General features: G+C 36.1%; 1 protein-coding gene, 1 non-coding gene and 1 pseudogene across 2 annotated transcripts; all 3 read left to right on the top strand.

The window, feature by feature from the left end:
- Positions 1–6,593: 6,593 nt before the first annotated feature.
- On the top strand, positions 6,594–10,506 carry LOC122073186 (leucine-rich repeat receptor-like tyrosine-protein kinase PXC3). Its single transcript, XM_042637723.1, has 2 exons — positions 6,594–9,451; positions 9,624–10,506. Exons 1-2 carry the CDS (start codon positions 7,108–7,110, stop codon positions 9,947–9,949), a joined length of 2,670 nt encoding a protein of 889 aa, XP_042493657.1. The 5' UTR covers positions 6,594–7,107; the 3' UTR covers positions 9,950–10,506.
- Positions 10,507–12,104: 1,598 nt separating this feature from the next.
- Positions 12,105–28,596, top strand: LOC122073710 (annotated as a pseudogene).
- A 16,630-nt stretch (positions 28,597–45,226) lies between these two features.
- LOC122075042 lies at positions 45,227–45,333 on the top strand. The gene has a single exon (XR_006139177.1). It is a non-coding gene; the product is annotated as a small nucleolar RNA R71 (small nucleolar RNA).
- Positions 45,334–65,164: the final 19,831 nt, after the last annotated feature.

The raw sequence follows: 65,164 nt of genomic DNA, 5'->3' as shown, positions 1-65,164 counted from the left end.
TTTTTTTTTTTTTTTTTTGTTCAATCTTGTCATTATGGAAAATGTTATCCAAGCAGTGAACTGTAAAGATACATGGTTGGCATTGGTTACCCACCCATCTCTCAAGTCTTCTTGTGTCGGAAATAGAACCTTTTATGTATATTTTTCCACATTCAATGGTGATACTACTAGTAAGACCATTGATGTTACTATTGATCCCACTCTTTGGTGGGAGTGACCTAGATTTGCAGAAGTTCACATAATCATAAAGCTCGTCAACTTTCAATGCGACAGTAAGAAGCATTTTGCATTAGGGTTAGTAGCTACTCCCTAGTTTTATCCCAATGGATGCTTTCAGCAAAACTTGATCAAATAGGGTTTAGTTGGTCCCACATAGGCATACTACTAATTAATTCTATTGTCCCTGCAATGTGAGGATGACTAAGAACACCTGACCTAGGGTGTCATTCAGTTGGTTCGGTTTGGTTTGGTTTGGTTCAATTTTGATCGGATTAAATCAGTTCAATCCAATAAAATAAAGTTGGTTTCTATTTGGTCTGGTTCATATTTTTGTCTTTTTTCTTCATTGGGTTATTATCAGTTCCATTTTGGTTTCACTTTTTCATATAAAGATTTAGGGGGAGGATAAGCGCACCACCCATGTGCGGCAACACCAATGGGGCAAGGGACAAGACATCATACAGGAGGGGCAGAGAATCATTTCAGAGAAGGGAAGAGAGAGATGGGCAAAACAGAAGCTAGCTTGCAGTACATTGATGGTATGCCTATCATTTTCTCATATATTTATAAAAATATCGAAAACTGATTTCTGATTTTTATTGGGATCGGTTTTCCAATTTCTACCGTTTTTTGAAAAATCAAGCTGAAGCCAAACCAATAAGCATTTGGTTCAATTCAGGATTATCATTCGCTTTAATCTGTCTGATCGGTTTGGGCTGAAATTTAACTCCCCTAATTGGACTTTTTTTTTTTTTTAATAAACCCCTAATTCAACATGTCAATCATGGTAAAGTAGTAGTGTGGTATCATTAATGCTACTAATTATAATTAATAATGGCATGACTTCTTTTCATTAAGGATGTGAGTTGAAAGAAAGAACTAGCTATGATGTGATCTAATAGTAAAAGTTATATTTTCAATCTAGGATTTAGGGGTTAGGGTTTCATTTCTCATTGAATACTTCTTGCCACATAATTTACACTAAAAGAAGCCAAGGGATCTATGATGCTGTCTATGTTCATTATCCACCAAGTTCATGCAAAGAAGTAAGACTTTTCAAAAGGGGTTATGATGTGAATATTGTGTGGTGGTTAGCCTTTTGCCTTCCAACATTTGTGTCCCACTTGTCTACTAAATACCCTAACCCTCCCTATTTCTATGGGTCATTTGTTGGATTTTTTCTACCCAAAATTAGAAAACAAAAACTTTGTGTTTGCTTAACTGAGTATCACTAACCTGCTTCTTATTTTCAACCACAATGGGTCTGTAAGTACATTTGCAGGAACAACCGCTCTCCAGCTGATTCTCTGGTCTTCTATCTATTTCTATTACAACAAAACATTAACAAATATGAAGAAAATAAATATAGATTTAAACAAGATACAAAAATTTAATAAAATTCACAAACTGATATGATGTGCTATATTTTCAGATAAAGAATAAAGTAATTCATTATATTGGAAAAAGATTACAATGGGATCTCTCAAGAATATTGAACTCGTGACAAGGACACTCATCCAAAAACCTTAAAAATGAAAAACCCTAAATCTCACAATGCTTGCTCAACAAGGCGATAGTATATATATATATATATATATATATATTCCTCCAAATCGAGCCAATCCATTAGGTTACAACCGGCGGGTCGTACCCCTCTATTACCATCACAGGCCTTAAAAAAAATTCCGTTTGTTTCGCCACCAAAATATGTTGGCATAGATCAATCTTCGAAACGGGTTAAGAATGAGAGACAAACATAATAGTTTCATATAGGATATATGTTACAATCTCATATTAGTTTATGGAGGCTGATCCCACATCGGTTTCCTATGGAAATTGATGTGGGTTGATATGGTCTTGGGTTCCCTCACCGGGTAAGTTGGTTTATGGGGTTAATTTCTTTCAAGACCGTCCTTAGAAAGAGCTACCTGATCCAAAGTGAGCCGTTACAATATATTGGCCATAATTCACTCTGTGTAACTCTTATGTGTTCTTCACGATCTAATGAATATTCTCTTTTAAAATTTTTCAAAATATTTGTCAATATTTTTTTACTGTTCTGTTTAAATTTTGAACCATTTTAAATATTATGTACTATAGAAATTTTTTGCCATTCATGTTTTGACTAACTATGATCTAGATCAATCCAGGTCAATTCTGATCCAATCCGTATCTCAACTCTGGGTTTTTAAAACTTGGTTTGGTTCGAGAAACCTATGTAAAAATAAATTTATACCTCGAAGACATGGGGATTAAAAAACCTAGAAAAACAGACTAATATGAGTTAATTTCTTGATTTCCAAAAGATACTTGTTAGAACCTATATAATAATTGTAAAACAGAGATTGATTTTACAAATTGAGGAAGCTACTGTTGGGCATTGGTTAACTCATTTGATTTGTCTTCTTTTATTTGGAAAATTATCTGAGGTTCGAAGGTGTTTGGGGGTTGGGGAAGGACTTTAGGTCCATCATTAAAGAGTCACAAAAGCGTGTAATGAATGCAGACCACTAACCCACATCAATGGACCATGAACCATTCAAATGATGAATCAACCCTTTATGTTGGGTGGAGGCCTGCTGCCACCTTTTAAGACCAAATATTGAATGCAAAGGTAAATATTAATGAAATGATCTACTAATGAACCGATCGAATGATTGAACCAGAATGTTTCTTCTAATAAACCGGTCTAATGATTGGACAAGAATTTTTCTTCCAATAATCCGGCAAAAATATTGTATTACCAGATGATGGAACAAGGGAGACCAATAATGCATTCGGTTAGCACGATTTTGTTTCCGGTTCAACTATAAGGTTGACAAATTCCAGTACTGATATCAGATGCATTTACTGGTTGATGTACAACCTAAATTAATCAAAACCCTAAACCCTAAATCCTAAATTAACGAAATAACCAGACCAATAATCTTGGTTCAATTGGTCTGGTTCAATGAATTTGTTTTGGATTGATAATTAGTATCTAAAGTTTGGGTTGGTGGGCTGGGTGGCATTCATCACTGGTACCCACCCACAAACCCTAAAAAAGTAAACCTTGAATCTATTACCTTCATTTGCTTCAACTGTGATGGGCCAAGGCACTTGAATGATATATTTAGTGCTGTCCCAATGAAGAGGAGAAGGAACAGGTTATATTCTTAAAAATGAAAAGGAAAAGTGTGCCAGAGAACAAATGTTCCTTTGTTTATTATATGGTTTTAGCCTTTTAGCTTTTATGATTATTATATCTAATAAAGGAATATGATCCCTTTCTCTCCATTCGAGAGATTGTCTTTTAGATGCCCTTGTTGCCAATTGGACATTATATAACACAACAATGTCCTTTTGATTACCCAAAAGAATAGTATAATTTGGATGCTTATATGGGCTGATCAGGTAGGTTTTAATGTATCGAATGGACAGCACAAAATATCAACTGGCCTTGAATTCCCCACCCCACTTGGAGCTTAGATAAATTCATCATCAAGCGGTGGACACTGAAAGACCTGTTGAGCATTATTTTAATCGATAGATAGAGAGGGAAAGTAGATAACAACCAAGGGGCTCGAACTCCTTGTGAATATAGGCTTTTTATGTACCATAATTCATCAACTAATCTAGGCAATTGTTGTTATAAAGTGTAAATAGTGTTTTTTTTTTTTTAATGGGTATTTAGGCCGAATTAGTCCCATACTGACCCAACAATCGCATGGACCAGGTCATACTAGGGTTGAATGAAAAATCATTCAATTTTTACCAAAAGTAATGAAGAGCATTAAGCACCGTTGTGTGAGTGGCCCCAAAGAGGTTAAAGGAGTCAAACCCAAAACCATTAGTTTCCAGAGGTGAAGGTTCCTTGCCAACTCCACCACCCTCTCGGGACAACCTTCTTGTTTATGAAGGAACTAGTTTTCCTTACGCCATGTTAATAGAAGAATTCTTTCATCAATGGTCATTGATGTTTTTGAATCAGGGATTTAAATCACAATATTAATAATAGTATCATCTCGATATGTATCATTCCAATACTGAGGGTCTCAACTGATAGGTTTGTTTTGGTTTGATTTGTTATCGATTTGATATTGGATTTGATTACCATGTAAATATATACATAATTAGGGGAAAACAATTTTTTAAATTGATTTCTAGGGTAATGTTGGTTTGGTTTTGGTTCAATTTGATTTCAGTGTGATCTAATTTGGGTTCAATTTCACAGTATCCCAACCCTTTGGTTCAGGTGGATTCAGATTGGTTCGATCTATTTCACCAGTTTGGATAAAATCGATCCATATTGGCTAGGGTTTGATGCCCCTAGCAATACAGATCTTGTATCTAGTTTGATAGGTCCATTTTGGCCTCAAATTTAGATAAAAAGTTGATTTTCGAATCACTCTACTCCTATATCAAAGCTTAGATTCATGTCGGTATCACTGTCAGCAAATGTTTTAAACGCGTTTCTATTTTTTATTGTTTAAAACACGTTTTACCGTATGCTTCTCAAAGATACGGGAAAAAATAACAAACTTCAAGCATTTCCGTTCTAAACACGTTTAAAACACATTCTAATTTTTATGGCGTTTTTTAAGACTTGGTTTTCGAACATAATGTCTACTTAATTGACCATATATCTCTCTTTCGAACTCCGATTGACTTGATTCTTTCACCAACTTGAAGCTAACGCAATATACTATATTTTTCATGATATTACCTTCATCAAATACAATTCACGGACCTCGAGTTATAAATTGACTTATTTGCTAAAAAATATTTCTAAAGTGATGACTCCTAACTCTAATTAAACATATATTACTTCGAGAGTGTGTTGACTATGTTGACAATAATGAACAATACAATAACCTAGTCACATTACTCAATAAGACTTTGGGCATGTGCGATGTATGAATTTAGAATTGGTGTTGGATGGTATTCAATGATTTGTCTTAAAACTTATAATGAGATATGTAATGTATAGACATTAATGTTAGATATTTTAGTTATTTTGAACACTAAATGTAGATATTCATATAATAATTCCTTAATTTCTATGAGTATACTATTTTTTTTTTGTCCCGTTTGTTTGAAATCTACACGTTTAAAATCTGTACTGTTCATTTTTCAATTTTTACTATTCACTATTTTTTTGACCGTTTATTTGATCGTATCATTAAAAAAAATTATGTTTAAAATCCATACCGTCCGTTTCTTTTTTTTATAATTCTCATTTTTGCTAACCATAGTCGGTATTGATTTCCAGTGATAAACAAGTCAACCGTACACTAATATGATATCAATATTTAATACCATGACATAAATGAGTGTCATTGTAAAAGACATTTCGGACATTCAATATATTGAAAGAGAGGAATGATGATCTTGTGGGTGAAAGATAAATTTGACCAACAAAGAATAATGTCTAGAAAAGAATCCTAGGTTTTCCTAGGTTTTATAGGACAAGCTTTATCACGTGATTATGGAATCATGATGGGATACTTCAGGCTACTTCGTAATACCATATTCCCTTCAGTCTGATTCTCATTTTTAGATTCTATGGTATTTCAGTAAAATTCTATAAAAAAATGCTTAAAACCTGAACAATTAATAATCGTATAGTCCAGTACAAGATAGTGGCCCAACGTTCACCCAATAAGGGATTGACTGATAATTTATCGTTTATAGTTTGATTATAATTCTGTTTATAACTCAATTAGTCAGTTAATCCATTTAAATCTCTTTTATAACCTGAATAGCCAATTACTTTGAGTTTGATTATGGAGTAAAAATCTATAAAGCTAATAGAAATCTGTCTATTCCCTACCCTACGAGGCTTGAATGCTTGATTACCTAAATGAGTGATGATGAGGGACCTTAATTGGTGGAAACTGATTAAGCCCAACCGATTGACACCGGTAATCATTATTGGAAATGAGTATATGTTGATTGTTGATGTTCATTTTTTGTCATTTTTTCTTTTCTTAAATTAGTAAAGTAGAAGAAAATAAATGAAACTTATTTGTTGTTGGAAGATCTACATTCTTGAATCAACCACTCTTATAAATCACATATCTACGTAAATATTTTCTTCTTTTTGTCTGATTCCAGTTGTTTTTTTTTTTAATTCAATTTTTATAAAATTTCGAATCAGAATCCAATGTCCAATTCAAAGTTCAACCTTTTTTCTACTCATTTTAGATGTTTTTTGATGCTTTTAACCGACAGACTGACCTATGCAGCTGCAGCTCTGCAAGATTCATTAAATCATAACTGTTCCTTTCCCGTGAGCAGATTTTCAATTCAATTTCACCAATTTTCTCTCTCACCCTCGTTTATAACGCAGTTAAAAAGAGAATTTTGATTGAAAAAGACATCTGGTCCGTGAAATGGGTACCAGAAACTGTACTACTCTTTTCTCTTTCACTGTTCTTCTCTTTCATCTTCATAAAAGTTTTGTTATGCAATCATGGATGCTCCGTGAAGCAGGGGGAGCTTTCATGAATGCCCATGTTTTTCCTAGTGGGGTTCTTTTGTTAGCTTTTGTTTGTTTTGCTTTGAGCTTCTTGACCTTCAAACAATGAGAGAACGACATTCCGCATTTGATGCTGTCTTGTCATTTGGGGTCCTTCAGTTATTACTGTTCGTTTCACTGAGAAGGAGAGAGGTAGACAAGCTCTGAGAAATTTTAAATGGGTTTTTTTACAGATGTGTGGATGTCAAAGGAAGATGATGAGTTTGGCGTTTTAGGTTTAAGAACGAATGTAGCATTCTGGGTAGTTTTTGCTTCAAGTTTTGGTTCTGCAGGAAAGTTTAGATTCATGGGTTCTTATCAAAATCTCTGTTTCTTTGATTGAAAACCTCTGGTTCTCTGCAACATTCAAAGTCTCCTCTTCCCCTAAAATGGGTTTTCTCTACTGGGTTTCTCTTTCTCTGGTTGGCTTTTTGTACAGAACCCACCTGGTTATTGCTCTACACGATGATCGATCGATAATGTTGGCTCTTAAGAAGGAGCTTGAAGTGCCTGGATGGGGTGCCAATGATTCTGATTACTGTTCTTGGACGGGCGTAAAGTGCAGCTCCAACCTATCTATGATGGTAGAAAAGCTTGACCTATCTCACCATGACCTCCAAGGTAATGTAACCTTAGCCTCTCGGCTCAAAGCCTTACAATGGCTCGACCTTTCTTTCAATAACTTTCATGGGTCTATTCCTTCAGCTTTTGGGAATCTATCAGAGCTATGGTTTCTTGATTTATCTTGGAATAAGTTTGAGAGCTCCATTCCCCCAGAGTTGGGTAATATTACAAGCCTTAGATCATTAAACCTCTCTTATAACTCGCTTACTGGAAGAATTCCTGATGAACTTCAAGGTCTAGAAAGTATAGAGAATCTTCAAATTTCTGGGAATAGATTGAATGGGTCTATTCCAGATTGGGTGGGGAATTTATCCAATCTGAGATTCTTCACTGCCTATGAGAATGAATTAAGTGGCAAAATTCCTGAAAATTTAGGCTCTGCTTCTGACCTTCAGCTGTTGAATCTTCACTCCAACCAGCTTGAAGGAAATATCCCAAAGAACATTTTTGAGGCTGGGAAGCTGCAGATTTTGGTCCTTACCATGAACAAGTTGACCGGGAATCTTCCTGAATCGATCGGAAACTGCAAAGGCCTTTTGAGTATCCGGATTGGAAACAACATGCTTATCGGAAGCATTCCTAAATCCATTGGCAATATCAGTAGCCTTGCATACTTTGAAGCAGATTACAACAATCTCTCTGGAGAGATTGTGGTAGAGTTGTCTCAATGTACTAACCTCACCCTTCTGAATTTAGCATTTAATGGGTTTACAGGAACAATTCCTCCAGAGCTTGGAAAGCTTATTTACTTGCAGGAATTAATTGTTTCTGGTAATAGTCTCTTTGGAGAAATTCCAAGGTCCATTATTTGGTGCAGGAACCTTAACAAGCTCGATCTAAGTAACAACAGATTCAATGGCACCATACCAGAAGACCTCTGCAATGCACCTAGATTGCAATTCCTGCTTCTGAGCCAGAACTCAATAAGAGGTGAGATACCTCATGAGATTGGCAATTGTGCAAAACTGCTTGAGTTGGAATTGGGCAGTAACTATCTGACCGGCACTATCCCTCCTGAGATCGGGCGGATCAAGAATTTGCAGATAGCGCTCAATCTGAGCTTCAATCATCTTCATGGACCACTACCCTCTGAACTAGGGAAACTCGACAAGCTGGTTTCGTTAGATGTCTCTAACAATCAACTTTCCGGGATTATCCCATCTGCACTCAGAGGCATGATGAGCTTGATAGAGGTAAATTTCTCCAATAATATGTTCAGTGGTCAAGTACCCATCTTTGGTCCATTCCAGAAGAGTGCCAAATCAAGCTTTACAGGTAATAAAGGACTCTGTGGAGAGCCACTGAATTCTTACTGTGGAAGTTCTTTTGGTTCTGACCATGGGGGTTACCATCACAAGGTTTCATACAGGATCATATTGGCTGTTATTGGTTCTGGTTTGGCAGTTTTCATATCGGTAACAGTTGTCGTTCTTCTGTTTGTTATGAGGGAGAAGCAAGAAAAAGCATCCATGGATGCAGGCATTATTGAAGATGGAGCTGCTAATCCACCAGTTATAATAGCAGGAAACATCTTTGTTGAGAATCTTAGACAAGCAATAGATTTTGATGCTGCTGTGAAAGCAACATTAAAGGAGTCCAATAAGCTCAGCACTGGGACATTCAGCACGGTTTACAAGGCAGTAATGCCTTCTGGTATGATTCTATCAGTGAAGAGACTGAAATCCATGGATAGAACAGTAATTCATCACCAGAGCAAGATGATTAGAGAACTCGAAAGGCTGGGGAAACTCTACCATGATAATTTGATGAGGCCCCTAGGATTTGTAATCTATGAAGATCTTGTTCTTTTGCTGCATGATTATTTGCCCAATGGAACATTGGCTCAGCTTCTTCATGACTCAACCAAGAAGACTGAATATGTACCTGATTGGCCTACAAGGCTCTCCATTGCTATCGGAGTAGCAGAAGGGTTAGATTTCCTTCATCATGTAGCTATTATCCATCTTGATATCTCTTCAGGTAACATAGTTTTAGATGCCAATTCAAAGCCTTTGGTTGGGGAGATTGAGATATCAAAACTCCTGGATCCATCAAGGGGCACCGCAAGTATCAGTGCAGTGGCCGGTTCATTTGGTTACATCCCCCCAGGTACCCAAACAATGCAATACTTTTACAATTCCATCATTTTTGTATTTTATGCTGTACTTATTGCACAATTCCAACCATATCTGATTTATCATTCTGGACTAGTGTTGTATACTTCCTACTTATATTTAACTCACCTCTCTTCATTCTGTGTACTTTTTCCCCCCTTATTCAGAATATGCATATACAATGCAAGTTACAGCACCAGGAAATGTTTATAGCTATGGCGTTGTGCTACTTGAGATTCTTACAACCCGATTTCCGGTTGATGAGGCCTTTGGTGAAGGGATCGATCTGGTGAAATGGGTTCATGGAGCTCCTGCAAGAGGAGAGACCCCGGAGCAGATACTTGATGCAAGGCTGAGCACAGTTTCCTTTGCATGGAGGAGAGAGATGCTTGCAGTTCTGAAGGTTGCCTTGCTCTGCACTGACAGCACACCAGCTAAACGGCCCAAAATGAAGAAGGTGGTGGAGATGCTGCAAGAAATACACCAAAGCTGATGGTGTTTATTTTTTATTTTTAAGCTCTCCAGCTTTTTGATTCAATTGTTTCAAGACTCATAATTGTGATGTCTGGAGATGGAGCTTCAGTTATGTCAATCAATTCACCAGGTTAGATGTCATCATCCATAACAAGAAGAGGATATGGAGGTGGAGAAAGGGGATTTTTTCATGGAGAATCAGTCTTTCAGATAATCCACCTACTTGTACTAAATCAAAGGGGTCCTTGTGAGATGCCATTTGCAATCTTATCAAATTGGAAACAGAATTTGGTGGTCAATTCATGTCAGGGAGTCCCCAAATGAGAAAGGATTGCCCTTAGTTTCTGTGAATACTATTAGAACTATAATTTTGTCATTGAAGTTGTGGTTTCTAGACATGTGTTTTGGCAGAAATCCAACTCAGCAATCAGTTGTTCTCTCTTTGTTGATGTTGTCATGGGTTATCAAGACTTTCAACTGAACCAAACAGAGGAACTCTTCAATGTATCTTGTAAGTTCTGGTTGAACTTTGCTTCCATAATTACTATATGGTGTGTGAACTAAGAGTTGCAGTTATGTGCTGGTTTTTGTTTCCTTAGTTGGGGGCAGGGTACCCTGATATTTAGTTAATAGAACTAAAAGGATTACAATCTAAATAGGGGTATGTAAAAGCTTTCCTTGAGAAAAGTTTAGATTCAGCTTCTTAAATGATAGGAGATTTGTTTGATAAAAATATTGCACTGAAAGTTAGCCATTGAACCTAATAACTTGTTAGATTTGGGGATGTCAAAGCTGGATTATATTTTCTTCCATCAAAACATAATCTTTTGCGTCGAAAGGGATCAATGATTTTGATAAGCATTCTAAACAGGACCATACTCTCTTTCTAGGTCTGCATTCTCAAAACCTAATTTCCTTTATCTAGTTTCATGGAGAATAGAACATGCTTAAGCCACCATGGTGAGAAAATTTAAAACATGCGAGCATACAGTCACCACTGTTTGGTATGCATTCTTCGAATTGATTTATGAAACCTGATTCTTCTCTATATTTTCGCTTTAGATTGCATACCAAAACCAGAATCTATTCCGACGATGCATTCCAAGGGAAGCCTAGTGTATTTTGTATAGAAGCAGAAAGATACCAAGAAAAAAAAAGAAGAAAAAAAAAAGAAATCATAATTTCCATCAGCTTATCATTGTTCCTCCTTGCAAAGTGACACTCCTGTAATGCCATGTTCCATATAAATAATGGCTGTGTGAATATTTATTTGAAGATATGGACTGATATTGTAAACCATGATCATAATAACATCATCATGGGCATGTATGATATGAACTAACTAGACCTAAATGGGCGGAGATAAAGCCCAAAAGGGCAAGCTCCGGGGCATAAAATCCAACCCAAATAGGCTGAGACGAAGCCCAAAATGGAAAATTCCATGGTATAGAATCCAACCTAAATGGGAGCTAAAGCCCAAAAAAGGGGAAGGGATCCGGTTTTGCCTTTTGTTGGGTCTACAATTAAAGTAAGAGGCATTGGTCTACGGCAATTCCGATACGCGTCAGTTTGAATCGGGAAGTATCGGCCGATTATTCCTCACCATTGCATCACCCTTTGAATTGATGGAAGAAATTAATGAAAAAAATTGAAGGGGTAGCTGGTTCTCCCTCTCTGACTTTTGACTTCTCTCTCCCTCTCTTCCTCCCCTGCTCCAACTCTCCCACCCCTTCCTTTTAATAAGTCTCCGATGAGCCAAGTCGTAAGCTCGTGCCGCCTCTTCGACGTGCTGAGCCAGTGTCGACGATGCCCAATGCAGTCACATATCTCAAGTCTCAACCCGCAACCAACCACGACATCTTTCTCATCCCCTTTGTATCTCAGATTTGGATCCACTCCAACTATTTTCCCTCCAACCTCTTTTTAACTTTTCACATGCACGCAACCCAACACCTTGGGGCTTTTGCCAGATCAGATCCGACTGTTTCCTTCAAGAACAGGTGGACTGTCCTTGTCATCGTCAATGATCGGAAAACCAAATGCTTCCGAAGCTTCAAACAGTTCTAGCTTAATAAACAACAAAAATGCTTCTTGGTAGGTTTTGTTGCTCATCATCCATGATCTCTCTTCGTTGTTGTTTCTAAACGAAAGTGACAGAGATAAAATAGAAAGCGATGGAGGAAATGGCGAAGGCAAATCCTCTCACTCTCTTTGGCTCTCCCCAATCCGTTCTCTCCTTCTCCCCTGCCCCGTAGTATTGTTGGGGTTTTATGCAAAAGGGGGAAGTAATAATCCCACATCGGATGTGAATAGCAAGATGTAAAGAGGCATAAGTATTTGGACACCCTCTCCTTAACGACTAACTTTTAATGATGAGTTCTACCCAAGTCCTAACAAAAAAAGTCTTGTGTGGTATAAAAAAAAAATGTTGAAACATGGTTTTCAACATTAGAGTTTTCACAAGGCTGGCTCCTTGAAACTCTGAAGTGGTGAAGAATCCGGGAAGAACTCTTGCTTGAATTATGCTTTCCCTCAACAATGTTGATCACAGGTCTCTCTCATCTTTGTCTCGGTGAAATCAGATTGAGAAATCCTTTCCGTGAAAAAAAAAAATACTGTTCGATTCCCTCTCTCTCCCTCATCCCTGTCTAAGTGAAACCGTTTTCGGAACACATTTACAAAACACCATTTTTTAGGAATAAAAACAATTTTTAAACATAAAAACTTGATAGAAATTTCAAATTTTGATACAAAACATTGTTTTTGAAACGAAAACATTACCAATTGCAGCTTAACCGTGTTTTGATTCGTCTCTCTATATTTTTTGTGCAAGCACAATGCAAGGGAGCCTTACTAGGTCACACTACTGGTGAATTCAATGACAATTCAGCTTCTCTACCGAGCTAGACTTGTTTAATCTTACTAGCATGCTTGTATATGTTGTTTTTCTTCTTGTTCTCTAATCGCCCTTGCACTTAGGTGGCGGTTTGAGTTTACTTACCTTCCTTAGGAACCGTATTAATTAGGATCAAAAGCATGTGGATAAAGGCCACTTATTTGGTTTAGTAAGGGCCCGTTTGGTATCGTTTCTGTTTCAGAAACGCTGTTTTTTGTCAAAAACGAAAATTTCAGTTTCTGTGTCAAAACGCAGTTTTTAAACGAAAAAATGGTGTTTCAAAATTTCAGATTTTTATCAAGAAATTTTTTTTTTTTGTAAAATGGAACAAAACTGGGAAGACTTGGAGTTCCGTCCAATCTCGTTTTTTCAGTTTTTTCTTTTCAGTTTTTGTTCTAAAAAAACAGAAATGGACCATAACGGAGCCTTACTCTTATTTTCCATTCTCTGCGTTTTATCAGTCTCTCTGTTCTTCCTTTTCACCACAGCCCATCAACAATACTCTGCTCCCCCTTCACCTCTCTCGTTTCCTCTCACAAAATCGCCGAATATAGCAACCAATCCATCAGAGTCTACGTTGCATATCTCCCCAGATCACCCAATTACGGGTTGTTAGAAAAATAAAGGACCTTGAAAGGTGGTCCAGACTCGGCAGCGATGTCGACGATGAACTACGCTCTGAGCTTTCTTCGAAAGGGAAGCTCGAATTCCCTCTATATCCGGAGAACCCATTGATCAAGAAGTACAGTGCTGAGTACTGAATCTTGGGTGATCTGATGACTACCGAGGAATTGAGAGGAGGGTCTTTTGCGAGTAGGGTTTTTGATGTTGAGGAAGATGATACTATTTTTGTGTCGTTATTTGCGACCCTTAGAAATGCAATTGGGTATAGCGAAGGGGGTTCAGGAAGAAAATTGGGAATGAGGATTATGAGAGGCAGAAGCAGGTGGTGGACTTGATTGATGGTACTGACGCTTGGAAACGAACTGGTGGCAGGGATCACATAGTTGTGTTGACGGGGTATGTCTTAATCTTTTCTATTCTGGTTTTTAATAAATTTATCCCTTTTAATGATTACAAATGGTTGACGTGGTCGTTGTGTTCTGGATGTTATAATCTCTTTCTATGTTAGTTATGACTGACAGTTATCAGTTTGTTTTGGAGATTGCTTTGTATGGTGGATTTCGTTTATTTTATTTTGTTTCCTGTTTTTGAAAGCTTTGTTGGTGAAGAAACTCTCTTCAGGCCACTGGAGCCATTCCATGGTTCCTCAGATGTTAATTTTCCTGACTTTGTGTTTCTTTTAACTTGCTTTGTATCACTGAAGCCTGGTTTATATGATGTGAGTTCAGGGGTTATATCTGGGTTTTATGTTTCTGAATGATTTGTTGATGAAAGAAAGTGTTAATTTAACCTTCAGAAAATGGCACTTACATGTAAACTGTAAGTCAGCCATAACAAATGTGCAAGGATGATTGCTTATGGTGACTGTTGTAAAACTCAGGTCATGAAAACTTATGTGTTTGTCTCTGCCAATTACGCTTGAGAAAAAGGGGAAGCAAGAAAAGAAAACGGAAAAAAACATATTCTTTTGCGCGATACAACTCTCAGTTACACTTACATAACTAATCTTATTCAAGTTCGAAGTAAATGTATGTATTTGCTTTAATTGCATTGATTTCTTCAATTTGAAGGCACAAGATTCTGTCTTTGGGAACTCTTTTTTTTTTCCTTTCTCACTTAAGGGGTGCTCCTTTCTTTCTTTGAACCTTGATTTCAAGTACTATTTCAGTGAAGAAGATGGCCTTTAAACATTGGCCCTCAACCTCTTGACCTGATCAATACCTTTGCCAGTACTGCCTGTGGCAATTGCCTGGGAACTTTGGTACCCAAAAGTAGCAGTGAGCACAACCAGTGATTGCCAAGGTGGCTATGTTCTTGGCCATTGTTTAGGTCTATAATAACTAATTGTTTGTTTAATTATATTTAGGTCTCCTTTCACCCACGGTGAGGAGTGAACCTCTTAATACATGGGATCTGATTTTTCGATTTGACTGAGAGAGGGTATTTTGGACCTTCATAAAAAGGGGGCGGGAGCTAATGACGACATTCACTATTCCAAGAGTCCATTCACAACGTCAAATCACCTTAGATGAAGAGATTTTCTCTTCACCCCCGGGTGGCGGAATACTTTCACGTTATATTAATAGATATATAAGAGAAGCATATAGAAATAGCTTGTCTATTATTTGATTTTCTTTTCCTATAATATTTTTCTTCTTTTCTTCACATTTTTTACTTCCTATTTTATCCACTTGAAAGAGACTTGTTAATTCTTTTTCTCTTTATTTTTTTTCATTGTCTCTCCATCCTTCATTAGGAATTTTTCTTTTATTTGAATATTTAGAGTTTTTGGAGTACTTCCTCTGCCTCCCACCCTACCTAGCAGGAGTTGAATCAGACAAGTCTGTACAGAAGGTTTATGTTTAGTTATAAATGGACCGTTGATCGATTGCTTTGCTTAACTCAATGCTTTCAAGTGCGTATCTATGAACAGAAGGTCGAATCTTGAGCTAATATGATGGGCTTCTAGAAGTCTAAGGTTACTAGGTTCAGAAATTTAATGAAACCAGAATCGAATTGACAGGTTTAGAACCAGATTATAGGAAAATTGTAACAACATAAGATCAGAGGATCTGATTTAGTTGACACTCAGGTCAAGCATTCTGTCTAGGTAGGAGAGTATAATATTAAAATTTAGGCTCAACCCAATTGGACAGATTTTTGAAATCTGAAGATTCATACTTGAAGGAGTGCCAAATCTGAGACTCGATACGGTATTTCAGAGAAGTATCAGAACAGCATTGAATAAATAACCGAACTCAGTTCCGCAGTAGAACAGAAGCCTGAAATCGGATCTGAAGCTGAGTTTTCTGAGTCCATTCTTTCCATAGGACTCCAAGAAAATAGTATCAAAATCAAAATTTGAAAACTGTAGACACTTTAAGAACAGAAACTGATGGCTATGTATGGAACCAGATTTGAAATCCAGTGGCTGAAAGTTGAGTTTCAATGAAATCCTTGTAGGAGTAGAAATTCAAGAAACTAGGAGAAAGATTGAACTTTAATGCTAAAAACAGATCCAGAATTTTAGAAGAATGATAAACAGAAACACAGCAACTCAGCTCAGTCCAAAAATAACAGTTTTAAGCCAATAAAGAAGTTGCGCAGGAATAGAAAGTATGGAACTGACCTGGGTTTCAATTGATTGATAAAGGAGAAAAGAATAGAAGTAAAAAGATATGACATGTGCTTCAGGAATCCCACCTGAATCACTAACTTGGCATCCCGGCAAGGGCTTCACTGCATCTCACAGCAAATAGGTGTTTTGAATCTTACTGAATGAAAGTGCTGGAAGCCAATTCCATTCATCAAATTTGTGTCCAAGTCATAGCCCTTACATATGTTTAAATAGAAAACTCAAATTAGTTGGAACATCCCCTAGAAAATAAAAATATTATCACAAAAAAGGTCAGTAGAAACAAATCCAAACATAATATGACAGAGAAAAATGAATGAGATGTTATGAACTCTAAGAAAGAAAATTCTTACCTTGGGGACCTATTTGAGCAATGGCACCGAAGAACTTGTTGTGAAGCTCATTATTCCAAAGCACTTGTGGCTTCTTTTGTGTTACATTATCCTCTTTATTTCCCCCTTTGTTTTGATCCTTCTTTGTGGAAGATTTTTTCATTGATTCTTTTCGCCAATTACTTTCATTGACGGTGGAAGCGCACTCAGTATCTTCCTTTGATAACTTTTCAGGTGTCAGTAATTCTGAATCACTCCCTATTTGCTCAGCTATTCTTTCATTGCGTTTCTTCAGGTATAGATACTGCCAAAGGTTTCTGAGATCACTTGCAGTTAAAGGTTTTGTAAGATAAAATGCAGCACCACGCTCCAAACATCTTGAGATAACTTCCTTGTTATCATTGGCAGACATAACTGAATTAAAAAGTCAGATCTTAGCTCTTTAAAAAAAAAAAAAATAGTAGTAATAAATAAATATAAATTAAATGAATAAAAAAAAAAAAAAAAAAAGGCCAATCAAGAAAACTGATCATGGTAATGGTGCTATTTCTTGAATCATTGGTAATGGTTTTTCGACCTTTCTCTGGATGGACCCCTGGCATCCCTTGGGCATCCTCCTCTCCTTGATCAACCCTAGGAGCATTTACTCATCCGGTTTGAGCGAATTTGCCTTTGTTGCCTCTATCATCTCAAACGGTGAATGGTCCCCCCTCCTCCCCCTGCTAATCTCTGGTTTGCCTCCCCCCCCCCCTCCTGGTCATCGTGGAAGGGAGGATAAGATCTCTTGGCTTCCCTCCCCCACGGGTTTGTTTAGCTCTACCTCTGCTTGGGATTTCATTCGTTCAAAAGGCTCCCTTGTCCTTTGCCACAATATTATATTATATAGTTCAATGGCCACATCCCTTGCCATAACTGCATGGCGGGAAGTGGGGTATCTCCAACTACCTCCCTACACATTCCTTCCTCATTTACCGGTATATTCTGGTCCCCTTCTCTTGCTGTCTTTGCTGGAATGGTATTGAAGATGTCGAACATCATTTTTTCTCCTATCCCTTCTCCATCTGGAAGAGGGTCCTTAGTAGCTGTTGGCCGTCTCGAAGAAGAATTCTCTCGTTAAGCAGAGAATGAATCTGAGTGACATTTGCTTGATCCTCCATTTGTGACAGGGAGGCTCATCTTCTTTGCTACTGGATTTCCAACTCATTCTTTCAAAAAGATTGGAATGCTATGTGCTTTGATGTTAGCTCCAAACTTGGTTCTCTCCACCACCGCATTGTTCGCGACACCCCAACGAACAACCTCAGTATTGTGTCCTGGGGTCTCCCCCTCTATTATTTCCCCCCTAATATAATCCCCTCTTTTGTTGGGCTTGTCCCTTCTGCTTGTTAGTGATTTTCCCCTTAGAGATGGGCTTGTCCCTTTGGGCTGTTTTTCTTCCCCCCCAATCCCCTTTTTTTTCCCCTTCTATATTCTTCGGTAATGAATTTATTTGTTCATCCACCAAAAAAAAAAACTGACTTTGCTAAAATGGAAAATAATCGAAGTTGAAAATGACATTAAAGGAAAAAAAACTTACTGACTACAGGAATCTTAAATTCAACCTCAACACGCTCAAGGAGAGCAATTCCATCCATCTCAGGCATGTGAAGATCTGTTAGAATGATGCCAAATTCTCCTCGTCTTTCTGAAAGAAGGGCCAAAGCTTCGGATGCACAATTAACTGCGACAACTGTAAATGGAAACACAGTGTGAAATCTTAAAGAAGGGAGTTCACGGGGAAGAAAATAGCCATTAAAATTTTCATCTACCTGTTTTATTAGGTATTATATATATTTAATGGGTAATCAAAACTCTATGTTAATTAAAAAAAGAAAAAAAAAGAAGAAAAAACACTATACAAGCCAAAGTAGGCCTTTATCTTGAAGACAGGCAATAAAGGAACATTAAGGTTTAACCTTAAGTCAAGATTCCAGTGACCAATGAGATTGTTAAAAGCAGAGAAAGGAACCACCCTACTAAGATTTGAAACTACATCTACTTCTGAAGAGATCTGGCTCCAAGTCTTGTTAAAGGATCGAGTTTGGTTCTTGAACCTTCAACGACAGAAAAAGCATTGATTGAAGAAGAGGGGGAGGAGGAGGTATTTATGTCTTTCAAAATAAGATAGATAAAAGCATAGAACGCTACTTTGATGACCTTCCACTATTACCTCCCACAATGAAATAGAAAGAGATATGTTAAATGAATCTAGTATTATGTGTAAAACCATATAACCCTCCAAAAAAATTTTCAGTAAAAAAAGCATGAAAACTTCATGGAATACCTTTATATTCAAATTCTCGTAGCATTGCTTCAACAATCTTAAGGTATGCCGCATCATCATCCACAACCAAAACACTGATACTAGCCCTAATAGATTTACGGCTACTTGGTTGGGTTGTCAGAGCGCTTTGATCATCCATGTTTGTTCTTAGAGAGCCACAATACTTGAATGGATATTAGGGGAGAGATAGGAAGAAGAAATCACAACACACAAATGACACAAATTTGAGAGAGCGAGAGAGAGAGAGAGAGAGGGGAGGAAAGAGTGTGGCTTTTGTAATGAGCGCACACGGTTATTGTTTCCTGTGCGCACATGGTTTTTGTTGCCCATGCACACATGGTTTTTGTTTTCCTGTTTTACAATTTAATGTCTTCTATTTTTGGGATTTTTTTTCAAATTTTAAGAAGATTCTAGAAAACACAAAATATTGAAAACTTGTGTTGAGGCATACATAGGACCTTGAAGTTTAGGATGTTAAAAGTGGTATCTTTCTTAGCTGTTAAGGATTGATTTTGGCTTCTTATGGAAATAGAAGAGCATATCTCAATAACGATAGGACATAACTGGTTTCGTACATGCATAAGGGACATCCGTGGTATTCCTATTAATGGAAAAATTGGCAATTCTAATTTTTAGAAGGTTGTAATATATTTTATTCCCTTAAAAATATATTTCCTTAATTGTTCATGTTCTTGGGAAGTGATTAGCTCCTTGGCACAATTACTCAACTTGAATCCAACCATCCATTTGATTGTTAACTATGTAATTAAACTAAGGGAGAGGGTTCCTTGAAAGGCATCGTGGCCCTTGAACCAACGCGGGGGTCAATGGGAGCACTGCACATGTAAGCATCAAATGGGCTGGATTTTTGCTTTTCATGTGGGGCGAGGCGGTCATTTTGCGCCATTTTGTTTGGGTGTATGAGCCATGCTTCCTTTTAGGCTTCTTTTCCCTTAAACTAATTGTATATTGTTTATTATGATTAAACGGTACTTATTTCATTTATGGTAGCCTGTTTGAGGTAATTTCTCTCACTAACCTAGTTTATTTGCAAATGGTCTAAACCATATATCTTCCAGTCAGTGGTGTTTGAATTAAGTTCAAGTACTTTAAGAGACGAAAGCTCTCTTTGGCATCATTTATGTTTCATTTATGACATATTTAAGAAAAATCATTAATGAAAACCATTTTCGACAAAAAAAAATTTTCATTTTTGGTAACTGCAGACATAAAAGAGTATAGATGATAAATATGTTTGGGTATGCCTCTGCACATTTGAAGAAATGGACCCAAACCAATAACTAATTGAATTATTAGTTATGATCTCATTCATTGAGTCCTACCAAATTTACCAACTTTTCTGAATCAGGATAAACCCGAGGATAGCTTCAAGTTCTCTTCTTTCCCCATATTCTCGTGAAACAATGCCAGTGAAATCGCTGAAACTTGAGAGACAGAGAGACTCTCTCTCCTAAGATCAGTGCTTCAACTCCCTAGAACACTTGGATGCACCTTGTTTGATACTGAGATGGGTTCCGAAGCAATCTTCGCACTCCCCTTACACCTGCAACTATCTCTCTAGGAACAAAGTAGTCCTTTTGACATTGTTCTACATAAGTTTTGTGGAGATTTTGAAGTTCTTCCCCCCCCCCCCTCTCATTTCTGAACCCTATTATGGTCTAGTCAGAGTCACTTCTGTTTTTTTGCATTGATCTCTTTGTCCGTAGTTGTTGGATGTAACTGGCTGTTTTTGAACTCTGAAATTTGTTCTTAGTTAAAAATTTCATTCTTCTATTCATCCTCTCGTACTTTCTTTCTTTGAGTAAACAATTCTTTTTTCAATTACTGGTTGTTTCCTGCATCTCCTTGGGAACAAAAGTTGAAACTTATTGATTATGGATCTTTGCTATAGCTGACAAAGTCTATATGCTTCTTTCTTTTTCCAGTTATGTGGAAAGAGTGGTGCCAAATAACTTAGGGTAGTCCATCTAAAATTCTGTGCTTTTTCTAAGTTTGAAACCCATGTTTTTTAAGTTGTGGAGACGAGGCTTTCAGATCCATTGTCAACATGCTTGTTCTTTAAGCTACTTTCATGGGATCCTATGGGCAATGAAAATGAATGGTTGAATGACTAGGTATCTTTAGGCTTAAAACTTATTTCTGGGGGTGTCAATTCCAGGGTCAACTTTAGTAACCTGACCGAGCCCGACCTATTATAGACCAGCTGGGACCGGATTAATAAATGTGTCAGCCTTGAGCCTGGCTCATATATAATCAGTTGTTCCCGGTGCAGACACCTAGCCCCTCGGGTGCCCAACCGGACCGACTGAATATACACCCGACTTGAACCGACTCCTTTAAGACCGATCTAGCCCGACCCCCTTTAATTCTTATTGGAATTTCCATTTTTCCCACACTATCCATAAACTAAAGACTAAAGTGGTAAAATGTCAAAAGACCCAAAAACCTAGCCCTAACCCTAACACTCTTCCTCTTCGTTTTGTTTCCCACTATGCTGCACGGCTGCTCCTCCACTTGGTCTCATCCCGCCCTCCATTGTTGTGCTGTGTGGCTGCTCTCATCCTCATAACAAGTTGAATCTCTCTCTCTCTCTCTCTCTCTCTCTCTCTTCAAAACAAACATTCAAGTCACCATTGCCATTTTTCTTTATTTGCTCCAGGGAGGGTGATGATCTCACACATCACATCTTGCGCTTCTAGTGGAACTCCCCTTAGAAACAGAGCTTTGTGTGGTATTTAAGGAGTCAATCCTCGGATTGCTTTGTATTTGATAAACAATTGAATCCTCTGAGCTTTGTTGAGTGATTTCATGGAGCTTTAGGTACTCTAGCTCGCCGACCAAGTTATAGGTATATTATTTGATTTTTTTTCTTAACTAATGTTTCTAACCGATTTTAAATCTCCCTTTCTGCAAACCTGTACATTTGATTTCCCAAGCACCATACTTCTTTAGTATCATTCTTACAGTATGCCATAATTTCTTCTTCTTCTTCCTTCTTCTTTTTTTTTTTTTTTTTTTTTTTTTTAGTTCTTCTTATTGAGTTATAGTGGTTACTTTGATCTTCTAAGCTTTTGGTGCTCTTATTGTGTTACAATTGTTTCAGCTGAAGCTATAACTGGAAGGCTAAGGTCCTAAGTGTAATGCCTCAGCCCAATATTGTTCTCTTTGGCCCATGAGCCTCAAGGCTTAAAACACATTGTGCCATGTTAAGGAGGCTAGAGGTTATCAACTAGCCCAACAACCTCCCCCTTGGTGATGTGGAACTAAAGTTTTGCACACCCTCGCTGATCTCTGAAACCCCTTGGTACTTATCATATTTTTGGTGGGGACACCTCACCAATCTCCTAGGCGGGTCCGGTACACTTGTCGTATTCTTGGGTGTTACACTTAAGAAGTCCATGCTTGGATCATTATATTGCGACTTTCGGGCCATGAACATTTTTGGGATTGTGGGATTAATAGTTGCAATTTATTGTTAGCCGTGTGTTACAACCCACACTTACTGGCTTTATAGAGGGAACTTTTGATTGATTACTTTTGACATATCTTTGCAGTCACTTCTAGGTGATCTTTCTAAGAAAATAGGGTCGCCCGTGAAGATTGGCAAGTTTTTTAGAATTGAAGTTGGAGAAGGAATTCACAGGTAGATTTTATTCTATCACCCCTTCTGAAATGCTTTAATATTTTAATGAGCTCTGAAGTTTGTGATCCGCAGTCATGGTTTTAAGTATCGGTGCGTATCGTGCCGTATTGGCTGATACGTATCCGTATCGGTAGGCATCGACACGATACATACCGATATGTATCATGAAAATTTTAAAATCCTTATGTATCGATACGTATCCTACGATACACGCCGATACGCATCGATACACCACCGATACAGTACCGATACGCACCGATACGTACCGATACTCTATGAAAAATTCAAAATTGAAGTGAAATGTACGTTTCGGTATGTATCGGTACGTATCGGTGCGTATCGGTATGTATCGATCGATACACACCGATTCGTACTGATACGGTCATAAAATGGCCAAAATGGGTAATTTTTTAGAAAAACATAATTTTTTGAGGTGTTTTTGTTCCAAAGTTGCTGCCAACCATTTTTCTCTCTAACTAAAGTGGAAATCAAGGTTGGGAACAAGGATTTTACATTTATGGGACAATTACAAACCTTGGATTCTTAGTGCGATACTCTCAATTTACTGTTTATGCATAATACATGTTATATATAACTTTTTTTTAACTATTTTTTTATGCAAATGTGTATAAAAAAGTGTTTCCTATCCATTTATGTGCGTATCTTTAGCGTATCTTAGCGTATCTCTGATACGATACGATACCCTCCGGTACGTATCTTAATTTTGGCCGACCGATACGACGACTGATACCGATACTTTAATCCTTGTCCACAGTCATAAATTTAAAGCTTATGATCCTCTTTGCACCACTGGATGTGTTAGGAAGATCACCATACCACATTTTTTTTACTAACTGCTCCTTTGCTCCTTTATCTGATTGTTCTTAGTTTATGTAGAATTGGTTATTTATTCTTCGCTTTATCTGGATGTGCTTAATTTTCATTTGTTGACTTCTAAAGCAATGTGTGTATATATGATATCTCATTCTCATTTCAGACTCAAATTCCAATGAACTTGAACTTTATTTTGATGAAGATTTTTCTTGTTTATTATTTGTAGCCTATTGTTAGTTTATTTAGTTAAATTGAAAATTGCCAAATCAAGGACTCTCAGAAGTTCAGGTTCTTCTCAAGTGTCAATAAGGAACCAAAGAAGGGTTCCAATTATAGTTGTCACGGTGCCAAGGCAAACCAAGGCGGTGGAGGATTGTCTAAGCGCTTAGGCGAGATGGCGCCCGCCTTAAGGCGAACAAGTGTTATTTTTTATTTTTCCTATTTTCTAACATTATTTAGTAAGTTATATATACCTTGTATCATAAAAAATCAAGATTAAACCACATCAAGTCATTAAAAATCAACATTTAGCCACATCAAATCATAAAAAATTAACATTAAGTCATATTAAGTTATAAAAAATCAACATTTAGAGAAATGCTCTTATTCTATAATAAGTTTGACTGGTCAAATGATTTTATTTTTACATGAGACTTTTTGTATTAGTTATAATATAAAACCAGCTTTCTAACAAGTCTAAGATTACTTAAATCTGAGTTGCAATGACAAAGTAATGCTTCAATCAAACTTATTTTTAAGTGCGCGAATACTGTTAAAATCGCCTGAATGAAAATAATTTTATGAATATCAAAACAAAATATTTTTTTACCGGACTTTTGGTTTTTAGCAATGTTTTAACATGATAGAATTTATAAACTTTTTATAATTGATAAAAACCCTAGTATTTAAAAGTTGAAAATCGTCCCTATTACCAAAATCCAGTTTTTGTTCTTAGACTGGGGGGTTGACTTTTTATCCTTTTGGAATTTGATTTTTAAACTATTTTTATTGGATTCAAATAGGGGGTATTTGCTTATTTATGAATAATATCTTAAGTAAATGAAATAACATTTACTTGAATGATATTTGGCATAATAAGTGCCGAAACACAAGGCAACATGCAGTGCAACAAGGCGGCTGTCGCCTAGGCCCCAGGCAAACCGCCTGGACGCCTAGGCGACGCCTTGACAACTATGGTTCCAATCCATCTAATTCTAGAACTGCATTTGAACATGATACTGTACCGGCTGTGTCATATGTCACAGTTAATACTTTAGCAAGAACGAGGGAAACATTTGTAGTTTGAAAAGAGTTTTTTATCCATAAAGAAAAAAATTCTGATGGGTGTAAGAGGGAAAACTGTAAGGATTGTGGGAATATATATCTAGTTGATGTAGATATCAACCGCACTGGCAGTTTGAGAAAATATCTTAAGAATTGCCCCAAACGTAAAAATAAAAATGTTTCCTAAATGTTATTGGGTGGAGGTGATGAGAATCAGACACTTAAAGGAAGAAGATTGATGTAGATGTAGTAGGAGATATGATTACCACACTTGTTGTCAGGTGGGAATCGCTTTTGTTATTCGTTGAATATGATGAGTTTAGGGCTTTGATTACTTATCTTAACCCACTATTCAACCCTATTAGTAGGAATACCCAATTGGTTGACATGCTGAAGTGGTACACAAGGGAAAGTAAGAGGATTAAGGATTTTTTGAGTTCCTTCAAGGGTTGAGTGTCCTTGACCATTGATTTGTGGATTTCCATCACTAATGATTCTTATATTTCTCACTTATTATTGCATTGACATAGAATGGATATTGCATAAGGAATTAGTGAAATTTTGCATCATGCCCCACCACATGTAGGAGCTAATATATGTTAAATTGTTTAAAAGATTTTATTGGATTGGGGCATTGAGAAGAAATTATTCTCTATTACTCTAGATAATGCTGGAGTAAAACCTTTCTTTTATTGGCATTTGAAGAATATTTTGATATTCTAAAAAAAAAAAAGGAAAAAAAAAGAAAAATTTTGGTATTGAAGAAGGAGTTGATGTGTTGGCGAATTTTTTCCATAACAAATGTTGTGCTCATTTATTAAACCTAATTGTACAAGATGGTTTAAAATGCATTGATGAATGTGTACATTTGGTTCGATCTACTGTAGCATATGTGAAGGCATCCCAAGCAAGGAAAGTAAAATTTCTAGAATGTTCCAAGCATATGGGTATACCATGTAAGAAAGGGTTGTATAAAGATGTCACCGTGAGGTTGTACTCGATTTATCATATGCTTGATTTTGCCATCACCTATCAGAGTGCATTTCAGCCACTTAGGTTGGTGGATAAAAACTATAAAGTGTGTCCAAACAGTGAGGAATGGACAAAGGTTGAGAAATTATGCAAAATTTTGAATCATTTTAATGACATCATAGAGTTGTTATCTAGGTCTAAGTATCCAACAATAAATTTGTATTTTCATAATGTATGGAAGATACATTTGTCTTTGTTAGATGTGATAAATCATGGAAGTGGCCATATGAAGGAGATGGCAGAAGAGATGAAAAAGAAGTTTGATAAGTATTGTGACTCATATAGTGTTATTTTAGCTATTGTGGTTGTGTTTGACCCTCATTACAAGTTAAGCTTCATTGGGTATTGTTAGATCAAACACCAAGAAACACGAATAAAGAGAGACAATAGATCCGTACGACACAGAGATTTAACGAGGTTCACACACCAGGGTGGTGTGCTACGTTCTCGGACGAAGAAGAAGATGATTCACTATGCAGAAAAAAGATTACACCCTAGCAGCGACGAGGAAGAAGTCGCCTTGAAACCCTAGCTTCGTGAAAACCCTAGAATACAATGACTCTCAACAAGCAACAGTACATTATATATATATACTCCAAATAGCGGTTCGACCCATCGGGTCGCGGTCGATCCGGTCGAACCATACCGCGGGGGCGTAGCCCCCGCACCCCCATACGAGATCAGTGATGGGCTCCGCCCAAGCCCTCTGCTTCCATCACAGATCTCAGAAAATTTCCCATTCGGGTCGCCACCAAAATATGTCGGATCGGGTCAATCTTCATAACGGGTCAAGAATTCGAGACAAACTTAACAGGTATGCTTTTGATAAGTTATATAGTTTTGACCCCACAACAAAGAACAAATTGAACATTATACAAACAAGCTTAGACGACTCTTTGGCAAGTATTGAAGCATGGAAGTGACTGAAAAAGAGAGGGGATTACACTCGCATGCTATCAAGACCAATACAATTGAAGATGTTTCAAATTGGGAGGTATAAATTATTTGTCTTTGTTTTTACTTTTTATCATAAATTTAATTCAATATATTGCATTCTTCATATTGGTTCTTACGTTCTATAGGATCTATCGATGTATAAAGTTTCAATAATAATACATTAGTGGATAAGTTTGAATTGGACATATCTGGGAGTAACTGATAGTCTGATACAAGATCCATCGAAGTAGTATGATGTGTTGGCCTTCTAGAATCACAAGGAGCAAACTATCACGATTTCTCTTGGATGGCACGGGATATGTTGGCTATTCCGGTATCAACCGTTGCTTTTGAATCCGCTTTTAATGCTGGAGTTATAGCCATTGACAAATATAGATGTAAACTACTACCTACAAATGTTGAAGCATTGATTTGCCTCTGAGATTGGATGGTCGGAGTAGATTTTAGAGTTAGTTTCTAAAAATTTATATGTACATTATTTATTTGTTAAACAAATATTAATTTATCGACCTTTTTTTTTTTTGGTCATACTCTTATTATCTTACATATACTCTTGTTTATTTTGTATATCTTTAAAGCTGAACCGATTGATGATTCCAAAGATTTGGCTAATGCTTTGAAAGGTTTTTTGTCTATGAATGAGGGTGTTGTCATTGATGATGCTCCACTACCTACACAAGGATCTTCTATTGCTTCTATTGCAGCTACAACTAATGTTTAGTCTGTTAGGTATACTTCTATAGGTATTGCCATTCTTCTTGTTAGATTATAATATGTTGGCTCTCTTTTATCTTGGCATTTACTGATTTCTTTCTGCTTGTACAATTTTGGCCATTCATTCAGTTTACTTCCCTGTGAATGTTGATCTCAAACCCTCTTGATGAGGGAGGAATCAGCCTGCTCGTTATGATTCTTTTGCTTCTTCATGGAACAAGTATTTTTATTTTCATTGAAAAAAAAAAAAAAGAGGAAGAAAAGAAACAGGTATTTTATTATCTCAGAAATTATCAAATGCACTACCAATGACATATTAGTGCTGTTTAAGGGTTAAACGACGTATGAACTAGCTATTCAACTTTAGTTAGATGATTTGTTACCTTAGGTTCATGAAATCAGGGGAAATATGGCTCAAAGCAGAGATAGATTTTTTCTGTTTTATATCTACAGTGAATTGTGAAGGTGGAGCTTTATTAAATCTTTTCATCGCTACACATGATGATCAATTCATTTTCATGTACTACCAGCCTATGTACTGTCCTCCTAATCATCATCTCCAAATAACTTCATGGTTCCTGTGGTATTGGTTGGTTGACCAGTGAAATGATTGAAACAAGGTTTGCTTAAGTGATATTGCTTTTTAAAAATTTTTAACTTGCTTTCAAGAAACATGTGATAGAAAATTTTGTCCCACATCATGTGGGTAAAAATCCAGACCTACCTATCTTCAGGGTTCTTAGGCTCTTTAGTCATTCTCAGAAATTTGATTTGAGGTTTCATGGAGTTTATTGAAGGCTTGAAGTCACTTGTGATATAATATATGACAGAGAAATCAGTTTACCATATACTATTTGGTAGAGAAACCTCACCCCATAAGCACTCAACAATTTCATCAGAATCAGGAATGTTACTACTAATGTGTGCTTTTATATATATATATATATATATAATTGAAATAAGGAGTATAACATTGTACATTTGTACTCATCTTTTAATTTTTATAGTATTGGTGGAACCGATGTTGAAGCACTCTAGTGGTGGACAGTTATGAAAAGAAATCAGGGGGAAGAGAAATTGAGAACAAGATGTGGATGAATAGCTCGAGGAGTTGGATGAAATCTGATTGAACAGAATTTTGCATGATGGAACAGAATTTTGTAATATTTAAATGTTTCTAAATATTTTTTTGTCTATGTTTCTAAATATTTAATCAAGGAATGATCTGAAGTAGATCTGAATCCATGGTGTAAGGTCATCATCCTATTGATAAATCTGTGTATTATGACAAAGATAGTGATTCACCTCAATTTTAGAGGTGGAGAATGGAGATATTATGTAGATATCCACTTCAACTTTGAGATTCTAAAACCTAATTTCCGGTTGTCCAGAAGATGATTTTAGAATCCTAATTTTCCTGATAGAATTAGAGCAAAACTGAGTAATCTCTTCTATCAAATTTGAAGGCCCTGAGAGAAGTCTCTTAAACTAAAAAGATGGAATTAGAATTTCAATCAAGACGGTTAGATGGTTAATTTATTCCCAAATGAATAGCTTAACAAAGGTTAATTGTAGTTTTATTCAATAAAGGTTATTTGTAGTTGATGTAGAAATGATATACTTTATGGATATCATTTTAATTGTATCCCATTTTTGCCTATTTAAGAGACCTATTTTAAAGAGGATTTATTTAGAGTCCGGTTTTAAAACCTGTTTAAAGTTAAATAGGTCTGTAACCTAGTCAAGTTCCGATTATTATAATCAGAGACTGATCGATTGAATGAAAATCGTATCATGCTCGCCCAAGTTAAGCTCAATTAGTTAAACAGACAGTCATGGTGCAACCCTTGAAATTGGTCAAGTCCGATTAGACAGAATTTGCAGAGTATTCGTTCTTTTCTCTATCATGAACCATGATCAGATAATTGAGGTCGAAGCCTCGAGAATTCCAGCTACTGAGAATTTTTATTGTTAATTTACATTGAAATTTTTATTTTTGTTTCTGTAACCAGTTTAGCTAAATCAGGTGTCCTTGCTAATAATCTTTGTGAGAACAAAATCTGTAGTCTGATGCAACCCTACATCAGACTTGATTTATGCAGAATTTATTTACTAATTTATCCCACAGTCATCTGGATACAAGCAAACATGAGTAGGTGTCATCATGTTAGCTACCTTTTGCCAAGATTTGAGGAGTTACTTTTGGAGCAATAGAGGGTTTCTTTCGAGGGGATCCCCTAATCACCATTGTATGGAGGATGTAAATAGTGCCTCCATGGTGGGCCCCTAAAAGTACATCGACTTTAATTTGATTTGTGTTCATTGGGAAATCCTGGTCTTAGGGCCTTTTGGTAGACATTCTTTGAATGCAAACTTTTCTATGTCCTAGGTTGTGGGTTCACGGAAGGATGTATTTGAGAGTAAAATATGAATTTTATCTTTTTGGGGTTGGGTCATCTTAGGGGTGTCAAGTTGTGGCCTGACCCGACTAAATCGATCGGGATCGATTGTTTATAGACCGATATGGCCCAGACCATTTATTAAACATGTCGGGCTTGAGCATGACCCTTTTACAAACGGTCGGTCTCTGTTTTGTTACTTAGATTGTCGGACACTCGACGGAGACTGATCGAATAACACCCGACCGAGATCGACCTATTGTGCACCGACCTAACCCGACCCTTTAATGATTGTAGAATACCTATTTTACCCCCCCAAATTAAAGAGTAAAAACTAAAAAGTAAAGACATGTTCACATTTTAAATAATGGTTATATTTGGTATCATATATTGATTTATTGTCATTTTTTTGTACTTGTATGAGTGGGTTGGAATATAAGAGCACATTTTAAACAGGGTCCGTTTAAAAATCGGCTAAAACCCGTTTAACATTAAACATGTTCGTAGTCCGGTTAAGGCCCGACTAAAGCCCGATTAAGGTAGCCCAATTATAGCCTGAGGCCGACTGACCGAATATAAAGTGTATCATGCCCTTAATAATTAAGCCCGATTAGTTAAATGGGCGAACAAGGTATAGCCTTTGAAAGTCTTCAAGCCTGATTAAGCCTGAACGAAACCGAACTAGCTCGATCGGTTGACACCCCTAGGTCATCTGACCAAGGCATCAAGATTAGAGTACTTCTGTGATCTGGTCAAAGTTTAGGAAATCATTTAAAATCATGGAAGTTAGGGGAGTCTTCGGGAAATATTTGAATTTGAGTTTGTCATGGAAGTTTATGAACATTTTGTAAGATTTCCAATTAAGTGGGTTAGTATAGTTCAAGATTTGTTTTCAAAATCAGTTTAGTGGTGTTGACTATAGATGGAGTAAGCAGAAATTATTCAATAATGGTAAGTGATCTCTATGGAGATATTTGATTCTATTAGTGCATTTTAATGGTATAAAATATATATTACTATGTGTGGACCTAAGGTATTGTTTCCTTAATGGGGAGGAAACTCTAATTTCCTTGCAGGGTTGGTCTCTACCCTCACCCCTATATATAGTTATCACTGACCCATTAAGTGAGGCTAATGACCTAAAGCAAAAGGGGAAGATGGTAGATCAGATCAACATTGATCATGTTGTACAAGGAGCGTACGAGAAGCCATTGATGAGTTTTTATTCTTCAGCCATGGATTCAGGTATGCCTAAAATATGTCTTTGTAGTGTTTATCGTGCATGCTCATCGATTTATATGAATCGTTTCCACATTTATTTTCTATCAATGGTATGAAAATCTACTCATGGTAGATCAATGGGCTGCAGTTTTATCAGTCTTTGTAATGTATATAATTGCTCCTTGTTTGAAGAGAAGAAAAAAAAAAGTAATGATGAACCCACCCATATTTTATTTGGGATTCCATTCAATCATATTTGATTCATTACGTGATCTTGCTGGATTGGCTTATGGCTTAATTTATGTGTTCTATTTGCCATTTTCTGAGATCGATTCAGAGAGAATTGATCCTAAAAGACACTTTATTTGCAATGTAAATTCCTGCGCCACTATTGTGGATTTTACAAGCTTAGCTTTTGTTCTTGGAATTAATGCATTGGATGGACTGAGATTTACTCTTGAGTGTTTCCATTGTGCACCAAGGTTCTTGACTGAATTCTAATTTAATTTCATTTTAACGTCTGAGATGATCCTATGGCTAGGTAGTCCTTGTTGGCTTATTCTGAGATAACCAAAACTCTTGGTTGCCCATCTATGTTTGAAAATTGAAAAGAGTCAAAGGACTCCACATGCATTATTGGCTTATTCTGTCAGATTCAATCATGTTATGGCTAAACTTTGCGTCTCGCTAGCTGAGTCCTTGAATTTGAGAGGACCCCACCTCTATAATTAAATATTTCTTATTTTTATATCACAGAAATTTTTTTTTCAATTTTTTAAATTTTTTATTTTTATGAAAAATGACCCAACGCACATCAGGAGAACTGGTTTCTCTAGCTCTGATCGACATGTCATTACTTAGGCTATGTTTGGTAGCAGAGGAAAAAAGAAAAAAAAAAGAGAAGAAAAGAGAATAAATTGTGAGAAAATAAAAAGAGTATGTATGTTTGATTATCAAGAGAAGAAAAGAAAAAAAAAGAAAAAAAATTCAAATTTTTTTGAATTTTAAGAGGGAGATAGACACATAGGAAATCATTGTGTAATCATTCATTTTTTTATCTTATTATGTTTTCATATTTTTTAATATTTTCTTGTGTTTTTTATAAGAAAATTTGTTGGGGATCAAAAGAAAATTTCACAATTCTCAAGAAGAATTTTAAATTTGAAAATTAAAGGGAATTTTCTCTTGGGTGAAAATATACAAGTGCAAAGAAAAATTATTAATCAAAAGAAAAAAGTACAAAAAATGTACTTTTTCTTTTTTTATTTTCTTGACTACCAAACACAGCCTTAGGGATTTAACAAAAGAAACATTTTTTTAAGGGGCTACACATATGCTAAGTCACCGACTTGACTCAAGGGAGTTGAGACTTGAGATCACTGTTAGAAAATTGTTATCTGATCAAGAGAATGGTTTGATTTGAGATCCATTGAGCTTGATCCTAATTCCTATTTTTTCAGAATGCCGATTGAAGATGTCCAACTCAAACAAAGTGTTTACTAATTCTGTTTCTCTATTTTGGAGAAATCGTACAAGTTTTTTCTATTTTTTATTTTATTGATTTTTGGAAATTAAGACACAATTGGCAAGCATTATGTACTTAAAAAAAAATAATAAAAAATCAAAATCGACTTGCAACTTGGCGGCTGCTGTTTTGGTTTGGAGAAGAAAAATAATATAGAAAAGGTTTATGGATGATGAACACCTCATTAATCAAGGCTGATAAATTGAAATTTATCATTAAAAGGGTTGCACAGTTCGATTTGGTTGGGAATCAGCCATCAAAGAAAGATTTGATTGGAAATCGACCATTTGATTTGGGTGAGATATTTGGTTTCAATAGAATAGGGGTTGAGACTAATTTTTTCTGATGTCGACCACCGAAATATTGTTCGCCTGGTTTTTGGTGGTTGCCAACTACAGCCACCCTAAAGGACCAAACACCCTAACGGGGCCGTAGGGTTCGGTTTTGTTCAAATCTGCCCCAAGGTTGAAGATGGATAGATTTGGTAGTTATTGCTTTGTCATGGACCTTTAGGTCATTTAAAGTTTTTTTTTTTTGTAAACAAAACTATTGGGCTCAAGCAAATTTAAGGTAAGTCTAATAGGTGACTAATGGGCTGGGCCCATAGATATTTCTTTTTTAATTTGTTTGACTTAAAAGTAATGGGTTCAGGCCCATAGGTATAATGGATTGAACCAAAACAAATTAAAATGGCCAAACCAAACCAAAATGAGTCAAACCAGATAGTGATCACACATGGCTGAACCGGGCCAAGCCTGGATCAAACTGGCATTGACCAGGCAAGTATTAAAAAAAAAAAAAAAATCAATAATGTGTAAGTGATGATTAAGTTGATTAGGACCATTATTTTTTACTGGAGATTTCAGTGGTCGACCTAATAAATTTAAGTATGCAATCGGCCTACATTAAGATAATATTTAACGGATTTTCTTGAAAACCAAAGTGATGAATTTTTAAACTTGATTTTAAATTGATTTGAGCTTGGGGTTATAAATTTGGGGTGAATTAACCATTTCTATTACAGTTTTAATGAAAATCAATTGTGAAGACATATAAATAGATAAGACTTAAACTGTTTATGAAAGTAAAGTTTGGAATTATCTGATTTTGGTTTAATTATTCAAATTATTATTATTATTATTAAACCTGATTATGATAGTTGCCATTGGTTTTCAGTTTTGGTTGTTATCATGGCATTACAGTTCTATAAATCATATGTAAATGGATGTGATGCTAAAATACACATATATCTCACTGTAATGATAACATGCAATTGTAAAAGTGGCATATATTATTAATGCATTATGTGGTAATTATCTTACCTATTTAAAGCCAAACAGAAACGATCTGTAGATCGCAGGCATGTCATTTATTTGCTTTATTTTATTAAATGGAAATTGATTGGTTTGTCACATGTACTTTGTACTGTTTATATGGTTTGACCAGTGGGAGGATGAAATTCAGAACTATTATGAACATATGTTTGTGTTCTGCTTTTGGTCCATAACGGCTTCAGAATTATTTCTTTGCTTGTGCATGTTTCTACATTAGTTTATCATTACCATGATATTGAGAAATTATTTATGACTACTATTTATAGGAAATTAGTGGCATTTTGTGCTTGCATTTCATATTTGGAACACCAAATGATGAATGAATGATAATTAAACTGGGTGTATGCTTCTGCATATAATTAGCTGCATAACGCATTTCTAAGGACCAGTGAATCTTATTCTTGTATGGTTTTTCCTAGGGCAGAATAGTTGGTGACATTTCTTTAAGGTAATGTCATCAAAGTTTATGGGACATTCATTTTAATTGTGTATTTCTTGACAGTAAAAATGATATTTTTTCAAATGTGATGTTATCAAGATTTGTGAATAAATATTCACATGTTAGAAATGGACACTAACTTAAGAGTTCTTTTCTCCAAAGGTGATTGAATTATCAAATTTTAGTATTCTTTTCATAGTTAATACAAAAAAATAAAAGGATCAGTGAATCCCTGTCCCAAAAGATAAGGATACAGTTTCAGTTGTAACTCTTAAGTGATATAGTCATTACAATGAATGCATGTGAATCTCACCAAATTGAACTTTGTAATTGGTGTGATCTATGTCATGGGTTTTTCGATTATGTAATCTTATGCCTTTTATAATTAAATGGCCTTTGTGAAAATTCTTTGTGGGTAGAATTGACATCTTAAAGATTAATATTAATGTTGATGCTTATACTTATATTTAAGATGTTATGATACAAGATCATCATACGTTGCTTGCACATATTGGTGGTTTATTAACTATTTCTATCATATTTTCAATGATATCAAATTTTGAAGTCTAATAATTGGATAGACTATAAAAAAGTTTATGCAAGTGAAATCAGAAATCGTTTGATTTTGATTTATTGAAATGACTTTTAAAGCCTGTTTATATTGTTGATTTTTTTGGCCCTGTTTGTTCTAGCCAACAGTTAGATCTAGTTTTAATATGAACTGATGTTGACTCTTATAACTGGTACTTATATTGGGTCATCTGATCCCCACTCTTTTGTATTAGTTGGAGATATTATCATATTGAGGGTGATAGATGCATTATATCTGATTTATTATGTGCACTATACTTGTCGTTTTCATGACTTTTAAGTTAACTTGTGGTATTTTTATGTTTTCTTCAATGCTATATTTATCATCTGTGACATCCGATTTCGTCACAAGACACTTAATTATGAGTTTTAGCACACCGTTATAATTCAAAATATCACAAGTGCATTGTTTAAATAATAATTTTTTGAATTTATATGTCCTATGTATACTTGTGATAAAGTCTAATTTTATTGGAAATTCATCAAGATAAAACAGATATAACATACTTGAATGATTTAAATGAGCCCATTAAAGTTTTAGTGACTTATGGTATAAAGTCTATGAAGTTGTTTACACTTACTATGGATCTAAGTTCATATTACCTTTATTTGTTAATGATTTATTGTTGTTTTGATTCAATAAATTATTTGGTTCATGTGCCCCAACAGTCAATGAACTGTTAACATACAGAAATGAAGAGGCTTTATTGTGATTGGCTTAAAGTTTATAGGCTAATATTCGTATTAGATATTAAAGTCATTTGGGCTGAAAGTTCATACTTGTATACAACTTCTTATATCTAATGAATTATGGATAGAGTAACATATATCATGTGTTTTCTGTTATCATGAATAAATATTATGAAGTTCCATATTTAACATATTGTCATTATAGAAAATTACCATATTTAGATTTTTTTTATTTATGATAATGACTGGAAGTACAAAACTATCATACTAAAATGTACTCACTTTGATAACTGTTAAATTATGGTGTTTCCATAGTGACTGTTTGGGTTTACAGTGAGTTGCTTTTGTGGGCTTAGGATGGAATTTTTTTTTGTTCATCTTGTTGATTGTACCCAAATCTAAACCACGGGCATTTATTAGCAATCAAAGTCTATAGATTTTCATAATTTCAGTAATTACGCTTCCACTTAATGGGCTAGTTATTGAGATTGTGAGATCGCTATTGACTATTCGAATAGGTTACAATCAAGATTACCATATGGCTAACGATGTGCTCTTGCCATCACATGTGAGTCTTCATTTGATCGATTTTACCTGATAGTGTGAGGGTGACGTTTTGGGCTTCACAACTTTGAAGGTTCTTGTCTTGCATCACAGGTGACAGAATCTTTAGAGTAGTGTTGTTTCGAACATCTCGCTTTGCACGTGAAAGATTTTATTACGTGTTAGGCGATCTTGCCACTATAGGTGTGACCCTGATGATGTCGGATATTTCCTCCGTTCGTATTTTTCTACAAATGGGGGAAATCTGATTAATAGCCCAATTAGTCAGGTTTAATTATATTATTAGGATGTTAATATACCTTATGTTCTTGTATATTGTATATTTTGGTAAATATCTATGGTTATATTTGTCAGCTTTGACTTCCCAGCTATTTTCTATTAAAATTTTGAATGGTTTCAATTTTGAAGAATGGAACTAATCATTTAATGTTACTTTGGCTATTATGATAATGGATTTTAATCTTTGAATTGATGGGCTTCCCAAGCCAATGATTATTAATATTAGTTCAAAATCAGGTTTTTTATGAAAAGTGGAGGAATTAAATAGGTTTACCCAAAGATCAATGGGAGTAAGTTCATAAATCATAAATTTCTGTGGAACTATATTACTATAGATAAAATAATTGTTCATTCACAAACTATGGGTTTGATTTTAAAAGTTTTTCAAGAGCATATCACTGATAAAGGACTTATTAATTCTTTTCATGTATTTTATTAGTGGGAGCTTTGCTCATATATTCAGGTACATTTGACTTTCAATTTGTTTTTGTATTTATGATGCATTATTATTGTTTTCAAGAATATACATGCATTTTTATTATGGACAATTGCTTATGTAGTTATGTGTATATACTTGTTTATTTGCCCCATTTAAAAAATTGAGGCTGTATGTGGTATATTTACCTCATTCGGTATCTGAGGTTTTAGTCAATACACACACATCCAGTCGCTAGTAAAGCCTTAATTGATTGAGGTATAATGCTAGTATTTTGGGACATCTGGACCCAGTTCCAATGAGCTTCTTTGAATGAAGCTTAAGCGTTTAAGAGACGCTTGTAGTTAATGAGACCTTCGGTATCTGTCTCATAGGGCTAATTTGGTTTTCGAGCCAAGACCAATTTAGAAATAGACATGATGATCACTATTGCATGTTATTTTCATACCACACTTTTATACTATTTAGCCAAGTCGGTGAAGTTATGAGCACTTTGATGTATTTGGTCATATGTTGCTTTAGATGTGATGAACAATCCGGTTGGGTGTTTGTAATTCTCATTCTGACCAAGGCATTTGGTTTAAGGTGCACTCTATTCAATACTGTTTTATTTGTTACCACATTCAGTTTATCTAAACCAGAAAGTCATTTTAAAATCTAAAACTTTTGACATATGCTGCCCAAGTGGGAGATTGTAAGATTTTCAATTAAGTGGGTGTTTGAGATTTTAAAATGTAACCGCAAGCGTACGGATCAGTATAGTTACAGGTTGAACACAGGGAGAGCAACCATTTTATTTTATTTTTCTTTTAATAATGAGAAAGTGAACTGATTAATGGTTGTGATTTAATTCTAATTACCGTCCTAAATATATGTATCTAAAATAACGTCCTAACCATTCGTCATCTAAGAATATAAAGACGCAAGCCAAGCAATTAAAATTAAATAAATAAATAACTAAAAATAAACAGGCCACGCAATTAAAAAAAATAATAAAGAAAAAAAAACTGAAATGAAAATAAAGTAAAAGAAAGGGGATAAAGCTAGATAGAGACTCACAAATAATAGGTTTCTCTACTTAGCCCGATGGATGCATCATAATATAAACTTCCCTACTTGATCAGAGAGTCACTCTTACAAGGGTTACTCTACTTGGCTTTAGGGAAATGGAGATAACTCAAATAAAAGTAATAAATTGATGATTCTATGGCTAGGAGGGGCAAAGCCAACACATACTCTAGCCATGAACCTTGGGGGAAAGGGATAGCAATAATGTAACGACTGAAATTAAAATCCTAAATTAAAAAAGAAAGGGTAGTCAGAAGAGGGAATGAGAGGGGAGAGAGAAGACTACTGAAGGAGCCTATTTACTTGAACTTTACCCTTGAACTGAAAACTTGATCGATTTGAGATACTACCAGTACTAAAAATCAGATCTGAAATAAATCAAATCTGAAATTTATAGTATTAAAGAAAACAAATCTGAAGAAAAAATAAATTGAACTTGAAAGACATGTTTCATAGCTTGTTCTTGTCACCTAGAACTAAGCCTAGAACTAGAACTTGAAAATTACAGCTTGAATTGCTTAAACAATAAAAATAAAAGACTGAATAAAAAATAAAAGTGCTTGCATTAATTGAATAAAAAGAACTTACAAAAGTGTTTAAAACATAAACCTAGAACTAGAGCTAGAGAAAGAGAAAACTAGAAAAAGAAATAGAGCAACTAAAAAAAAACCCTAGAAGAAGAATGAATTGTCCCCCCTCCTCTTACATGAGTTGTATTTATAGGGAATGGGGAGGTAGGGTAACAAATTTCTCTTTCCTAAAAGGGAGAAACCCATAATTGGTAGTAAGATCTTTTGAGACCAAAAGTGCTAAGGTGGAGGAGAGAGAAGAGAGAAATAAACTTGGAGAAATTTTTTATAATTTTTTTTTCTTATTTTCTTTCCTTTTATTTTTTTTTTAATTTATTTGTCTCTTTTTTTTCTCCCTCCAAGTGACCATTTTCCTTCTTGCTTTGTGTGATTTGGATAATCTTTTGGTGATGATGTGGAGGAGAGAGAAGATTTGGACAAGATTTATTTCTCCCATTTTTTTTTCTTCTTGCGTAAGAAATCCTTCCCACAATTTTTCTTGCTTCTAATTTGATGTGAAAATTTCCTCTATGCCTTTAGTGCTTTAAATGAGTGAAAAATAAGAAATCTTCAATAAAATTCTCCAAAAAAAGACAACCATGAGATTCAAACTTGAGACCTCCTAGTGAACAAGGGAATTTTACACACCATAGCTCACCAACTACACTAGGTAGTTGTTGTTGGAGGGATATGATGCCTGATAATGCTTAAAGTCTTTAAAATACAAACCTACAAAAAGAGAGTAAAACCCAAGGTAGCTCCGTTCTAAATATATAAAATACATATTTTATTACTCTAAATTTCACACATAAATATACTCATCAGAATTCCTCCACACTTAGACTTTGCTAGTCCTCGAGAAAAACAAAAAGAAAAAGAATAAAAACAAAAAACCTAACTCACTTTCGTATGAATCACGGTTACACTTAGCATGTGCAACAAGCCTTTAAACCCCTAGGTCACCCCTAGTGGACGAGTTGTATCTCGTGGGTGTTTGTAGTGAATATACACCCAAAATCCAGAATAAATAAATCCCAACCTTGGCTAAAGGTAAGGCTCATATCGATCTGGAACAAAGATAATTTTTCTTACAAGGGACCTCCACACTTGAACTTTTATTACCCTTTATCAATTCCAGGCATTAACATATTTCTTAATTTGAAACTCACCTCGTCTCTTCCAAAATATCTTTATCTTAAGGTAAAACCACTTGTGAAGAAATAGGGAACCAATGACTAAGGTGTTGAAGTGTTTTTGACCAAAGCATATTACCAAGCATTAATGGCATTTACAGATTTTTTTTTTCGCTTAATAAACTCTATTCTGCTCCACTACTTTTGGCCTGAATGACATTGTGGAACAAACACCAGACACACAAGTTACTATGTAGCTTCGTTTTTTGCATATGCCCACAGAGACAGTGATGCTAGAGTTCTTTTAGAAGTTTTTTCTCTAGGAATTTCGATCAAGACACCACACTTCCTGAGGCGCAATGATCTGTCTAGTTATAAGGGAATCAACTCTTTTTCTTCTTTATACCATATTTTACATTTTATTTAAAATTGTGCATTTTGTCAACTCATGCCAAATTAAAAAGAATGTCTCAACTCCAAATCAAAAGTACAGGGAACCCACAAACTTACATATGATCCAACACCATAAAACATGGGTCTCTTATTTTTCAAAAGAAAATCCCATCTCAAGACACAGACTTGTTTCTTTCTTCTCAATAGGGTTTTTATACGTTTAAAATGGGTACCTTAGTCAAAACTTTTATTTTGCACATTAATAAAGCAACCGAATGGTATGATCATTAGCCAAAAGCCAAAGTAGGACTTTATCCTTTAACATGCTCAAAAAAAAAAACAAGTAAAACAAAGTGGAAAAAGCAAAAACTAATTTCCCTCCCCCACACTTAAGTCATGCAATGTCTTCAATGCATGGAAAGAATTAAAAATGAAGATAATGCAAGGGGGTCATACCTGATTAAAATTTAGTCATCAATGTAAAGATGTTCATGGAGATCCATGACATTTTTACTATCAGTAGTAGAAAACTCAAGGAATGGTTTCAAACGCTGACCATTAACCTTTGAAATTACCCTTGTTCATGGATTCAAAATCTCCACAGCCCTATGGGGATGTACATTATGGATAATAAATGGGCCATCCTATCTAGATTTAAGCTTACCAGAGAAAAGATGCAATCAAAAATTGTACAATAAGACCTTATCACCAATTGTAAAATATTTACGTGGAATATGTTTATCATGGAAAACTTTGGTATTTTCCTTCTAAATCCTAGAACTTTCATAGGCTTCATTCCTAAGTTCTTCTAACTCAGATAGTTGGAGCCTACGATGAATTTCCAAATCAGACAAATTAAAGTTAAGCTTCTTGATGGCTCAAAAGGTCTTATGCTCCAACTCAACTGGTAAGTGACAAGATTTTTCATACACTAAATGGTAAGGAGACTGACCAAGGTCGGTCTTGAATGTAGTCTGATGGGCCCACAAGGCATCAATGAGTCTAAGAGACCAATCCTTATGGTTGGGATTAATAGTTTTCTCCAAGATTTGTTTGATCTGCCTATTAGACACCTCCACTTAGCCACTAGTTTGGGGGTGATAAGGGGTAGATAACTTATGGATGATCCCATATTTTTTAATTAGGGCCTCAAAAGTTCGATTACAAAAATGAGTACCCCTATCACTAATTATTGCACGTGGTGCACCAAAGCGGGAAAAAATATTCTCTTTTAGAAACTGGACCACCACTTTGTGGTCATTAGTTTTACAAGTTATGGCCTTTATCCATTTAGAAATATAATCAACGGTAAAAAATATGTACAAATTCTCAAAGGAATTAGGGAATGATCCCATAAAATCGATGCCCCTTACATTAAAAATCTCAGCTTCCAAAATAGGATTGAAGGGCATCATGTTCCTCTTATTGATACCGCCAAAAGATTGGCAGGCGGGACAAGCCTTGTAAAAATCAAAAGCATCTCTAAAAAGATTGGGCCAATAAAATCCGCGTTGGAGAACCTTTGCGACAATTTTCTTAACTCCAAAGTGTCCACCACATGTATGATCATGACAAAAAGAGAGAATAGAATGTTGCTCATGATCAGAAACACATCGTCGGATAATCTGATCCGGACATATCTTAAACAAATAAGGATCATCCCAGAAAAAATGCTTAACTTAGGAATGAAATCTATACTTATCTTGGGTGGACCAGTGATCCAGAGTCACACCTGAAACTAAGAAGTTGACAATATCAGTAAACCATAGTTCATTGGACATTGTAAATAATTGTTCATCTGAAAAGTTCTCGTTGACTGGAGAATCGACAATCAAGGAATTGGGAAGCCGAGATAAATGGTCTGCAACTAGGTTTTCAACTCATTTTTTATCCCTAATTTCTAAATCAAACTCTTACAAAAGTAAAACCCACCTAATGAGATGGGCTTTGACATCCTTCTTCTAAACTAAATATCTGAGAGTAGAATGATCAGTATACACCACCACATATGAACCAACTAAGTAAGACCGAAACTTTTCTAATGCAAACACAACCACTAAAAATTCTTTTTCAATGGTTGTATAATTAAGTTGTGCATCATTTAAGGTCTTACTAGCATGGTAAATGACAGTGGGTAACTTATTAATCCTTTGACCTAAAATCGCTCCTATGGAAAAATCTGAAACATCACACATCAGTTCAAAATGTTCGGTCCAAACAGGTAGTTGAACAATGGGTGCATTGGTCAACTCCTTCTTAAGTTGTTTGAAGGATTCTAAGCACTGTTTAGAAAACTCAAAAGTTTGATCTTAGGCAAGTAATGAAGTGAGAGGTCGGGTTAACTGACTAAAGTTCTTAATAAACCTTCTGTAGAAGCCCGCATACCCTAGAAAAGACGGGATGTCCTTAACAGATTAAAGAGGTGGTAAATTATTAATTAAATCCACTTTGGCTCTATCTACCTTAATTCCCTCCTTGAATATTACATAGCCTAAAACAATACCAGATGTAACAATGAAATGACATTTCTCCCAATTCAAAACCAAATTCTTAGATATACACCTTTTCAAAATTAAAGAAAGATGATGAAGACATTCAGAATAGGAATTCCCATGAATTGAAAAGTCATCCATAAATACTATAAGAATTTTTCGACCATGTCAGAAAAGATGCTCATCATGCATCGTTGGAACGTAGCAGGGGCATTGCAAAGTCCAAAGTGCATACGCCTGTAAGCAAATGTTCTATATGTGCATGTAAAAGTGGTCTTATATTGGTCCTCTAAAGCAATTGGGATCTGGTTATAACCAGAATATCCATCAAGAAAACAATAGTATTCATGTTCAGCTAACCTCTCTAACATCTGGTCAATGAATAGTAATGGGAAGTGGTTCTTCCAGATTGCCACATTAAGTTTCCTATAGATTATGCACACTCTCCACCCTGATTAGACACGGGTTGGAATTAGTTCATTATTGGCATTAGGAACTACAATCACACTAGACTTCTTAGGCACTACGTGAACTGGGCTTACCCATTGGCTGTCAGAAATAGGATAAATTATTTCATAATCCAAGTACTTTAGGATCTCTTTCTTAATGGTTTCCATCATCACTGGGTTAGCTCTTCTTTGGGGTTCCATGGATGATTTAGAATCATCTATAAGATGTATATGATGTTACACAATAGAAGGGCTTATACCCTTGATATCGGTCATGGTCCAACATAGGGCTTCCTTATTATCTTTTAACACTTTAAGTAACTCTTCTTCCTGACTAGAAGTCAAATTTGAAGAAATTATTAAAGGAAGAGTATGGTCAAGCCCTAAGTAAGCATACTTTAAATTAGATGGCAACTCCTTAAGATCTAGCTTAGAGGGCTCAACTATGGAAGGTTTGTGAATAGAATTAGAAAGGGATCCTAAGGGCTCCACAGGTGTATGAAGACTTAAGACTTCAGAAAATAAATTTTCATTATCATCATCCAACTCATCCATACACTATTGGAATTCTGAATCAAAATCAATGTCAAAGTTGGTAACTAAATCATCAGAAAAATCCAGAAAATCCTCAAGCATATTGATCTCTTCTTCCATATGTGGTTGCTTGCCTATTCTAAATATATTAAACTCAATAGTTTGGTTACTAAAAGATAATCTTAGAAAACCATTCCGGCAGTTGATTAATGAATTACTGGTAGCCAAGAATGGTCTTCTTAGAATTATTGGGATCTCATCCTTGGTTGAGAAGGGCTTGGTATCTAACACAATGAAATCAACAGGAAAAATAAATTTTCCCACCTTTAGTAAGACATCCTCAACCATCCCTTTAGGAATCTTAATAGACCTATCTGCCAACTGAAGAGTAGTTCCAGTGGCTTTCAATTCTCCCAATCCAAGTTGCTTGTACACATGGTAAGGCAAAAGATTCACACTTACACCAAGGTCAAGTAAAGCATGCTCAATGTAGGTGTTGCCTATGACACAAGATATGGTAGGGCTCCCTGGATCCTTGTACTTGGCTGCTACAGGCTGAGTGATTATAGAACTAATGTTACCTGTCAATAACACATTTTTGGGTACACTAGTGATACGTTTATGAGTACACAAATATTTTAGTACATTTGCATAGGCATGGATCTGGGATATGACATCCAAAAGTGGGACATTCACTTCTACCTTTTTGAAGACTTCTAAAATTTTATCCATGTAAGTAGTCTTCTTTTTTTGTACCAAGCGATTAGGAAATGGGATAGGATGAACATAAGGAATGTTAGAGATTTGCCATTTTTCAGAAGACACATTTTTTGTTTCCTCAACCAAATCATCTTTAGTTTCAAAAGAATCTTTAGGTTCATCAGACGAACCTGGAACAAGTGGCACAGTTGTGTCCTCAACTGAAGGAGAGTTAATAGGAGTAATAGATGGGGAAGATTTAGGAACGCTCTGTTGGTACTCTCTACCACTCCTAAGGGCATAAATAATATTACATTGGTTAGAGGGCCCTTGTTGGGTCTGACCTTGTACTATATTCAGTGGTGCATTTGTTGGTGTTTGTGAACTAACAGGCTGATGATGCCTAGGGTTAGGCTCTGGTTGACTGGGTAAAGTTCCTTTCTCCCTCTCACGCATAATTGAGACAACTTGAGTGAGTTCTCTCGTAAGATTTTGATGGCTTGTTATGAGGAGGGCCATATTTTTTTTCAAGTCACTTATTCTACTTGTCTCTCTAGTGTTGGTAAACCTAAGGGGTTGCTGATAAGATGATAGGAGAGGGACCCTAGGAAAACTAGCCCAAGGTCCTACATTTGACTTAGGAAAAGTATTTTAGAAAAAAGATTATTGTGCAAAGGGAGGACTTTGGAGTCCAGGTTGACCTTGATTATGGAAATTGGAAGGCCCTGCTTGATTGCCTTGATTCCAAGAGAAATTTGGGTGATTTCTCCATCCTAGATTGTAGGTATTACTATATGGATTATTTTGGTATAAGATATTAACATTATTATTAAAAGTGCCCCTAAAGGTGTTGGAGTATTCTTCTATGACATGTCCAGGGGATTGGCACCAAGCACAAATCTTAACCAAATTGACTGATGATGGCATTCTAGGAACAATAGCCTCAATTCTCTTAATTAGGCTATCCAAATGGGCTTCCTTGGCTACTATCTCATTCACAAAATATATTTTTCCTCCTATGGTTCTTTCACTCTCACGGGTTTTGTCAGCTAAGTCAAGTAAGAATTTCCATGCCTTTCCTTCATCTGTAAAGGATGTGAATCTCTCAGGGCACATAGACTCTATCATTTGTTTAGTTGGTTAATCAATATCCTCATAAATTATTTGACATAAATGCTATAAGTCTAGGCCATGGTGAGGGCATTCTTGGAGTAGATCCTTGAATCTCTCCATAAGTTTGGAAAATGACTCACTAGGCTTTTATCTAAACTAAAGGATATCACTTCTAAGCTAATTGGTCTTGTGAGTTGGGAAAAACTTCTTAAGGAAGACAACTGTGAACTATTCCCATGAGGTTATGGAATTTGTGGGTAACCCATACAACTACTTCTTAGCTTGATTTTTTAATGCAAAAGTGATAAACCTAAACTTAACAGTATCATCAAAAAGCTGTTGGATCTTAATTAGAACACATATCTCTTCAAATTCCTTTAGAAATAGGTATGCATCCTCAAAGGTCAACCCATGGAAATGGGGCAACATAGTGATGTATTGAGATTTGAGTTCAAAATTATTACCCTGGGCTTGTGGTGGAACTATACAGAAAGGTTGGGTTGTTCTAGCAGGGTAGAACCTATCTTTTAGAGATTTAAGTGAAGGGTTATGATGTTCGTCTTCCATATTGAAAGGTTTTAAAGAGAGCAAACGTATAGGGTTACTACTTGTTGGATCTATTCTTTCTAACCGATTCTTAGTATTACGTACCCACCTAACACTCATGCAATAGAAAACTACCCACAACTCGAGTAAGACAAGCACAAAAGAATGGATAGCAAAACTTTTTTTTAATGATTTTTTGATTTTTTTTTTATTTTTTTGAATTTTTTTTGGCTTTTTGGGAGCTTACCAGTAGGGATTCGGGGTTGCTCAGGTCAATTCCTGAGGTACTACTACAGGGCGAAACCTGTTTTTATCATACTATGAGGTATGACGACCTCCATCGATACAACTATTATTACAAGTTGTTCTTCTTAGGAATTCAATAAAAGAAAAGGAAAAACAAAATAAAGCAAACAAAGCAAACAAAGCACTCAGATTTATCAAAAGAAAGCGAAAAATAACATGGAACTGTCTTCCCGGTAAAGACGCCAAAAACTTGTTTAAGATTTTAAAATGTAACCGCAAGCGTACGGATCAATGTAGCTACGGGTCGAACACAGGGAGAGCAATCACTTTATTTATTTTTCTTTTAATAATGCAAAAGTAAACTGATTAATGGTTGTGATCTAATTCTAATTACCGTCCTAAACATATGTATCTAAAATAACGTCCTAACCATTCATCATCTAAGAATTTAAAGACGTAAGTCACGCAATTAAAATTAAATAAATAAATAACTGAAAATAAATAACCCATGCAATTAAAGAAAACAATAAAAGAAAAAAATGGTGAAATAAAAATAAAGTAAAAGAAAGGGAATAAAGCTAGAAAGAGACTCATAAGTAGGTTTCTTTACTTAGCCCGAGGGATGCATCATAATATGAGTTTCCCTACTTGACCAGAGAGTCACTCTTACAATGGTTATTCTATTTGGCTTTAGGGAAAGGAAGACAATTAAAATAAAAACAATAAATTAATGGTTCTATGGCTAGGAGGAGCAAAGCCAACACATACTCTAGCCATGAACCTTGGGGGAAATGGATAGCAATAATGTAACGACTGAAATTAAAATCCTAAATTAAGAAAGAAAGAGTAGTCAGAAGAGGGAATGAGAGGGGGGAGAGAAGACTACTGAAGGAACCTACTTATTTAAACTTCAACCCTTGAACTGAAAACTTGATCAATTTGAGATACTACCAGTACTAAAAATCAGATATGAGATAAACCAAATCTGAAATTTCTATAACTAGAGAAAACAAATTTGAAGAAAAAATAAATTGGACTTGAAAGACATGCTTCATAACTTGTTCTTGTCACCTAGAACTAGAACTTGAAAATTACAACTTGAATTGCTTAAACAATAAAAATAAAAGACTGAATAAAAAACAAAAGTGCTTGCATTAATTGAATAAAAAGAACTTACAAAAGTGTTTAAAGCATAAGCCTAGAACTAGAGCTAGAGAAAGAGAAAACTAGAGAAAGAGATAGAGCAACTAAAAAAAAAAACCCTAGAAGAAGAATAAATTGTCCCCCCTTCTCTTACATGAGTTGTATTTATAGGGAATGAGGGGGTAGGGTAACAAATTTCTCTTTCCTAAAAGGGAGAAACCCACAATTGGTAGTGAAATCTTTTGAGACCAAAAGTGCTAAGGTGGAAGAGAGACATAAACTTAGAGAAATTTCTTATAGTTTTTTTTTTCTTATTTTTTTTTTTTTTTTTAATTTATTTGTCTCTTCTTTTTCTCCCTCCAAGAGACCATTTTTCTTCTTGCTTTGTGTGATTTGGACAATCTTTTGGTGATAATGTGGAGGGGAGAGAAGATTTGGATAAGATTTATTTCTCCCTTTTTTTTTTTCGATTTGGATAAGATTTATTTCTTCCTTTTTTTTTCTTTTTTTTTTCTTTTTTTTTCTTTTCTTGTGTAGGAAACCCCTCCCACGATTTTTCTTGCTTCTAATTTGATGTGAAAATCTCCTCCATGACCATAGTGCTTTAAGTGAGTGAAAAGTAAGAAAATCTTCAACAAAATTTTTCAAAAAAGACAACCATAGATTCAAACTTGAGACCTACTAGTGAGCAAGGGAATTTCGCACACCATAGCTCACCAACTACACCAGGTAGTTGTTGTTGGAGGGATATGACGTTCGATAATGCTTAAAGTCTTTAAAATATAAAACTTACAAAAAGAGAGTAAAATCCAAGGTAGCTCCATTCTAAATATATAAAATGTATGTTCTAATTACCCTAGATTTCACACATAAATATACTCATCAGTGGGCTAGCATAGTCCCAGATTTGTTTCCAAAACTGCTTTAGTGATGTTTACTACAGATAGAGTAAATAGAAATGATCCAATAATGGTAAGTGATCTCTATGGAGATAATGGATTCTATTAGCATACTTTAATGGTATGAAATATATATTACTATGTGTGGACCTAAGGTATTGTTTCCTTAATGGAGAGGAAACCCTAATTTCCTTGCAGGGTTAGTCCCTACCCTCACCCCTATATACAGTTATCACTGGCCCATTAAGTGAGGCTAATGACCTAAAGCAAAAGGGGAAGAGGGTAAACCAGACCAACATTGATTGAATTGTACAAAGAGCGTACGAGAACCCATTGAGGAGTTTTTATTATTCAGCCATGGATTCATGTATGCCTAAAACATGTATTTGTAGTGTTTATCATGCATACTCATCAATCTACATGAATCATTTCCGCATTTATTTTCTATCATATTTTGTTTGATATAAATTAGGAATCCCTATGTCATGTAGGTAGCATAAACAAAGGAAAGCCTAGGAATAATTTAATACATTACCTTCCTCTACCTACTCTCTATTTGTATCTCTCTTTGGCTATCTCTTATCTTTTATTTTTATCTAATATACAATACGTTCCCTATCTCCATTCACAAGAGCAGGGGAAGTCTAGGGGGACTTCCGAAAGAGGTAGGATCAATTCGGCTGCACTAGTAGGAAGAGAAGCTAGGTAATCTGCCGGCTGGTTAACTTCCCTCCAAATATGTTTGAGCTCAGAACGAACTAATGATGTCATTGACACTAAATATTACTCTTCGAAGTTTGATACTCCAAGGACCAAATATTTTCCCACTTAAGATCTCCATAGCAAGGAGTCTGACTGAAATAAAACAAACTTGTAGAAAACCTTTCTCTAAATAGAGAGATATCCCTCTATAAATAGCAAGAAGCTCCATCTTAAGAACATACATAGATATCTGCACTTCCCCTATGAATGCAAAAATAGTATCTCCTTTAGAATCACGGATTAGACCACCATCTGATGTTGTACCATTATTCAATGCCCCATCACAATGTAGAGCAACCATTGAATTTGGTGGGCTGAACCAAGAGCAAGCTTGAATTTCTCCGAATAACATGAACCCCCAACTTGCAACAACAAATTGATTCATAGCATTTTGTATCTATTCATTGCTCTTCAATGCTATTGGACTTTCTACCATGTTAAGAACACGATTTAAATATATCCCCCCCATATTACTTAAGTGAAAAGGGCATGCTAAATATAAATGATTCATACTCTCCCTTCCTACCCAACCAAAAATACTAGTAGTTTGTACTTGAATTTTCCTCTTAATAAGCTGGCCCCTTGTAAGTTATGGGTCCACCATGCACCGCCATGCAGTAAAGGAATGCCTTGGAATGTAACCTTTAAACCAAATAGACTTAGACCATTCCACCTTCCTTGCACTAGTTCTCACCACCTGCCAATCTGATTTTGTAGTAAAGACACATTTGGAGTCTCCTTTCCCATGGTCAAATCTGTGTTGAAGTGATGCAACTTCTAAATATTCAGCATTTCATCCCAAATGATCATCAATTCATAAGATCTAAAAGGCCTAGGGTGCCATGTTCCATCATTCATTATGTTTTTCTATCCTCATAAATGGTAGCCTTGTGGGTTATTTCTTGGGAAGTAGAGGTGTTTGACAAGGTGATCTGGTTTCCCCTTATTTGTTCAGTATTTCTAAGGAAACATTTTTGGGATTAATGAGAAAGAATGAAGATTGATAGTCACATTAAGTGTAATACCCTACTTCTTAAACCCGGTTTGATTACACGGTTGACTCGGTTTAACCATGCAGGACCCAAACCGGAGAGAGTTAAAGCGGGTTCCTTATGGACTATGATGGCAAGGGTGACCTTAAACACCGGCTGACCCGACAAGTCCGAGCCAGTGCCAGAAGAGACGGGTGTACCCAAGCCGTGTACATGCACCTATCACAAGGCCATGTATGGATAAAGTAGGTATGTAGCCGTATTTTAAAGCTCATACATATATTACATCTTATGCCAAGAGTGAGATTCGTGCTGAGGGCCGAATTCTGTCAAAATCCCACTTGTTGGCCAAATTTTGGCCCTCAGGTGGGCGGACAGGTGGGCGCATCCACCCACCTGAGTGACCCACCCATGTGAATACTTAGTTATTTTAAGAAGTATATATAGCATTTATGTTCCTTTTTCTTTTCTCATTTATGACACTCGTACGTTGGTGAGAAAAATAAAGAGGAGAGAGAAAAGAAAGGAAAGAAGAAGAGAAGAGAAGGAAGAGGAAGAAGAGATGGATTTCAACGGCGCCGATGCCTGATCTTCCCATTCCGACGCCGGAAGAGTGATCTCCAACACTAGACCTACTTCAGAGGTGAGCAAAGGCTGGGTTCCTTAAACTTTCACCATACCCAAGTAAAACCCTTGATTTGAGTAGGGTTTCTTGAGATCTTGTAAATCCCTCTTGAGATGATAAATCTAAGGTTTAATAGATGATCTATGTGTTGATTTTGAAGGATTTGAAGAAGTATTTACAAGGTTGGAGAAGCATTGTTGATTTGAAGTGATTTTGGGGTTTTGAAGGAGTTCTTGAGCAAAGAAGGTAAGATGGCTTTCCATTCCTTAAATCTAACCTAGATCTAGGTTAGAACATCTTATGAGACCTTGAATGTGTGAAGAATGGGTTTGAAAAAGCCCCATTTGAATCCCCAAAGGTTGGGGGAAGTTTGGGAAGAAACAACAGTTTCCCGCCAAGACCGGTGGGCCAGACCGGTGGGCCATTTGGCCTGCCTGTGGGCACCTGCCTGAGAGGGCAAGGCCCTCGGGCCCAACCGGCGGGCCACCCTACCCGTCGATCTTAGCAGGACCCTCGGGCCCAACCGGCGGGTTAGATTGGTGGGTCAGACCAATGGGCTGACCGATGGACCGACTGGTGGGTCTGACTAGTGGGTTAGACAGGTGGGCTGTTCGACCCACCCGAGAGGCTCCGAACGTGATTTTTTCATCCGATTGGACCCAAAACGGACGTGTGACCTTCTTCTAGGATTCTAAATATGATCTTGTTATTGAATCGTGTTAATCTTGATCCCAAAGTGGTGAAATACTAACCCCACTCACTCATGATAGGTTCACCAAATCTTACGCTTCACGCACCGGATCTCACCCGTACCGAGTGTGAGTCCTTGTACACTACAGGTAAGTGGGGAGAGGACGTTTAGCCTTGTTTCAAGGCATTGTTTGGCATTCATTTAATCGTATCTAGTCTAGCCATGCGATCATGAAAATGCTATGTAGATTAGTCATCCTCACATCATTATACATGGGTGTTGTGTTTACTTTCTAAATGCCAAGTGATGATATGCTTATGTGATGAATGTTGACATCATTATGCATGATGCATTAATAGACTAGATCTCGTAGTCAGCTTGGAAACGAGTGCATTGGTGGCCCATGGTATGGGACGCGGTGGCACTATGTAATCGTACTAATGTCATATAAAAGCATGTGGTTTAGGATTATCATCTTCCCGTGCTACGACCCTTACCAACAGGGGTTAAGGTGTTGGGTTACCATTTGGGGGGAAGCAGTGGTCGCGGTTGTCGGGTCACTGTGGCGGTTAGACATTACGCCCGACTGGTCATTAGGACAGTCGGTAACCTCGGTGGTATATTCAAGAGGGCCAATCGTATTGCTTTTAAATTGCTAGAGTCAGCACCTTTAATTTTCAGTCATTTACTTTATGTTGAGATCCGGTGGTCAACATGTTTTTATTTTTTCGAGTACTCACGGTGGGCCTTCTCCGATAGCCCTATGGGCGTATCGCGGGATGGAGTCCGCGGCTAGTACCCGGAGTATACGCGCACTGTGGCTGTAGTAGAACTAAACCAAAGACTTAGTAATGTTGCTTAGGTGGATGTGATTAAAAATGTATTGCATAACATCTAGTGCATATGGTTGTGATTTGGTGTGTGGACTATTGTGTGGTCCATCTTTCCACTTATTGAGCTAGTGAGCTCATCCCACGTGTGCACCTCTTTTAGATGATTTTACAGGTCATCAACTAGATGAGCACGAGGCGGGTCCCACAGTTGAGTTCCCTGAAGAGGACTGGTGGGTCCCTGAGGAGTTAGAGCACGACACTGATTGCTCGTGCGAGAGTTGTGTTGCAGGACCGCAGTTCTGATACAAAGCTGAGCTCCACTTTTGATGCCGAGCTGAGCTCTACCTTTTGATGCCGAGCTGGGCTCAACCTTTGATACCGAGTTGAGCTCTAAGCGTTGATACCGAGCTGAGCTGTACACTCTGATTTTTGATGATTCCTTTTGTGTACTTGATATGTGAATTGTACTCTTATTGTGTAAATATCATGCCTTCGGGCCCACATGTATTTAACTATTGTATCATAATTCGGGTATCAAGTATTATGAGAATATTCACTGGTAAACCAAGTCTTCCGCTGAACTGATAAGCTCTTTCTTAGTTGTGTGTATGTTGTGGTGGAATACTGTATCAGATGATCTTGACAGGTTTGGGTTAACCGGTGTTAACCCGGTCACTGGCCCGGTTCTGTGTGAACGGGGTGTGACATTAAGCTTTTGCCCTAGTATATGGCTTCTCATCTATCCCACCTCATATTACGGATGATCTGATGATCCTTGTGAGAGCCGTCCGTGAGTCTATTACAACTTACAACTAGCCAGGAGACCTTAACTGAGTTTGATCCCTAATTAGAGCTGCAACTCAATATGGCTAAGTCCTCTATTATTTTAGTGGGACTACCCAATTTAATAAGTAGGAACTAATGGAATTGGTAGGCTTTATTGACACATTCTTGTCCACATGTGCATTACACAAATTCTTGTCCTGTGCACGTGTGTGTGTGGTTTATACAAATGTAAATAAACATAGGGGAAAAGGCGGGCATGTGAGTACAGAGTGATTATTGTTTGTCGTGGGTGCGGCGGTGCAGTGAGCATCCGACGATCGAGGCAATATTGGCACGTGCCTAGATGTCGTTTCGACCATCGGATGCTCGCCTCACTGCCGCACCTGCGGAAGAGGATATTTTCACGTGAATACATGCCCTCACAATCTCTCTCTCTCTCCTCATTTATTGACTTGAGCCTACTGTATAGAATTCGACACCCATTGAAATTCTTCTCCTATGAATGATGCCAATATAAGCACCCATTGAAATTCTTCTCCTATGAATGATGCCAATATAAGCGGACAACGTGTCGATCCTTCTCTCATAAATTTATATATAAATGTTGTAAAGGTGTTATCGATCAGAATATTGAGACTTGAGAATTGTTAATCTCAATCTAGGTGTGGCCTTAAGTTTTTTTTTTTAAAAAAACTATCGATTGAGACTTGTCACTTTTGGTGAGCATTCAGGTAAGCCCCCCACCAATATGATGCAAGCATGGAGAGTTGCAGTTAGAAGTTCAAGTTGTTTTTGGTTGATCAAGGGCCACTAGGCCAGCCAAGGCCCACTGAGATGTTAGATAAAGACATATAAAAGGCTAGGGATGTGGTCCACACTTATTACAATACTACAACTATTATTATTTTTCAAGGGGGGTCGAACCAGCGACCGACCAAATCCAAAACCAAAGAGGAATAAGCTTGGTCATTGAATAATCCTGCACCATCCCATGTACATTGCCATTGTCCATTGTGAGATCCTATGTTCATAGATCAGGTAAGATAAAATTACACAAAAGAAAAGCTTCACAATGAGATGTTTCTGACCTCCCCATTGGTTCTCACATTGCCTATAGGTGTGGGTCCCACTAGGGGTGTCAATTTCAGGCCATCCCAATAGGCCCAAGTTAGAATGTTTAAAGCCCAGATCAGTGTCGGGATCTAGCTTGGCCTGATTATAATCGGTCATTCCTAGTGCAAGGGTGCCACTCGATGGTGCCCAACTGATTATAGCTTGAGATATTTACAACCGTTCATAGCCCGCTTAGGACTGATTTACTGAGCTCGACACGTTTAAAGCTCGATTATATCCCATATAAGGCCCTGTTAGCTCAATTACTAGAAGCACGATTAAAGACATTTACCCTACCAACTATTTATAATGGGACCATCCTAGCATATGAGGACCAATTGCTAAAACGGGCCGGTCATAATGCAAAGTCCTAAAGTGAGAAGTTTGATTAAGGCCGACTAAAATTGGCCCGACCTGATCGATTGACAACCCTAGGTCTTGTACTTCAAAGGTGGGTTCTACACCTATGGATGATGTGAGATCTAGTGGGAGAGGAACCATATTCCTATTTGGTGGTGTAATTTCTTAGTTCTGTTCCTCTGAACGTATGTTCGCCTTGCCAAAGGCCAACACATGTCGAGATATATGACACTTTATGTGACCCACTTTGAGAACTAAAGCTTCAAACCTTTTTCTGGTTTACCTGACCTGATATCACCATTAGTTTGTTACCACCAAAAGAGATTATATTTTGACTTGCATCTCCACTACGATCGATTAAGATTCTCCTAACTTGCTAGGCTATGCTTCTTTCCTCTTATTTTTTACATATGCGGCTCATCCCTTATTTCTTTATCTCTTCATTCACCCTTTTTGTTTGGACTTTCCCTACTTTGTTTTGTACGGATCCACGTAGACAAACCCCGTTAATTTGGGATAAGGCTGAGTTTTGTTGTTATTGTTGTTGTTGTTGTATGATCAAATGAGAATGTATAAAATCCAATGGTGTAAGTGTGAAATTCAGTTTAAAGGAAAAAGAAGCATACCCCGTTAGAGTGTAAACTTCAATATAAGTCCCCTGACATAATGAGCCATGGGGCACACACTAACATTCTCTCTTATACCCTAACCATGTGGATCCCGACCATGTGAATGATATAATTCTCCAAAACCCTCACTAGAGTGGTATGCAGATTCCTTCTTACATTGTCCTTATAGGAACTCTCTCCCCTAGTTTAGGGATAAGAGTTCTTCGTCTAGGACCACAGCCTCATAATAACGCTTAGGCCAATGAGTGCCCAGGTGGAAGAATCAATAGGGTTGGCATTATTGCTTTCCATACGGGTTAGGGAAGTCATTTCGCCCCATGTGTCCCGATGCAACCAACCACGCAACCCCCATAGAAACCATCTCCTCCCTCCCCTAGTTTAATATAAAATTTATAGATAAAAGTTGTGCCTTAAATGGATAGACTACAATAGGAAAAGATGTCAGAAATTGAGAGAACACACATATCTTTGGTTTTTTAGCCTTGAAATGATCGTTGCACGATGAAGTCTTACGGATCCTATAACAAAATATGTTAGCAAAATAAATGGGATGAGACTGTAGATGCCCCAAATGATGTAATCAGGTGAATTGTGTATAAGTCTCCAAGATGAAACAACCCAGTGGCATCTCTAGTAATTGTGCACTCAACTGCTAGACCGCTTCGAGTACTCCAACATTATACTCAAACTAAAGGTAAAACACTTTAAACAAATTTAAGTTGAGCTACTAAAATATAAAAGCAGAACATGATTTCAATCCTCACAAAAGTGACTATACATACGCTCACCAAATGACTTGGGTGAACTTGGTAATGGATAAGCACAATTCATAGATGTCTCTTCTATTTATAGAGGAAGAGAGACTCAGAGACTTCTAGAAAAGACATGAAGAGAAAAAGTCTCTTAAAAAGAGGAAGAGATAAAATGTCTCAAATTGAGACTCTTAGGAAGTTGAAGTGAAAGGGTCCCAAAGACGAAAAAACAAAGTTCCAAATATAAAGTTATTAAGTAAAGTGAACCTTGTAAATACATAAAAGGTCATGTGAGAATAGGAAAAGATGGAAAGATGGACACATGAAATGAAAAGATAAACCCAAAAGGGGTTTTGAATCTTCCAATAATTTAAATAATGATTTAAAATCTAGCAACTACTCTATGATTAATCCAAAATATTACTTTGCACAATTATTAAAGAAATGAATTAACTAGAAACTAAAGCACAATGCTTTATTACATTAAAAAAAGGAAAAACACATTCAACAATAGTGATTACACCCATTCCCATGCTTTCCACGAGTTGAGAATATGTGGAAGAAACTAACAACCAAGAATAAGAAAATTTGAATGATTTTTTTAAATATCCAATCTCCAAGATATCTCCAAGATTTCCTTGGGCTTAGAAAAGATATGTTATTCTACCCAAAAAAAGAAAAAATATATGTTATTAATTATTCTATAACTACTCTATGATGGAAATTAATTAACAGTAATATCCAGACCATAAATTTGAGAAATCCTATATGGGTCATTAGCCAATGAAACTCCATGGAAACGATTTTAATTAATTTACTCCTATGGAATGACTCTGACCACCAAGAATCAGCATATTATTGGATGTTTACAAGCTGTATGGTAGATCTAGTCCTCTCCACATGAGATACTATGCTTCCTCCCAATACTAATGGTTGTGAGGGGAGGGGATGAGGCCTAAAAATAGAGAAGGAGATTAATTTATTATGTGTTTAAGAGAGACTAGTTAAAATTTTAGCATTGGTTAGGTTAGCATCAAATAAATTTATAGCTTGGCACAAATTTAATAGTTTTGGTTAACATCCACCATAAGTTTGCCGATTAAGAAACCCAACTAATCAGATGGGCTCACTATCTACTATCTAATGTGTTAATTATAATATTTTTGAAGGCAAAACTTCCTTGCATTTATCTTATATTTACATTTTCTTACGTTGCGTTTGGTAACGTTTCTATTCCAGAAATGATGTTTCGTGTCAAAAACGGATATTTCAGTTTCTTTGTCAAAATGCTGTTTTTTTTTTTTTTTTTTTTGGAACTAAACTAGAACGACGGAATTACCTTTTGTCATTCCGTCAATTCTCGTTTCTACCATTTTTTTTTTCAATTTTTGTTAAAAAAAAAAGAAAAAACGAAACACACCATAAATGCACCAACGCTTTATTCCGTTTTTTCGTTCCCATAGAACGAAAAAAAACTCCAGAAATATTTTTTTGGAACGTCACCAAATGCAACCTTACATTACTTCCTCACATTGGTCCGTTTCTTCTAGTACAAAGTTCAAATAGTTATAAAGCATGTTGCTAAACTTTCTTTCAGAGACGCCGGAACAAGTCTAGCATAAGTGACCAATTAAAATTTCTGAGACCCAACAATTTCTCCAAGGTACTATACACACAATTATTAGGAATTATCAATGCAGTAGAATAACAATAGCTTCAGCCAAGATGGGCTACATCCATGGTCGAGTGATAAACTAGAACTTCCATTATTTTGGTGAAGAAATTATAAAAGCCTAACTCACACTATATATATACAGTGTTTTGATACATTACAATATAGAAAAACTGCTCTTACTCTTAAAAATTCAGATTGGACTACTTCCCCAAAACATTGATATTTGAAAACATGAACAATACTTCCTAGATTACATTGAGATTGAAATCAAGCTTCACCAATGACAATAATATCAGATAGAATGATCTTTCAACCTGGTGTAGGATAATGAGAAATGCTCAACTTCAAGCGACCATTTCGAATATTAATGATAAGTTATTTACAATAGTATAGGTGATGCTGATCGTGATTACAGTCTATGTCCCTTAGAATTTCAGATTTGATGGTGTGCTAACATTATAAATTTTTTAATTTAATGTAGGAAAATATCAATGTTGATATGTTTGCAACAATTATATCAACAAGGGACGAGGAAATTTTGGATACACAACATAAAACCCATTGGTTACTTGCCCACGTTTGTGATGTACCTCGTGTTGGATTATCTACATTTGATGTGTCACCATCAAACTCAATTTAATTTGATTAAATTAATTATTATAATACCTATTATTTGCTTGTTGTTATTCTTTCAACAATGTGCATATATAGGTATTGTTCACAACTATAGACAAAATTGAATACTCACTGTTGCATTTATATTTTATGAAATTGTGGTGCAAATGGGTCATGTCCACCCACAAGACTGACTATACATCGGACAATTGTTGAGTGGGGTAGATGTGTGAATGTGGGTGATCCTCAATAGGGTTCGCACCCTGAAAGGATGAACATCCAAGTATGTGAGTTATCAGGTTATGATTGGTTGGAATTCTGGGCTTCTTATTTGAAAATGTATTGTTGATTAATTATTGATCCTGACATTCACTGTTTAATTGCCACTAGGTTTGCTTTCTAGCAGATTAGCTTATTCTATACTTGTGTGTGTATATTGTAGATGTTGGTAGTGCAAGGTAAAGGGTAAATTATTTTTCTATCTTAGAGAGTTTATCAGGTTACACCACTAGTTGTGTCGTCATTTGGTGCAATAAAGAATAACTTAATGGTCACCCCCTTTAGGATTACACCACATGGCTTGATCTCGTCAGCCTATTTGAAATCCTTAAGTTATTTATTTTATTTAATTTTTTAAATAAAAGAGAGCTTTAGCCCAAATTTAGTTCTACATGATACTTTATGTTTGGATTAAATTTGAGAGCAAGAGAAAGATAGTCATTTTCTTTCTTATGAACAAAGAACAAACATGATTTGGGACTTAACGACGATCAAGTGCAAGAGCTACGATTCTTTGGAGGAGCTTATCACTTGTGTGTTCTAGGAAACCCTACCTTCTGTTTTTGTGTTCTTTGTATGTATGTTCATTTTTACCCAAACTTGCCTTTTCTTTCAAAACTCTAATTCTAATTTCTAGGGTTCAAATCGATTTCAATTAGAATTGATACAGGCCAATAATTTTTCCAAATCCAAGTTTCAAAATCTTGTTTCTATTTAAACATGTGCATTACATATTGAGATTTTTTTATTGAGACCCATAAGGGGTTGATTAGTTAGTAATCTTCTTTTTTTTTTCCCTGCCCTCTTAGCTTAACATATTTTCGATTTAATGAGTGTAAACTAATAATTCATATTATGTACATTCGAAAAACATGGGAAGTAATGACAACTCTTGAAAAATACATAATGATTTATTCTCGACTAAAAATAAATTTTGAGAATAAGACAAGGGTGGTTACATATTTTAAATATGTACATCTGTAGAGATGTCATTCATATGATCCCTTTCATATTTGTTTTGTTGCCAGAAGGATGTAAATATGGGGCTGGTTTGGCCTTTTTTCCTAATTACTGGATCTCATTTCCCAACAATAAAATCAGTGTTAGCTTTCAGTTTGACCCTTATGCCTTGCTTGTTTTTTTTTTTTTCCTATTGGGGTTGAGACTTGTCTGTCGAGATAGTCTTTCTTGCAAGCAACACTTTAATCACTACATAAGTCACCAAAGTTGTAACAACTACTACAGAGAAAGAAGCTTCAAAGATTGTCTAAATACTAAAGTAAAGCATAAAATCTCTTAAAAAAAGTATGAGAGTACTGGGAGTCAGTTATACTGTTATACCTTGCTCTATTGAGTACTAATTAAGACATCGGAGAGGTATTCTTTAAGCTCAATAACTCACCTACCAATAAATGGGGCCTGTGGATATTTTCAGGTAGTTAAATATAAAAGAATGGACAGTAGGATAGCCTAGTGGTGGAAGCTTTGGCTTGAAGAGCCGGTGCCCAAGGGAGGAGGTCATGGGATTGAACTTTGTCGTATGCTTTGTGTGTGTGTGTGTGTGTAGGAGTAGGTGGTCATTGGCCCTACTAGCGCCCAGTAGGCTGGTCATTGACCAGCGGTGCTTAGTAGGATAGAGTACCCCAAAAAAATAAAAATGAATAGTGATCAAGTCTGATTATCTTATGCTCACTGCATCTACAGATTGATCACTATAGCAATATGGAAACCTATGATGATCCATCCATCATTTAAACATATCTAAAGGGATTTTCTTCTTCTAAAAGGAAGCTTAATTTGGCATTAATGAAAAAAGAAGACTCCAGCATAAAAACTAATTCGTCAATGGCATTTTTATGTCTAAAACCCTTAATATTAATATACATATGACAGGCTAAGGCTAAGCAATTTTCCCCATGAGCTGCATTTGTTTTATTGTAAAATATTCAAAAAATAAAACAAAAATAGCTATGATTTATAAATTTTATTTTATAATTTTTCATAGTTTGACATTTTTATTTTTGTGAAACATGACTAATAAATACATTTGAACATGATTCATATCATTGAGGAAAATAGTCAAACCAAATGATAAGGATGGAGTTGATCATCATGGCTGTCAAGAGCACCAATGATCAAGATATCATCACTACTATTTGAGAGAATAACATCCCGAATTTTTAAATAGATGTTGTCTTCTAAATTTTTGTACTTCAATTTATTCTCTTTCATAATCCTTATATTGTATATTTTTAGGGAAAAAAAATTCTCTTATACCCTACTCATATAATAGTTAGTGGGACCCATACTGATATTTCTTCTCTTATTTTGATCATGTGGGTCCCATGTGGATTCTGTATCAATAATATTAATTTTCAATGTCTCATTGATAGTATATAGATTCCTTCTTACATTGCCCTTTTTAAGAAATTTTTCTCTGTATTTTTATATTGATTTTCAATAAATCACATAAAATATTTTAGGGTGAAACAAATGTAGCCTTAGGATCCCTTCGAAGGAACAATTCTATATCTAATGGTAACTCACAGAAACAGGTAGAGATTGTTCCCACTGGAGACTCACGGAGAATAATATACAAGGATGGATTGCTACACTCAGAGTCGCAGGTGGAGAAAATGAGGGACCAATATTGTGACAACCCCCCTCCCTTTCCTCCTCATCTTTGTGGTTCTTTTCCTAACGCTACCCTCTCCCCAACCCCCACCCCCACCACCAAACTAACCTTAGTTAATTGATATATAGTTTTAAAAACCGGAGGGATCGATCAAGATCGCTTGGGATGGGATTGGTATTAGTCAGATCGATCTAATACTGATCCATTGGTAGGTAAGGTCTAAAGATTTAATTGTTCAAAATTCCAATTTTTTTAAGTAGAGTTAAATCCGTCCAATCTTAACTGATAATAATCCCATTTGAATCAATAGATTGCACAAGTTTTGAATACAATAGAAGGGAGATTGTCCTTATATAGACTTATACACGGATTTCAAAATCATTATAAATCCATGTTTCTGGAGATTTTCGGATTTCACACCATTATAAATAATCCACACTTAAATTTTAAGAAAGCATACCAATATATTTTATGATTCTGTAGAATAGTCAGTTGTAGATGCCACGTGAAGAGCTACCATTTCTTCTACTGATTGAATTTTCAAAAATATTATAAATCCATGCTTCCGGAGAGTTTTGAATTTTACACCATTACAAATCCACACTTAACTTTTGATAAAGCAGACATATATTTTATGATTCTATAGAATAATCAGTTGTAGATGCCACGTGGAGACCTGCCATTTCTTCTAGCAATTGGTTTTTCAGAAACTCAATGTAGTGCTTTTGGATATGGGTGGTGAGTGGGTGGCACGGTTGAGATCTATCCCAAGACCGATCCAAATTTTAAAACAATGAATGAATATCAATAAATGACAAAATGTTGTTTTAAATGAATTACAAAAGAAAAGGAAGTTCTAAAATACCTCTCTTTTGTTTTCCTAATTTTTTTCCCCCACAAGTTTGTTGGTGGGCAATGCCCAGCGTAACTGAGAATGGATCATTCCTTGCTTGCATGTGGAAATTACTAGACGTGGGGATGAAACTGGTTACCTTTGAACCACGAGTATAGTTCATCCATGTGATCATAGCTCTTCCTCACTTGAGCAATACAAGGAATTCGTTTACGCAATCATTATATTCGGAGGAAGCACACATTGGAGAGAGAGAGAGAGAGGTGGTTAGGATATATATTTTAGCTTAAGTAAGAACAATGTCTTAAAGGAGTATCAGGCAATCAAATACCACCTCTTCTATTGTGGAAGTAGAAGTGGTTGCATGCTATGATGTTATCTAGCTTTCAGGCATATAATAAAGGCAGTTTATTATATATCTCAAAATTGTATCTTCCATTGAGAGACTTATTTAGATATACTATGGCAGTCAGATTTTCTAACAACACATGCTTAGTATATTGTTGCCAATCTATTGAGATCCGATATTTTTTTTATGTAGTCATTAAAGATGACATTTGGTATCACTGGATTTTGATCGAGCACATTGGCACTGAAAATGTTTGCTAATCCATTCATTAAAGGGCTTGCACCTAAAGTGTTTGTAGATCACTAGAACATGTGGGTGATATGGGAATGTATAAATCATCAAGTGTTTGATGTTATGATTTACCTTTAGTCCTTAATTGTAAAAACTTTCGAGGGGTTCTCTGTTAATAATAATAATAATAATAATAATAATAATAATAATAATAATAATAATAATAATAATAATAAAAATGATAATTTACAATGCCACCCCCTGGAGAATACCAATATTAGAGGGACACCCCCTCTCTTTCACCAAATTAGACTCGAACCCCTTACCGTCAGTCACTGTTAAGGAATATACTTTATATTCTGATGTCAGCAACTATTTTTTATTTTAAATACCAAAATACTCTTGTTAAATGTGAAGTACCTAAAATGCCTATGTAATAATTCCCTCCCTCCTCCCTCCTCCCTCCTCCCTCGCAAACCCTTAACTCCCATCTTCTTCACCGGGAAACCCCTCCACTCTCTTTGATTCCCGAATTCTCCCTTTCTCCCATTTATTGCTTCAAATAAAGGTCTCTGGTGGTGGCGGCGATGGTTGTGCAACTGGTGCCGAGTCTCGCAATTGCTATCTCAACATGTATGCTGTGAAGAAGCCCGATAAAGTTGATCCCAATGAGACTAGATTATCGTGGTGGATGACTTGTGTGCTCTCCTTCGAGCCCCCGAAGCATCCTTGCGCTATCGGTCGCCTTGGAAACGTGTTCAATAAGGAGCCACTTGTGGAGGCGTTGTTCGGGAAGAAGTAGCCAAAGGGATTGGGCATATTAAGGGTTTGAGGGATATGATCCCAATTGAACTCTCTGAGATTCCTGGGTGAAAGATGATGATATCAGCATCGAGACGAAGTTTCAGTGCCCGAGACAGCTTCATCTTTATGAGGTCTAGAAAAGATGGAGTCTTCCTGAGTGTTAATCCAAGAGGACTGGATTCTTCCAAAACATTTTTTACCTCAACCTGCAAAAATGGAGGAATTAAAGAGGAATAGAACAAATAAGGGCATTAAAAAGAAAATGAAACTCCTTCTTCTCTTCTTTTTTTGAAGAACGATCAAATTCCCCCATTTAATATGGATAGAGATTCAAGCCCAGAAGTACAAAACCAACAAAGAATCATTAGATATCTTGATATCTTCCATCTCTTCGTACCTGTTGATGGTAACCCATTAGTTTAATATGCTTAAAATTAGCTTCCGAGCCTTCAAATCCCTTAGCAATCTCCTCATTGCCATTGACAGAACCAGATAGAGAAATTTGAAGACCATCCAAATTGTTGAGCTCACCACGGCTACCTTTTTCGTCTACCAAAAAGCGATTCTTCTGAGACGCAGGTCCCTGAACCATGGTTTTCTTTTCTAATTCTCAAGCTCCTCTATCTTTTATATGTCTTTGTTAATCAACAAAGAAACGGGTTATTTCTGGATCAGCTTCAGATGACAATACAAAGGGGATTAGATAAAATTAAAAAACAGGGGACTCAGAAACAGAAACAGAGCAACAGAGGAGTCGAAGTTAGCAAAGAAGGCAGGAGAAGGCGAAGAGAAGAAATGGGTTTGTTGACGTTTCAAACCGTTAAGAGAGAAGGAGAAGAAGCAGAAGAATTGGGAAAATTCATTTCTTTTTCCCTTCCCAGTTGTTGTAATTCTTAGGTTCATGTTTCTTCCATTCGTTGATTCCCTTCTTGTTTTTGTTGGATTCATTGTCTTTTACTCATAAGGGCAAAAACGTCATTTTATAGTATTCTTTAACAGTGACGACAGGGGGTCCGAGTCTAATTTGGTGAAAGAGAGGGGGTGTCCCTCTAATATTGGCATTCTCCAGGGGGTGGCATTGTAAATTACCCAAAAAAAAAGATATTGCAATATATAGAGTTCATGATTCCGAATGAAACTAATCTGTTTGCCAATTTGTAAATTTTATATTCTTGTCATTCCTTACTTCAATGTACACAAAGTGTGATAATGAGAGATGCCTAAAATGTTGGAAGACAATAAAATTTGGAACTTGAATTGACTTTGGGTTGATTATGTAAAGTTTTACGGCACCGTATTGAGGTTCGTTTAGTAAAAAATGGTTCATCGTGATAAATGGAAAGAAGTACTCTTTGCGTGAATATGTACTACCATGATTTGTGACCTAAAATTTTCATTTTGAATGCAAAATACTTTTTAAAAGTTTAAGTGGTTCAATCCGAACATACATCAAATTGAGAATTTATTATGTATATTTGGCATGTGGCAATATAGGTCTAGTGGGAGAATGTAAGTGCTAATATGACCTACATTGCCACATCAACATTTGAGTGTTAATTGCAGTGGGTGAAGAATTTAAATTTGAATCCTGATGGGCAGTGATAAGAGGTAGGATTACTTAAAAGATATAAGATAGATCTTGGTTTTAAGATAAATCTGCAAACGACCACTACTCTCTCTAAAGCTTAAGTGACTTGAAAGACCGGAAGCACCATTCTGACCTTCTTGTCATTGGAACAAGGAAGAAGAAAGCTAGGATGGATAAAGCAATAAGCTTGAAGGACCATTTATTTTACTTGAATGTTGTAAATGCCTTCAATTATTTCGTATATAAAGCTCTACCACAATACATTATTGCTTCATTTCAAGTGATTAACCATTGAGATAAGTTTTATATTCTCAAATTTATTTTTAACAAAAATTAATAAAAGTCTTCACGCATATTATAGTTTTATGAGAACTACTGAATACCTCATCACCGTTCGAGTTGGCACACCTTCACCATTGCTTGTTGGTCTTGCAGAAGCATTGTTTCTTAAATGGGGGCTTCGACCTAGGGGTTATGATTACTATCAAAGACCAATATTAAAAAAGGAAAAAAAAAAACTACGGAATGCTTTTCAAATAGAGGCATGCATTAGGTACATGTCTATTGTACGTGAAATGCCTTAGCTTATCACAAAATATTGAATA

This window comes from Macadamia integrifolia, chromosome 3 (genome assembly GCF_013358625.1).
Source record: "Macadamia integrifolia cultivar HAES 741 chromosome 3, SCU_Mint_v3, whole genome shotgun sequence".
In the NCBI taxonomy this organism is placed as follows: Eukaryota; Viridiplantae; Streptophyta; class Magnoliopsida; order Proteales; family Proteaceae; genus Macadamia; species Macadamia integrifolia.
This window is presented reverse-complemented; position numbering and strand designations above follow the sequence as displayed.

What these genes read in the sequence shown, in the direction of transcription:
- LOC122073186 (XM_042637723.1), top strand. Translation starts at nt 7,108, where the DNA reads ATGGGTTTTCTCTACTGGGTTTCTCTTTCTCTGGTTGGCTTTTTGTAC. An exon ending in ATTTGGTTACATCCCCCCAG is followed by an intron (nt 9,452 to 9,623) that starts GTACCCAAACAA and finishes CCCCTTATTCAG; the next exon opens with AATATGCATATACAATGCAA.